Raw genomic sequence first — 72089 nt, 5'->3', positions numbered from 1 at the left:
AGTCCGTCCCTCAACCCCTACAACTGGCGACAGCGGTGGGATTTCCTCCAACCCCTACAACCGTAACATCACCCTCCGGGCGGAGTAGCTCCGTCCCGGTGCAAGGTATAGAGCCTCACTTAATGGGGGGACATAGGGCGTCAGCCTGTAGACGTGAACAACATCGCTGGTGACATTGGGAGGCACTGAAGGCTGACCGACTGGGGCGATCTCGTATGTCACGTCGGACAGTTGGCGTAAGATCTGGTACGGACCAGAATAACGGGAAAGTAGTTTTTCCGACAGGCCGACGCGACGTGAAGGCGTCCAGAGAAGGACAAGGGAACCAGGTGAAAAATGGGAGTCTCGGTGCCGAAGGTCGTAGCGTCGCTTTTGAGAAGCTTGCGAGACTGTGAGGCGATGACGGGCGACTTCTCGGGCCTGGGCGGCTAAGTCAATAGCATCGCGAGCGTAACCAGTGCTGGGTGATTGTACTGCGGAAGGTAGCAACGTGTCAAAGGGCAAGGTGGGGTCGCGGCCATACAACAGGTAAAATGGTGAAAATCCGGCAGTGTCGTGACGGGACGAGTTGTATGCGAAAGTGATGTATGGTAAAGCGACGTCCCAGTCGCGGTGATCGTCGGAAACGTACATGGCCAGCATTTCAGTTAGCGTGCGGTTGAGTTGCTCGGTGAGGCCGTTCGTTTGAGGGTGGTACGCGGTAGCAATCTGGTGTTCTGTAGAACAGGAGCGGAGCAGATCATCGACGACCTTCGATAGAAAGTAGCGGCCGCGATCCGTCAGCAACTGGTGAGGGGCGCCGTGGTGCAGGATGACGTCGTATAGTAAGAAGTCGGCGACATCTGCAGCGCAGCTGGTTGGTAGCGCTCGGGCGATGGCATATCTCGTGGCATAATCGGTTGCTACAGCAATCCATTTGTTTCCTTTGATGGAAATTGGAAAGGGGCCAAGGAGGTCTAAGCCCACACGGAAGAAGGGCTATGTAGGGATATCAATTGGTTGCAGCAAACCAGCGGGAGGCATAGCAGGCGTCTTCCGGCGCTGACACAGGTCGCAAGAAGCGACATAACGGCGCACAGAGCGATAAATGCCGGGCCAGAAGAAGCGTCGCCGCAGGCGGTCGTATGTACGAGTGATGCCCAGATGTCCAGCAGTAGGAGCGTCGTGAAGTTGTTGGAGCACGGCTAGTCGAAGGTGCTTGGGAACGACTAGGATGAGCTCCGGGCCGTCAGGACGAACGCTACGACGGTATAAAGTTCCATCGCGCAAGGTGAACATACGGAGGGACGGGTCATTGAACGAGGAGCTTAGGCGTTCCATAAGTGTTCGAAGAACAGGATCTTTGCGCTCCTCGTCGCCAATATGGAGGAAGCCGGAGAGGGATAGAACACTGATGTCCGAGTCTGCATCGGTATCGTCCGGTTGATCTACGGTATTGCGGGACAGGCGGTCAGCGTCTTTATGCAGGCGCCCTGACTTATACATAATAGAAAATCTATATTCTTGTAGACGCAAGGCCCAACGTGCAAGTCGTCCAGTTTGGTCCTTCAAAGAGGAGAGCCAGCAGAAGGCGTGATGATCGGTTACGACGCAGAAGCTCCGACCAAAAAGGTACGGCCGAAATTTCGCGACCGCCCATACGAGCGCGAGGCATTCTCTCTCAGTAATGGAGTAATTTCGCTCGGGCGTGGAAAGAAGGCGGCTAGCGTAAGCGATGACACGGTCTTGGCCCTGTTGACGCTGAGCGAGGACAGCGCCGATGCCATGACCACTCGCGTCAGTTCGTACTTCAGTGGGCGCAGAAGGGTCAAAGTGTGACAGAATAGGGGAAGTTGTAAGCCGCTCAATCAGGGTAGAGAACACTTTCTCCTGCAGTGCATGGTCCCCAAGAGAAAGAGACGTCTTTCTTAAGAAGGTCAGTGAGAGGGTGAGCTATGTCGGCAAAATTTTTCACAAATCACCGGAAATAAGAGCATAAGCCCAGAAAACTACGGACATCGTTTGTTGAACAAGGTACAGGAAAATTTCGCACGGCGTGAACTTTCTGTGGATCAGGTTGGATTCCGGCGGCGTTTACGAGATGGCCGAGCATGTTAATTTCACGGCGACCGAAATGGCACTTGGAGGAGTTTAGCTGAAGGCCTGCCCTGCGAAACACGGAGAGTATGGTTGTGAGGCGCCGCAGATAGCTCTCAAAGTTCGGCGAAAACACAATCACATCGTCGAGGTAACAGAGGCATGTAGACCACTTCAAGCCGCACAAGAGAGAGTCCATCATGCGCTCGAATGTAGCTGGCGCATTGCATAATCCAAAGGGCATGACTTTAAATTGGTACAGACCGTCCGGTGTGACGAAGGCGGTTTTCTCGCGGTCCATCTCATCGACTCTAATCTGCCAATAGCCGGAGCGGAGGTCAATTGATGAAAAGTATTGGGATCCGTGAAGGCAGTCAAGAGCGTCATCAATGCGAGGCAGGGGATAAACATCCTTCTTTGTTATCCTGTTGAGGTGACGGTAGTCAACGCAGAAGCGCCACGAGTTGTCTTCCTTCTTTACTAAGACAACTGGTGATGCCCACGGGCTACTTGAAGGTTCAATGATGTCCTTGTCCACCATCCTGTCTACCTCTTTTTGTATGATGGCCCTTTCTGTTGCGGAGACACGATATGGCCGCCTATGAATGGGGCTGGCGTCACCGGTGTTGATGCGATATGCGTGACAACAGATGTCTGGCCAAGTGGACGGTCGTCCAAATCAAAGATGTCCCGATAAGATGACAGGAGATGACGAAGAGCTGCTGTTTGCTCGGAAGGAAGGTCAGGGGCGATCATCTTCAAGCATGAACCAACTAGCCCAAGCAGGAGTTTTACTTGATCTTAGAAACATCGTCCGTAGGCGTCGAGTACGGAGGAGTGGGTGACAAAGGTCCGTTGGTACTGTGGAAGGATTCAGAGGTCAAAGAAGAAACCTCAAATTCATCCAAAGGAGTGATATGCGCTATGGCGATACCGTGTGGCAGCACATGCGACGAAAATCCAAAATTGAGGATGGGCATATGCGAGTGCAGTTTTCGCGGATCCGGACTAAGGTGCTCGGCAGGGCAATATTGCGCGACAAAACCACGTCAGTAAGCGGCGACACGACGTACTCGCCATCAGGTACGGGAGGGCAGGGCGTCAGGAGGACATTTGTAGCTGCTTGTGGAGACAGCCTTGCAAACTCAGCAGAACATAAGCGGTGTGAAGCACAAGTTGTTGCGTCGGCAGGAAGCGGCAGATCCAACTGTACAACACCTGCGGAGCAGTCAATTTGGTCAGAGTGTTTCGAAAGGAAGTCGAGGCCGAGAATTAGGTCGCGCGGACAGTGTTCAAGGACGATAAATAGAACAACGGTATAATGGCCCCCAATGGTCACACGCGCTGTGTACATTCCGAGGACAGGTGAAGTACTCCCATCGGCGACTCGCACAGTGCCCAGTACGGCGGGTGTCAGAACCTTCTTGAGCCTTCGGCGGAGAGCAGCGCTCATAACTGAAAGCTGCGCGCCTGTATCAACGAGAGATCTAACAGGAACGCCATCAACTTCAATGTCCAGTAGGTTTCCACATGTAGGCAGGGTCAACAGAGGATTTGTGGGCCGGGTCGTAGTTGTAGCTTCACCTCCGGGAGCTGCACCGCCTAGTTTCCCGAAGCGAAGCGACCGGTTGCAGAAGGGGACGAAGAGCGGTGAACGAGAGGAGAACGGGACCTACGACCTTGCGGAGACGGGGAGCGGCTAGATCTTGGTGGAACACTGTCGGCGTTGGTGTTCCTAGTCGGCGTATAGGGCGAGAAACTACGATTATCTGGTACTTGGCGGTATACTGACTCGGAGACGACCACCGAGGAGGCGACGACCAGTGGTTGCGGCAATGACGGGCGATGTGTCCGATACCGGAACAATTAAAGCAGATGGGTTTGTCATCCGCTGTGCGCCAGTTAGCTGGGTTGCGACGGGGTGGCGGAAAGCTTTGCGTCTGGGAGCGAGCAGCCGGAGAAATCTGGTAGGTGTTTGTATGGCGGACCGAACAGAGCGATGGAATGCCCAAACTTGCTATTTCCTCCCGAACGACCGCTTTTATAAGGGAGAAAGCGGGCACGCTTTCCCGACAGTCGGGACGAACTGGAGCCGGAGCCATGGCCTCAAGCTCACGGCGAACGATGCGCGTGAAACCTTCCGGTCCTGCGGGCTGAACGAACCGCGGCGGGTCTTCGCAAGAAGATGTCGCGGCGGTATTGGGCAATCGGTCGAAAGTTTGAGCGACGCGGCGGCCCTTCGCTTGTTCGAAGCGCCGGCACTCCTTTACGATTGCATCCACAGTGGCACAATCCTTACACATCAGGAGATTGAAGGCATCGTCTGCAATACCTTTCAGTATGTGACCAATCTTGTCTGCCTCGGTCATGTTGTCATCAGCCTTGCGACAGAGGGCCAGCACATCCTGTATGTACATGACATAGGATTCTGTGGACGTCTGAGCGCGGCACGCAAGTTATTTTTTTGCTGCCAGCTGACGACCGACAGGTGTGCCAAACAGGTCTCGCATTTTTTCTTTGCAAACATCCCAGCTCGTTAGGTCAGCTTCGTGTGTGTCGTACCATTGCTTCGAAGTTCCTCTTAGATAAAATATCACGTTTGCTAGCATCATTGTTGGATCCCACTGCTTGTTGTCGCACACTCGTCCGTGCCACAAAATGTCCCTGGGTCCCGCGGATGAGTGAGGATGACCGTTGGCACGGGCTGCTGAGGCGTTGTTGCTTGTGTCGGTTGATTTGCCATTGTGGCGGCAGGTAGATTGGTGCTGCGAAGTTCCGTGATTATACCCAGCACCTCCACCAAAATGTTGCAGGAAGAAAGCAGGCCCACGAGTGTAAAATAATGTATATTTACAACTGAGGTTAATGGCGATCAGGCGATGGTGATGATGATGATGGCCTCATGTTATGGCTCATACCCACGCTGGGGGATTGGCCAAGAATTGCGTGCTGAAACGTTCACCTAATCTTTTGAAGTGCTACTTATTCGATGAGAAAAAATATAACGAAAGGGAGATAAAAAAAAAAAAAAACGTACAAGAACAAACAAAATACAAGACAAAAGTTAAAAAGTTATTCGTTTTGTTGACTGAATGTAACTGCAAACGGCATCAAATACGTCCCTGTGGCTGACCCCTATAACTGACGCACCGAAAGATTTCTGGTGATAATATTAACCCTAATTTTGCGAACGGAAGTTCTAGGTGTCTTTTTCTTAACAATTTGTATCGTCGACATACCAAAAAATAATGATCTAGTGATTCTGTTTCTTGGCAGTATGGGCACAGAGGCGATAGCGTCAGACCAGTCCTGTGTAAATATAGGTTTAATGGAGGGACACGGCAGCGTAATCTCGTGATCGCTACTTCTGATTGTCTTGATGGACACCACTGGATCTTCCACGGAAATCTGAGGTGCTGATATTCTGTCCATGTCGTTATTGATTCACTGACATCTCTATGAATTGAATATTTTCTATATCTGATTGCTGTTATGTGAGCCACCAAAGGAAGAACAGGCATTATAGGTCCACTCAGGGATGCTCGCGCTAATGCGTCTGCCATTTCATTTGAATGTAAGCCACAATGTCCAGGTACCCATAATAGTTTTAGAGAAGTCAACTGTGGAGGAACTAATGTTAGAAACGTCTTTATTGGTGGCGAATTGGGTGAAGCCGTAAGCGAAGTACAGACCGAAAGGGAATCTGTTATAATAACTGCACTTATTGAGTTCGACGGGAGTTTCCGAAGCGCTAAAAGAATTGCTAAAAGCTCGGCTTCAAAAACAGGTGTGAAATCTGGCAGTCTCAAGGAGAATGCCCATCCAAGCGGAAGCGAGAAGATGCCTACGCCCGCCTTTTCGTTGCTCACTGAAGCGTCTGTAGCTATTATGTTATTTGTTTGCACGTGCGCTAGGTAATCTTGCAACAGGTTATTTAAAAAAGTGGCAGATTGATACTTAGAGTTGGGGGGGAATATGTCATCAAAATCTATCTTAATATTCTGATGTGATTCGGTTGACGGAATTACCTCTCGAATGTTCACATTCAGGCTATCTAATTCTTTTTGAACAAATATGATCTGTGGAGTGTGAAATCGAGGCCAATGAGCAAGGAAGAAGGAATTTGGATCATCAATGAATGCGTATTCAGATCGTCTAAGCTGCAAGCTGTAAAATTTCAGAAAGGCTTGAACTGTTAAGATGCGAAATCTGCAGGGCAATGTTGGAAGGCGCGCTTCTTGGTAGATAACATTAATAGCCACAAACCTGGGGAGTCCCAGACATAGGCGTAGAGCCTCACGCTCCAAAAGAACCAGAGGCTTTATTTTATAAGCAGGGCCGCCTGAGAACAAGACACACCCAAATTCCAATATGGGACGCATATACATTTTATAAATCATCAACAGTGAATCCCTACGCAGTCCATATTTTCGGTTGCTCATTCTGCGCAGAATACCTAAAGCACGTTGTGCCTTACCCGCGACACTCTCTATGTGGGGACTCCAGTTGAGTTTTCCATTATATGTGATTCCCAAATATTTTAGAGACTCAACCTGTGGAATGGGTTCGTGTTTATAAGTAATAGAAATTGAAACCGGATCCATGACCGAGAACACTAAAATGGCACTTTTGCTTACATTTAATGACATACAAATTGTCTGAAGCCATACTTCTAGCATGCTCATGTAGCTTTGTAATTTTTGGTATAATGTGTTAATGTCAGTGTCGGCAGCAAAGAATGCAATGTCATCTGCATACACGTAAACGTGCACGTCCTGACAAGTGGGGATAGAGCTCATTAATATATTAAACAATATTGGGGATAGGACATATCCTTGGGGAACTCCGCGAGTTTGTCTGAATTTAGACGAAGAACATCCGTCCTTAAAGCAATAAAATTCTCTTGATCGCAAAAATTCTGCCACCCATGCGGTTATATAATAGGGAAAATTACGACGCTGCAGAATATCTAGCAGAATTGAATGTTCGACGCTGTCATAAGCTTTAGCTATATCTAATTTCATCAAAGCAGAATATTCTCTCCTTTTCCGAGCAAGTTGGATGCGGCTCTCTAAATCAGCATGGGCACACCATATTGAGCAATTAGCTCTAAAGCCTATTTGATTTGGACTTAATATTAAATTATCCGTCATCCAGATAGTAATGCGGCAGTGTAATACCCTCTCTATGAGTTTGACCATATTAGAAGTAAGAGAAATAGGTCTGATGTTTTCTATGTTATAACCTTGTCCTTGTTTTTTAGGTATCGGGATTACTTTAGCTACTTTCCAATCGTAAGGTATCCAGGCTTTCTGTAAGGAATAGTTTATAACGTTTAGAAGGTCTCCAGGAGATAGATCAAATAAAATTTTTATCATGTGAACGGTAATTCCATCAGGACCAGGGGCTGACAATGGTAAGGTTCGAATCACTTGAGATAATTCTGGCAATGAAACTTCAGCATACACTAAGGATGGGGCTAATTTTTGCAAATTATACGACATCGATGACGTGAATCTACTCTCCAAGCCTTTAGCAAGGAGTTCGAGAGATTTTCTCATTTCATCGGGAGACAGATTGACATAATCAATATTAGCTGGCGATGGCAGAATTTTCCGAGATCTCATATACCTAACAGCGGTTTTTTGTTTTTAGATTTAGAAAGGAAATCATAGTGTTTCCTATCATAATCCTCTTTAGCTTTAGCAACTGTACGTTTAAAGACAGCAGCATAAAACTTGTAATCAGACCAATTTTTGGGGCACTGGTTGTAGAGGAGCTGCTTCCAAGCTGCCTGTCGGCGTCGGTGGTCTCGCGTGCAGTCTGCATTCCACCAAGGGTTATAAGATGTTTGCTTTGCAGATGTAACACTGAATTCAGCCTTTTTGTATGTTCTTTTAATTACCGCACAAAGTTTCATAGCCTTGGTGTCTTCCTGCTCTTCGGAATGAGAAGCCAAATGTACCTTAAGATCAGATTTAAATTTATTATAATCTACAAATACGCGTACCTGGGAGCACGATGGCATAATCGGGCAAGCAATTTCAACCATTATTGGAAAGTGGTCACTGTTGGTTGCACAGTCCAAGGCTGTCCAGGATGAGTTAGTGAAGGACGAACTTACAAAACTTAAATCCAATGCGGAGTGGGACTGTTTACAAATATATGTAGGAATTCTAGAGTTCAGGCAAGTCAGATTATTATCTATTATCCAATCCCACAAGCGTTTGCCACATTGGTCAGTTCGAAAACCCCAGCACGTGTGATGGGAGTTGAAATCTCCAACCAGAATTTTGTCCTTACACCATGAAGTCACTGCTGAATTCAAACATCGAGTGTTCTGTACACCCGCCGGAAAGTATACGTTTACTAAAGAGAAAGGTAGACACCCTGGTATAGTTATATCTAATGCGAAAATTTCGCTTTCGGGGGACATATGTTTATATGAAATCTTTGCTTTAAGGCTAATTCTGTTATTGATGAAGAAAGCTAAACCTCCGCCCTTCGATGGACGGTCCAGTCGGAAAGAGCGATAGTTAGCCAATTGAAAACATTGATGAGCTGAAAGCCATGTTTCTTGCAAAGCAATAATATCCGGGGAAAATTTCGATGATAGATACAATAAATCTGTTGCTGCGGAGTAAATTGATCGGCAATTCCAATGAAGAATTTTGAGGAGACCTATGGTTGCGTAAGTATGGACTCAGTAACTGCCTTACCTAAAATGTTTTCCTTTAATAAGTCTTCCTTTGTAAGGCTGTCTTTCTGATACTTTTTTGTCTTTGCCTGAGTTAGAGTCGTAGCATTTTTAGACAAAGAGGACCTACATCGTTTTAACGATCGAGGATCCATGTCCATTTCCTCTGCGCCCTCTGTGTTATCGTTGGAGCCTGTGCATTGGGTCTCGTTAACAGCGACAGGTGGGATTACAATTTGGGCATCTTGCGACGTGAAATTGGCGGTTACTTCCTCGTTTGAAGTACGTTGACACTCAGTAGTTCGAGAAGTTATACCAACTGCTGTTGTTGTTCCAAATATGTGCGCCATCTGGCTAGTTAGAATTTGTGTCAGGGACTCACAAAGGTTTCCAGCTAGGCGCTCCATAGATTTTTCCATTGCCCTTTCAATGGCATTAGCAATAGAATGTGAAAGAGACGTATCCGTTGCTGTCACCAGGCGGGCTGTGACGCCGGCGTAACCCTGTGTCCTAGAATGAATTTCCGCTACGGCTTCTCTACGTGAACAACGTCTTCGTTCAACGATTTCCAGAATTTCAATTTCCCGTGCCTTGGCTGAGCAATTAGAATAATCAGCAGAGTGCGCGTCATTGCAGAGGCAGCACCTTTCTTCCTTGCGCTTACACTCGCTAGCATTGTGCTCTTGTCCACAAATTCGGCACCTGGAAGCAGATCTACATCCTTTTACCGTGTGTCCGTAGCGCCAGCATTTCACACATTGGAGGGGACGAGGGGACAGAGGTTCCACTCTGTAGATTAGAGGCCATGCCTTTATCTCTGAGGGTCGATTTGTCCCTGCAAATGTGGCTATGATCGACTCAGTAGGGATCCTGTTTTTCTCGACCACACGTCCACACCGATAAACTGAAATTACACCCGCGGGTGAAAGCATCTCTAATACCTCTGTCGGTGTCATGTTCACGTCGACGCCGCGGACAAGCCCTTTCACACATGCCAAGTGGGGAGGAATAAATGCGCTCACCGGATTGGCGGCAAACAGCGAACAGTTTAACAGGTCTTGTATACAGGACTGGTCTGCCGAAAAGCAGAGGACTCCACCTCTTCCAAACTGGCGGACCTCAGCGATGTTCTGGAAATGGGGCGTCACCGATCGCAATTCCGCCTGAATCGCTTTCGGATTCTTCATCCGTATGACTCCGTTATTGGTTGGAACGAGAGCCACAGGAACTGATGTGATGCCGTTTCGTAGAAACAGATCCACAGGTAACTCCTGCGGAGGAAGAGAAGCGGACCAGGGGAATGCCCCTGGCCCTGGCGAAGAAAAGGACATCTGCGTGGTCTGATTAGCTAAATAATAATGAGACTAGCTGAACTGTTGACAAGCGATAGAAGAAAAAAAAAATAACAGCTACTCAATTCTTGGCCAAAACCCTGCGAGGCAAGAACAGTCAGGCAAGAACAGGCCTTGGACCAGGACCAGGGCTCTTCTTGTTGTTGTTGTTGTTGTCCTATGTGGCCGTGGCACATACCCACAGTGGGGGATTGGCCAAGAACCGGGCGGTTTAATTAGGTGCCTAAAAATAATAATGAAACAAGGGAGTTAACAATTTGGGCGTGTGAGCTTAAAAGTAAACGTTTTGTGTCTGGAGAAAAAAAAAAAGATAATCAGATGAAAACCGGGTATAAGAAAATAATAATAATAATTACAATAATAATTAATAATAGATAAGAAATAAAAGAAAGCTATGGTAGGGAGGGAGAACGATCAATCTAACATGGAAAACGATTGGTTTCAATTAGGTAATTTTGGATCGCCAAGCAAACATTTCTGTGGCTGAACCCAACAATGGAGGCTCCAAAAGATAGGATCACAGGCACTGATAAAGTTAGACCAATAGAGCGAAGCGGCATTTCGAGTAGTCGTTTTCTTAGAATAGAAAACCGTCTGCAAGACAACAAGAAATGGTCGATTGTCTCCGCTTCGCCACAGAATGAGCATAATGGTGAGGGGACCAGACCAGACCTGTGGAGGTAGAAGTTCAATGCAGGTATACGGCAGCGCAGCTTCGTGATGGACACTTCAATTTTCCGTGTTCGGCAAAAATCTCTGTTCCTTCGTTCCATCCTTCTTCGTGCCCGTCTTCTTCTTCTTCGATCAGGCAACTGCCAGACTTCGTCTTCCTCTAGTCCAATCCAACTTCTTCCTTCCCTTCCCCGTAACAATATCATTTGATAAACTGTTCCATTGTCTTATTGATTTGGAGAAAGAAGAGCAGTAAAAAGTGTTTATTCTGCAGTTATAGGCTGATTTTTATTTTTTGTTATCACAGCGAGTGGATATATAATGCGGTTCCAGAAGATTGTTGTAGCGATTGATACTTGATACACTGACTCTTGTATATTCGGTGCATTAGTTTGAGCCTTATACCTTCTGCCTACGCACATGTAGCAGATCCCATCCTAAAGTGGCCTTCATGTCTCAAATGCTAGAGTACGGGCTGTAATTATTACAAACCTTACTGTTTGGTTCTGTCGTTTTTCTAGTATGCTTTAGCATACGTTTTAACCAATGCGACATTTTTTTTTAATTTTAGCTTTTCTTTAACAAAAAATACAATTTACAACGCCGGCGAGCCGACGTACAGGCTCCAGGTCATCGGGAAGGCGATCCTCCAATGCTCGTGTTCCTCGTAGCCTCAAGCACCATTATAACTGCACTGCAGTATCCATTTGCCCATATTGAAAAATAGTTTTTAAGCCATAATAGACCTGATTTCTTGTTTGTTCGCGCTTGCGATGATATAGATATACATAATGTTTTAAAATAAGCAAAATAAACTACCCACAATGCAACAGAAGACCTGTACGTCGAATTCTTACAAGTGCCATGAGGCCATCGCTTAAAGAAAAAAAAAGTCACATGTCACTAGATTGGCAGCCGGCACAAGCTGTAACTTCCACTGCAGTGCCATACCAAGTAGCATTTATGAAAACGCCGTTTTTAACACTCAGCGCTCGAAAGAATGGTGACTGCGCAGTAACGGATTGAAGTGATCTGCCTCATAATAGGAAAGCACGCAACGAGGATAAAATGTCGCAAAACATACAGGGAATTAAAGTGTGGCATTTTCCCTCAGACCTCGGCACGGTTGATGTGTATACAGTGAGTGGGACAGTTGCCGCGCCCTTTTCTTAAGAACTACTACTACTAGGCCGACCACTCGGCCGGAGCACTGTCACCACCATAATAAAGGCCAGTCGGACTTGGCCACTTTCAGCTGTCTAGGTGCTGCCTTAGCTAACGCGATATACGGTATGTTTCCAAACCAAGAATGAGAACAGCGGTCACAAAACGCTCAAGTCAATGACATTCAGGGTAAATCAAAATGCTGTGTCACGCCGAGCATCTAGTCACTTTCTGACACGAATACTAAACGCCACATCCTGCTGCAGCAGTCAAGGAATGCTGGCGATGACAAGTAATAAAAACTGAATTCAACGAGTGAAGCACAACCAAACATACGTGCAAAGAGTCGCCCTTCATGGGAACTGCGCTGTGGTGAGCAGTGCTATTTCACAAGGCCAAAAATTGAAGTTTCAACTAGAACACACTAGCCGCAGGACCACCTCGGATACGCAAGTGGTGCCGCCAACATCGCGGCTACAGTGAGCACGGCCCCATCATCGCATCTACACAAGATGCGCAAACCACATACCACTGTACCACCATGCACGCCACCATACACGCCACAAACTTTGATTTTGGCGCCATTTTATCAAATAGCCTCTAACGCAATGCGTTTTAACAATGACTTACAATTAATCCGCAAAAATAGATAACCAAGTACAAAACAAAAACAATCAATTTATTTTTTATGTTATAATTTATTTCAAACAATAAAGGAAAATAATAATATCAGTTACAAAAATATAGTTCTTAATTTTTTTACCAAGAGTTTACTAATGTACGCTTTCTTGCGTGACATATTTTAAGTTGTTAAACATTATTTACTTCTTTTATTCGATGTACCTTACTCTTTTGTTTTATATTTTTGTTGTTTACTTTGTATTGAGTTTGAGAGTATATTCTCATTTCTCACACGTACCTACCGACGTTCTTCGTTTCATGGCAATGTAACAGTGTCTGTCTTGCTCCGCCTTTAATTTATTGGATTCGTACGTAGTATCTCTGTCATGAAAAATGAATTGTAACGTCGGGAAAATATTTAACAAACTAATAGGCGTTGTTTTGGTTCTGGTGAGTACCATTCCATCAAACAGGTGTGCTTTCCGGGGGTATTTTCTGGTTGAGTAATCCGGGTGTAATTTTCTGGTTTATTGTGGGCAGCATTGCAACTTCCTTTTTTGAGTCTTGCATATGTATGTACACGTGGTACCAGCATATGTATGTATGTTTGCGCCCTTTCGTGATTTTCTCGAAGCCCATTCAAGTCAGACGAGTGCAAAAGCCGGTACACGTTGCACCTGTGTGTGTACACGATGATCGCGGACGTGTTGTTGGCCTTTTTCATTTCTCCGGCTAACGAACTGTTCACCAGTAGCTGTGTTCGTCGATATTCTCTGGCCAACAGGCTGGCTGCTATAATATCCCCACCTTATTTGCTTGCGTAGTGCACACAAAAAAATATTCCGATCTGGGATGTCGGTCTCAAAACACATCCTACGCTAGCTAGCTTGGTTGCACTTCCCATCATGTCAACATTTCGTGTATACGCCAATTCGAACAAAAACTAGCAGAGGTCATTGATTATTCGGGCATATCAGAGGTGAATGTTTTAATCTGTATCGGTTGCTGTGACCAACGTGATGAGAGAGATTCGTTTTATTGTTATCGAAAGTCTTTCCGCGGGAACTCTCTTTATTTTTTTCCTAATTCACTTCGAGTCTGCGAAAGCGGTTCGACAACTTTCGCGTTCGGAGAAACTGCTTGATTTAGTAAGCGGCTCAGTGCCAACAAGAGAATGAAGCCGTTAACAATTCAGTCATTCTATTAGTAATGCTGACTTGATGGAGCCTTCGCTGAAATTTCAGTATGCGAAATTTTGCGCTGTTCTTCTGTTGCGCTTATTAACCCCTTAGATACCATTGAAAACGTGCGTGTAGCGTGCTCGTACGGAGGCTGACCTTGATATACACGCAACAGAAATCCAAGGTTTCTGACGTTATAAGCAAAAAAGAAAACATGGTTTAGTTGTCGATGTCTGTATTGCGAATGAGATATGCTCCGTGTTTGGCGTTCACGCCGACAGTGTGCTATGCTTACTCTTTTTAATTTAAGTTGACAAGCCTTAGTTGGGTAGCAGCGGCATAAAAATACCACACAAGGGCTCCTTGTAGCACAGCTGCAAGCAGCGTGTGCACAGGTGTTGATATAGCACCCACCAATGTAAGACGTACGCGTCTGCTGACGTTGCAAATGTCCCACGTGTATTTTGCTGGCATGAGTTGCGTAACTCGTACATATACATTATTTTTGCTTGATTTTTCAGTTTTTACTGAAAATGACCTCAGCTTTTCAGAAAAGGAAGCCATCATAGATTATAAATTTACTCCATCTTGTGCGAGAGCAGGCCTGAAAAATAGTATGCGTTGCAACTGCTCTTTACATGGAGGTCTCATTTTGGATTTACACAGCCACTTAGTTTGTTGTGGTAGTGAAATATGCAAAAGTAGTAGAATGTCAACTCCTCATATCTTAAAAGTAATGTTTTTAAATGACCTTAAACCTGTGTTGTATTTCTGTTTGAGCTTAATGCAATCCGTGTGAAAACCTCAGCAGTTCATCACTGACTACTGCAGTGTTTATATCATTGATGTTGATAAACCCACGTCTCTTTGAAGACCTGGGTTCGGGTCCCAACTGCATCAAGTTGCTTTCATTTCTACCTTATTTTAGTATGTCTACATTTAAATTACAGAAAGTAATTTGCCCTATGCTATTTTTAGGTTCATTGTCTGTTGGCTTCATATGATTGCGACTAAGCAAAATCAGGCCCCTCGGTTCCCCTTCATCTTGTTAATTTACTTATAAGCATCAGTTGATTTGTTACTTCTTTTCACTCACCATCTATAATAAGGTTCTGCAGAAGTAAAGTGTTGTGGTTTTGAAATGTGGTGCACTGCACACACACACACACATATATATATATATATATATATATATATATATATATATATATATATATATATATATATATATATATATATATATATATATCATTGTCTGCATATATCAGTTGTTTTGATAAAGTGCCTTCAGTGTAGTTATCCTGTGAAGTGAAATTAAAAGGCACATCAAATTAGGGCACTTTGTAGTTTCATGTTCAATTCCACTTGTGCTCTTGGCTTGAGGCTTGTGAGCATGCCATTGCAGTTGCCAAGGCTTTATTGTAGTAACCTGTTCAAAGTTATTTGTGAAAGGCCTTTACATAATGGTAGAGCTAGTGCTCGGAGTATTTAAAAGATCTGCTACTTTGATTTATGTTACTATGACATTATTGGATTCAGAACAGACATTAGCCTTCATTGTAACATTTGCTTACTTTGGTGACAGTGCGACTGTCAAGGTGTCCTATGCCGTTCTTCTTTTCTCTGATCCAGTATTTTTGTGTATGCTAAAAACAAAAGTGAACTTACTGAGGGATATGCGCATGGGCTAAGCAAAGTGAACTGAGAGACATATTGTGAAAGATATATGATAACGGGACTACCGTTGGTGAAAATTTTTTCAGGTTGTATAAGCAAGTGCTGCCAGCTTGGCATCGCTGTGTTTCAAGCAGTGTAACTTGCACTTTATTTAATTGATTTTGAGGACTTGAAAACTGAGAAATAACATTTTCTGTTTTTTTTTTAAGGCAGTCTGGAGTACATGTTCCTGCAGTATTGAAGCTGGCATCCTCCACTCTATTTTAAGAGAGAAAACTATAAAGGAACTAGATCACCCCATTGACAGATTGAAAATCATAACTTCCCAAAATTTTGTTTTTTTCTTTGAATGACTTAAATTAATTTATAAATCCAAGCCAGGAGTTTATTTTGCATGAAAACTCTTCTGCGTTTCTTTCTACGACACAACATGTATCCATAAGTTTGTATAGCAGAGACATGGCAAGATTTTCTGACAGAGGCAGCATAACTGCAGCTCTCTTCTGTCCCTAGAAGTATCCTGTCTAGAAACACAGTATTGTACAGAAGGCTTCTAAGGAATTTCCCTTCAGCAGGCTCCTTATGCCATTTCGTTTTGTTACGCAGAAGTGCGGAGCAATGGGTAAGCTCAAGTTGTCTTCATGGCTGTATCACTAGTGAAAGCTTTGGCATGGAAGTCCATCTTGTGTGTTTTCAGCAACTAATTGCTTCTGTGTAAAAGAGTTAAAAGCCATCTGCTACAAAATTCTAGACCGCATAGAAAGCAAAGTTTAAGATAGCGTAGATAGCCTCCGTGTAAAATTTTATGTTTGAAATACTAGTGGAACCATCACAAAAGGGTCATAAAAATAACCTTTTATATACCAAAACTGGACGAAAACGCTGTCATTACCTCTGACGCAATAATCTAGAGCGCATGGCTCCCGGCCATCATGACCTCCAAGATTAGGTGGCAGTGGTGGCATGCTGAAAAATTTGAGGCAGTGTGCTGGAACGTGTGTCATAGCTGCTAACCACCAGGTACACACATCGTCTGCTTAGGTGATGTTTAGAGGCTACTAATAAAAAAAAATTATGCAATTACCAGCCCTTCAGCTTTGCCAAGATTGCTTCAGTGGTATACACAACTCATTTATAACCAATTTAGCCAAAGTGCAATTTTATTACAATTTGCCTTTAACAAGGATGGGAGCACGCTACTAGCCACTGGCTTGGCTTCCAATTACCTAATTTTTCAAAAAAAAAATCTGAGGTGCTGCTATTAGAAAATGAAGAATCAATAGCACCTTGTCACAGCTGAAAACTCTGAACATGCATGTGATCACTCATCTTGTTACATATGTGCCTCACCACAGCATGTATTCATACTCGGAGAGCATAGCTAGTTTGGGCTTCTCTGCAGCTTGCTCCTGTATTGATTAAAGGGCAGGTTGTTGTGAGTGTACACACAGTGTTACAGGAAAAAGCTTGGAAAATGTGGAGGTGGTAATGAGTGGGCACACAGTGAAGTAAAAAAAAATTTTAATAAATTTTCTGGAATCTTTTTTTACATAATTATTATTGTGTATATGTTTAACATAGCCTCCATTATACTCTGTCATCCACTGGCACTGAAGTACACGGAGCGTATGCCTGGGGTCCTAGAGATAATAGCAATGTACATTATAGTTACCAAGCATTGTCTTCTCGTTAACAAAGCTTTAGGTTGCAAAAGACCTATACATTAATATCTTATTGTAATTTTATTTCTAAATTCTTCTGATCAGAATGGGATGGTCTTCTGAGTACATAAGTAACACAACCTTTCCCGCATCTTGATCTTCTACACCCTTTTGCTGTTGGTTCGCACTGTATAAAATGCGCACCTTCTGCAGTGACATGCAGGCAGTCCTCGCAGGCATGAAGGTCACCAGCAATTGCATGAAATTAAAAACCATGCATAGTTTGTTTGTTTTACACGTAATTTGCTGTTGAGGACACAGTACTACTAATGCAGCCTGTGCTTGCCAAAGAGCTCATTCTCTTTTCGACATCAACTTCTCTGTACCATCTGGTTCACAGCAGCATGCTGTTTGCTTTGCATTATGTGCTGCAAGTAGACTTCCATGTAGACATACAGTAGACTCCCATTGAGACACTCGAAGAGATTGGGAAAATCTGATTTTATCAGAATTTTGAACTAACAGAAATGATTCAGAAAACTCGATGTCTGCCATTCCTGGTACATCGAACTACCCATGATGAAAAGCAATAACTGAAACAGCATTAAAACCAAAAAGCATACGTAAAAAAAGACATTTATTAGATTTACACAATAAATTTGTGTTATGCACTCTTAAGCGTGATGTTACCAGCCAGCATGTTGTGAATATCTGTGCGCTGTCACAAAAGCTTACATTTTGCTTAGGTTTGCTCAAAAATTCTTTAGTACTGTCATATAAAAAAAAATGTGCCGAAGTGCTCAGGGCATTATCATTTGCATCATGTGTTAAAACCACTAGTTCTTGCGACTCTTGGACAATGCCCTGACATGTTATCAGCATGCATAGGCACATCAAGGGCTTCCTCAATTATTGTTCCTAAGGTATCAGACCTTCCATGTCATCATTGATGCAGTCAAGGCTGTTTATGTCCATTGAAACACCATTTGCTTCTTGTGTAGTTGGCAGAGTTGCCTGGTCCAAGTGTGCCGATCCAGGCCTCTTGGTGAGCCAAGTAGCAAGGTGTCAATGGGGTTGAGGAAGTTAGGCTTAACAGAGTTTAGTGGCTTTTGTTAGAATCTTCTTATATGTTTTTTTAATTTCTTTTCCATTGGGCCTATGGGAAGCCAACCAACTTTTCACACATTATTCCTCGTATCCAGAATTTGGTTTAACCATGTTTGTCTTAACAGGCCATTTTGGGCCATTTGACAGTCCCGTTCAGCAGAGGCTGTGCTGTCAGTGTAACTAGTGAGCAATATCAAATGCCCCCATTTGACCAAAAAAATGTGTTATGCTCTGAAGTTCTGGTCTTCATGTCTAGGGATAAGGAGCTTATAAGTGCCATCACACTTTAGGCACCCAGCCAGCGAAAACATAGCATGTGCTTGCGATATTGCACTGTATAGGCCGACAGCCATGCTGGTCAACATGACTGGACTGATTTTGACCTATTCTAAAAAAAACAGCAGTTTCTACTACTTTGGGTACTTAACCCAGCTTGGATTAATGGGTACTTATGAAAATAATTTGTTTCTTATTGGTCATGCTGAAGAGAGCAATCCTGGCAATTATGAAAAGCAAATGCTGTAGCTTCTGAAGCCATTTAAGTTAGTCCTTGCTCCTTTAATGTGGCTGTCAATAGTAGGTGAGCTTTACAAGTTCTTGTACATTCAATTTGTGCTAAAATGTGCATATTTTATTCAAGTTCCCCTATAGTTTCAAAAGCCTTCTTGAACCTATTGCACATCTCAGCATGGTAATGTGTTTCCATTCTTGTTGCAGTTGCTGTTAAGTGCGAGACAAGTCTCTGCCGAAAGTGTGGTAGCGTTAACATCTTCAAATTTTGATGAGCATATTGGTATGTTTTTCAAGCACACATTTTTTGCATATGTATTTTATGCTGTATTCCACAAGCATTTTTCATTTTGGCATTACCATTATTTTGCAGGAAAGCATGAACTAGTCTTTCTTAATTTCTATGCTGACTGGTGCCGATTCAGCCAGATATTGGCCCCAGTTTTTGAAGAAGCAGCAAAAAATGTTCATGAGCATACAAAGGTTGGTACATGTTTGAATTACTTATGCGTTTCTTTTTTGCCACGTGACTGATGGCAACAGAAATATAGAATTCCTCTGGCCCCATTATTGCATCAACACAAGGTCAGTGACTAAGCAGAATAGCTTTGGATCGAAAGAACAGAGTAAAGAAAAGGCGCTGTCAATGTCACCACCAGTGAACGAGGGTCACAGTTGAATGGGCAGTGGTCTGATTCATGGGGATAGGGAAGAGGGGCTTACTGAAGTCGGAGTAGGACTGGGTGATGATGTTCAAGTGGGGTATAAAAACAATTCAGCAAGAGTTTTTATGGGAGAAAGTTCTTTTACTCACTTTCTTTTTTGCTGAGCCTACAAACATTTGGTTTCGGAGAGTAGAAATGTCACAAAGGAGCATTCAGGGCATTGCAGGCATGGAATTACTGAGGCATACCTGCCAATTCTCCTGAATTTTCCATAAAATTTATGAATTTGAGCTGGCTGCACTATTGGAAATGTTTCGTTGAGCTTTATGAAAAAATGCTGTTCATGAAAAAGTTTCGCTCGTTCGTATCCAACCATGCACTTGGAAGTCTCCTGGAGTCATTTCCTGCAGCAAGGCAAACTCAGCAACAGCAAAGTTGCTCTAGAAGTCATTGTGACCTAAAAACAATGCGTTGCTCATCAGCTTGTGCTGCGGCTTGTGTGCTGCATCTAATGCCAAATCGTTAATAAATCGTTTAAAACATTTTCACTCTTTGCCTAGGTATGTGTTTGTTACATGTGAATTAAGACTCGCCAGTTAAACGTCAAGCATATGTCTTGCGTTTGCTTATCCATGTTGTTTTCTGTTCATACAACGTTTGCTCTTTTGGTAACTTTATATTTTACACCAATATCTGTGCAACTAATTCAGTGATAGACATTGCCATAACATATTGTGTTGCAGTGTGGGCCTTGAATGTACATATTGAGGAACATAGATGTAGATGAAAGAGACTTCAAACTGCTACAGAACACTCCTGCCACACAACAGTGCAATTGTTATTGCTGTAGTAAATGTCTGTGCATCCAGAACAATGCCATCATAGAGGTTATCCAGTGATAAATGTTTGGTGAAGATACCTTTTGGGAAAATTTAGTCCGCAATGTGCTAGTTTTTGGAGTTTTTTGTCATGGACTCAACTGCATAGTTGCCTTCTTAAGTGTTAACTTAAATTGGCTCTCATGACATTTATGCTAGGAGCTTCTATATCATTCCTACTCTCTTAGCACAATGGCCTGAAAAAGTGTTCTGAATTCAGAGGCTATTAAAAGGCCACCTGCAGTTGAGGGGTGCGCACTGCACTTGAGTGCAAGGCCTACACAGTGCACCTCTTAGCTACTGGCTGCATGCTTAGGTGGCAAATTTGAGCATTTTCAGTTTTTTGCATTCTGAAATATTTTTTGGACAAGTACCATGGTACGCAGTATGCATATCACAGTGTTCTCTCTCCCTTTCTTTTTTTCTAGGAGGAGACTAACAAAGTGCTGTTCGGAAAAGTGGACTGTGACAGAGAAAGTATGTAAACTTCGTTTTTTAGTATGTTTTTATTGTTAAACCTTTTCAGTAGGCTACTTTTTTGTATTTACATTAGTAGTGTCATCTCATCAAGGTTATAGTTGGCTGCTTTGTTGTCATTGAAGTGTTCCTGTAGCTGACTATAGACAAGTACTTGTTCAGCAGTGTGTGTGTCAATGAATTAAGGTTTTTTGATGCAACAGCGATGCAGACTGTCTGTCTGTCTCTCTGTGTATGTGTGTGTGTGTGCATGCATGTATGCACATATGCCTGGAGTTCTTGGAACATGCATTGTTATTTCACTGGCCTTTTTGCCAGTAATTACAGAATTTTATCTATATGATACTGTTCAAGCCTCTCAGATGCTAATCATTAGCATGCACCATTTCATTTTTCTTTGTGCTCCAGCATTTCAGCATGGGCTATGTCATGCAAGACTAATTCAATGGTGGATCCAGGCTTTTCCTGAGAAAGGAGTCCAGGGAATAATGCTGATATTACTGTTTCAAGCAGTGTTTTTGCTCAGGAGAGAGTTTTTGCTAGCAACCACTTTCTTTTATTTCTTTTTAACGGTCATCTCAGCTAACTTCCGAAGAGGAAAATTTGCGCGAACGCTTGCAGCCAGTCTCTTTTTCTTTTTTTTTTTTTTTTTTTTTCCGGGCACCTCAGGCTCGATATAGTGTTGTCCTTTGGAAGCTGAAAAAGGCGAGTAACTTTAATGCCTTGCAACTTTTCCCTCAGTGCTTTAGGAAACATGTCCATAAATGTGGACACTGGTAGTACACATGGCGAAGCTGAACGAGAAGGGTAACAGCGGCTCGACTTGTTTTTTTTTTTTTTTAACACGACCACATGAAGTCAACAGCCAATAAAGCCAAGGAAAGCATAGTGCAAGTTAACTGTGGTTTCAGTGTAATTAAAACCACAGTTAGCTTCCGCTATGGTTTTCCCTACTTCATTGTCTGTCGGTTTCATGTGGTTTTGGAAGTTATGTATGCTGTAAATTTGTGCTCTGTACTGGAATGGCACACTTTTATTTGTGCAAGTAGTTGTACAAGGCTGAGACGTTTTGTGCTTTTTTGTCTTGCAGCATCTATTGCAGCTAAGCACCGCATTACAAAATACCCCACATTAAAACTAGTGCGCAATGGTGTGGTTATGAAACGAGAGTATCGTGGACAGCGCTCTGCAGATGCCATGAAAAACTACATCCTCGAAATGCTGAAGGACCAGGTGAAGGCGATACCACACGAGGCAGAGGCACAGCACGTGGAGGTAAGGAGGGCTACCTTGCAGTGTGAGGGATTGAGCAATATTCAGTGACCTGTTTGGTCACTGCATGTTGCCCATTGTGGACGAAAGTCTCTGGTGGACTGATGCAGTCCTAACAGTTCCACTTAGGTATGGCTACAGTAAGGACATACGTAGCATCCTCTTTGTAAATCAATACATTGCCACCTCAGGTTTTCTAACCTTGTCATGAAGTAACACTAATGTTGAGAAAGAGTTCAAGCTCCTCTACAATAACTAGAGACATATATAGGCAGTGGTACATTTCAGTTTTGACGGATATACACAGAAAGACACTATTTGTTTCTTGTTCAACAAATGTCTTCTTGTACATTTCTGTCAGAACTGCATCATGCCACTGTCTCTACTCTTCTAATTACCGAATTCTTACTTTTTCTGTTACTTCTATATTAACCGGTACATTTTGCATTTTGTTAAGGGAAAATGAGACATCCACCTAATCGTAGCAATTGCTACAAAGGAAACCCATATGGGTTCCTCGAAAGAAAAGCTTTGCAGTTGAAGAAAAATTTGTCCTGATCTGGGGCTCGTACCCGGTACCACCACCTTTCCGGGCCAGCCGCTCTACCATCTGAGCTAACCAGGTGGCTAGCAGATAGCAGGGCAAAGTCGAATTTGTCAACAACTGGAAGCATAGGCAAGGTTTTGATGTAATAGTTCTGGGAAAGCCCACAAGGTGGAGAGAAGTAATTAAGGGAAAATGAGACATCCACCCAATCATAGCAATTGCTACAAAAAAAACCCATACGGGTTCCTCGAAAGAAAAGCCTCGCAGTTGAAGTGTTTGTAGCAATTGCTACAATTGGGTGGATGTCTCATCTTCCCTTAATTACTTCTCTCCACCTTGCGGGTTTCCGCAGAACTGTTATGTCAAAACCTTGCCTTTGCTTCGAGTTGTTGACAAATTCGACTTCACCCTGCCATCTGCTATCCACCTGGTTGGCTCAGATGGTAAAGTGGCTGCCCCGGAAAGGCGGTGGTCCTGGGTTCGAGTCCCAGCCAGGACGAATTTTTCTTCAACTATGAAGCTTTTCTTTTGAGGAACCCACATGGGTTTCCTTTGTAGCAATTGCTACGATTGGGTGGATGTCTCATTTTCCCTTAGTTAATTACTTCTCTCCACCTTGCAGGTTTCCGCAGAACTATTATGTAAAAACATTGTACATTTGGGTTCATGTTTCTTATGTCTTGAATCTATCCACTTTCATCTTGTTAAAGGTGTGCTTAATATCCAACAAATGCAACTGAGACACACTTATAAAATGAATGAACAAAGTTTTTTACCTTCTACATATCAGCTAGTAAGCTTGAAATTGAACCATCTTGCAAAAGTATGTCTGCTACTTCAGGTTAATGTACTACCTATTCCAATGCATATGGTCTGCTACAAAAATGGGAAATAAATCCTTGTGCATCTTTAAAAAGTTGACTTGTTATGCCTAACATACCTGTACCATAGAATTCTGTAAACGAGTTTAGGACATGGTGTTCTTGTGTTCCATGTAAAGATTTAAGGGTTGAAAAAAAAAAAAAACAATGAAAATTTCGAAAAAAAAACTGTTTCTTTTTTTTTTCTTTTTTTTTCAACCAGGATAAAATTGAAAAAAAAGAAAAAACAGAGCTTCCTCATAGAATTCTATTGCGATGCAACTCTTTTGGACGTATCTAATAGTTAAGATAAATTAATTAAATTATGGGGTTTTACGTGCCAAAACCACTTTCTGATTATGAGGCACGCCGTAGTGGAGGGCTTCGGAAATTTCGACCACCTGGGGCTCTTTAACATGCACCTAAATCGAAGTACATAGGTGTTTTCACAATTTGCCCCCATAGAAATGCGGCCGCCGTGGCTGGGATTCGATCCCATGACCTCGTGCTCAGCAGCCGAACATGTCTAAAAGTTTGGTCAAAAGAAGGAGTTTGGGAGTCTATGAAGCCTCTGAATCCATCCACGTGGTGGCAAGGACTTTGCTTCAACGAACCCTTGAGTCCCCTTGCCTGTCACGTACTGCAGATTCCCCCTTCTGAGGCGTGTGAAAGAAACTGGCCCAAATTTTTAAATGTGCACACCAAGCTATGCAGCAGGCTCGCAGGGGGATCGCATGCAAAAACTTTTGCACGCACTCAAACCTTAATGTCCAGAAGCCTTTGTTTGCTGCACAGTGAAGCGTTCACATGTCAAGCGGAAATGAATTGGACACAGATTGATACAAATGTTGGAATTGATGCTTTTATGTGAAATCTGTGCCTTGACGTGAAATCGTGCCTAGATTTTGAACCCGCAAGCTCTGCTGGGACTTTTGTGATGCAATAATGTAACAATTATATTCTTTTCAGTGTTAGAGAAATAAATGTGTTGGGTTTTTATTGCTCTATGCGCAATCGTCTTTCTTTCAATTTTTCATATTTTTCTGAAGAAACATGAAAGAAACCAGTCTTTTTTCACGTCCGTCAAAACTTCATGAAATTTAGATCTGTAGTTCCGTGTGCCACTCATATGCATGTGTAGCACCCATTTTAAGCTTTGCACTTCTGAAATGCAACTAAGTGTGTACTCACTGATTGCTGGTCTCAGTTTGATTTTAGTTTCATTTTCTGTGTAACAAACCTGGACTGCTATGTACATTTCATTTTCTGTATGATGAGGTTTGTGCAACCATATGGTTGATAGCTTGTGCATGTTGAATCTAGACCATTGCATTTGTGCTCTTTATTATATGCTTTTTTAGGGGTTAGTCTAACAGGGTAATATTGGAAATCGGGTTACAGAGCTTGGGGAACTTCGGCTGGAACAAATTTGTTAAGACAAACCCAGTGCACCCTGAAGAGCATTACTAGTCTGGGTACCACAGGAGTACTGAAAAGTCAGAACTTTCTTGCTTTTTGCAGCTGAAGCATGTAACTATGAGGGGTGCACTCTGTTGTTTGCGCAGATGTTTGTGCTTCAAAATTCTATTTTGGATGTTTAGCTTAGGTTGTGAAAAAAATTGTTGCATCGCAGCACCCATGGTATACATTTGCTCAAGATGGTACCTTTAAAGACAACTCTTACTGTTTCCACATTCACTGGTGTGTGTCTTGTTTGCTTCAGGAAAAGAAGCCAGCATTGCTTGGCTACTTTGCTGCCAAGGAGAGTGAGGCGTACGTAACATTCCGCCGGGTGGCTTCTGACTTGAGAGACGACTGCAATTTTTACTTTGTGGCCAGGTTGGTTGGCTCTGAATTCTAATTTGACCGTTTCCTTTTATGTATATTAATTTAAAGGGAACTGCTGATTTAAGGGGATGTGCTGCTCGAAAAAATTTCTTTTAAAAATATTTGTACTAGAGATATGAAAATTCACCCAATTATAGAGTTTTCAAGCAGAGTTCAAATATGTCATTAGTTTTTGTGTTGCTGTTACAGTCATGTCCTACACAATGGCAAAATATAGTGATTTGGCGGGCACTTTATTGTGTATAAAATATTCGCAAGAAGCATTGTGCTGTAGCCTATTTAGCTATTTGTAGACCACAAAGTGCTGATATTTATCCAAACAGTGTGTACCATTACTGGAACTATGAAAATGAAACTAGGACACCAATTAATTTTTTACAAAATCCGATGAAAATAACCTTGTACATACACTTATAATTGTCCTATACTAAATAAACTTGGCATACATACTCTTGAAGATATGTACAGTGATGATATCTACTTGAGATTGCAATACCTCCCAGCAGTATTTGCAAAAGTACAAGGTTATATTTCAGGCAACTGAGAAAAAAAAAGTTGGGATGTTCTAATTTTTTTTTGCATAGTTCCAGTAATTGTACATGCTGTTCAGCTAGATATAAGCACTTTTCGATCTACGAAGAGCTAAACAAGCTACCGCATGATGCTTTTTATGAAAATTTAGTACATAAAAAGTGCCCACAAAGATAACTATAATTTGCCATTTGTGGACACATAACTAAAATATTATAAAAGATACACAATAACTAATGACATATTTGAAATCTGCATAAAAGAAATATAATTAGCTCAATTTTGAGGCCTCCAGTACAAATAATACAAAAGAATACCCTTTCTCAGCATTACCAATGACGACAGCTCAAAGAGCCATTTGTAAAATAAAGTGGAACAACTCTCTTGTTTGAAACATTTAGAACTAATTTAAATAAAAATGAGTTAGAACTGAAAATTGTTGTGGTACAAATTTTATTGTTGGAGCAAAAACGTGGAGTGATAACCTGTCAAAGCAGCTGCTGTCTATTGTGCTACTGTAGTCTAGAAATCTTGCGACATGGTCCAGGTCAGTATATTGAGATTAACATAACAGGTGATGATCATAATAGTGTTTGGCCAGGGTTTTTTAAACCATTTAGTTGTTCCTCATCAGCCTATGTGTGTTTCATAATACAATTTCAGTTGCTCAAGAAAGTTAGTGAAATGTCAACTGGTTTACAGAATTGTGCAGCAACGCAGTACATGTCTCAGATTCACTTGTTATTGGCTACAATTTGCACTCTTACCTTCTTTTTCTGCCTACTTGTATCCTTTTAAAAGCTGCTTTTTCACTTGTCATTCATTGTCTCGGAGCTTAAGTTTGTTTTTTGTTGGTACCATCCTTGATGGCAATTCTTCTCCGGACTTCGGAAAGAGTACCTAAGATATAAATTTAAAACATTGTCATAAAATAGTTGTACATTTTGTTTTTCCAAAGCGCAAGGCATATGTCAGGACCACTTACTAGAGTGGAGATTATTATGCACATAGCTTTTTTGAACCTTTATTAGAATGATTGGATTATTTTAAGCACTTTTTTTTTTACGTTACTCTTTGTTCTGCTAAGTAACAGTGCCATACTAAAGTTTCTGGCTGGGCTGTTTGGCACTTGTGTCATTCACATTTGACAGCAAAATACTACAAATACTACTCAAATACTATTTGAAACATTCATTATCTTCTCCTGCTGTTCTTGCTTGCATATTTAGTTACCCATTGCGTATCAACATGCTTGACCACTGCAATGGTTGTGTGTGTGTGTGTGGGGGGGGGGGGGGGGAACTTGCTGCTAAAACTGATACCACATCAATTTACCTTGTGAGGGTATCTTTATGTATGTGCTCATAAAAGCATGAAGTAACTTGTGAGGCATGTTATCATTTTATCATGCAATGTTATTTTGCAGCCCTGCAGGAGAAAATGGTACAGCAACAGTGGATGCTATTCATTTCAAACCACCTCGTACAAAGGTGAGAACATGCCTGCCAATTTATTTGGAAAGTCAAAATTTTTCGTTAAAGGGTGGGTTGGGAGCAGTGTATATTATAGCTTGCTCTGTAAAGTTGTTGAGAAATGTAACTCTGTGTAGTTTGGTAATTACAGGATTCACTTACTAAGCAAACCTTATATTACAGAGTGTATCTCATTAACAGGAGTTACTTCTGAATTACAATAATAACAGGGCTATAACCTGAGGAAGCACACAAGCACATGAATAATTCTTTTTGGTTCATTTTACTGTAGATCATAACAGATTATTTTATTTTAAAGAATAACTGTATAGCCAAAACCCATATGCATGGACAGAATGAAACTATTTTTACACCAATGTCAACACTGACCATTTATTCAAAGAATAGCAGTAGTGCTTTTCAACATTACCTCAGCATAGCATCAGCATGCTCTCAGCTTGCACTTTCAGCTTGCACTTGTTGGTTTCACTCACTCTACGAAAAGCGTCGGTAAGTTGCACAAAGTGATGTTGATTACTTTTACTTGCTATTGCATTATTACTGTATAAATAAGATATAGGTCGACCTGGAATATAGCTTTATCTGTTACTTTAAAATAAAAGCAAATTGAAGAAGATAAGGAAAATTTGCAATGCATTTAAGTAAAAAACATACTCTATTGATTCAATTTGTTCCTTTATCAGAGATAGTCTAATGAGCCCCCGAATCTTATGTGCAACCAGTTTTTATGAGTTCATAGCAAAGTAGAATGTTCACCCAAGCCTAATGCACACTCTATTTTACAACAAAAATGTATCATGCCTGCGGTTTTTGCAATCTGATAAAGGTGAGACCTGAAGAGTTTACCATCACAGAATTGAAAGTTATTTACACTTGACATTCATTTTCGTCACTCTTGGATAGCTGTTTATTATTATGGGCCACAACATGTAATCCATGTGGTCCACTGTCTGATATTCCACATTTCTTCAATGACTCCACAACCATTTTGAACTAGGTGGTGGTCCACTCTTTCCGCTCCTAGAGTAGGCACTTCACCAGTTCATCATCTGTTGCAAGGCTCCAAATCTTCAAAAATGCATGACACAGCTCTGTTGTTGCTAGCTTAACCCCTAAAATAACTTCTCTTTTGATAAGTTATGAAAGAGATACATCGTCAATGCTGACTTGTGTGAAAACTTCTTCTGTTGCCATCTGTGACAATTGGGGCAACATTGGTTCGTAACAGTAGGCTGTTGCGAATGCCATGAATGTGGTTTTGCTTTGTTATGATTGTAACGTGCAGGCAATTTTCGAACTCATTTTGGACGAATATGGTAAGGTATGGTAAAATATGGTACGGTATAGATTTGAATAAATGTGGTAATTATTCATTGGTGAGCTGCCGTTTTTACTTGAAATTCTGCTGAGGGCAGGCTAATTATTGGTGCTTTTGGCAGTAGGTAAAATGTCTTCATTATATTCATTGTTCCCCAGAACCACCAAGGCATGACTCCTTTGTGGAGGGGCCGCTGCTTGTGTCCAGTGTGTGCATACTGACCAGCGAAATTTGAATTAGGTGGCAAAGGCGAATTCCACGATCCTAAATATTGAAAATCTTGACCTGTATGGCTACTGGCCTGGACCTTCTGTTGTGATTGAATTACCAGAAATCTAGTGTACTTGATTTCACGTGGCCTTCAGTGCAAAATTTATGCTTTAGGGAAAGGCTTCTGTGAGGCTAGTAGCAGGAAGAAACAGCAGCTAGCAGCCTAAGTTGGTTTGTGGTGCTGTCCTATGTGCCACGAAAGACCAGGGTCCATATTCAGAAAACTTCTTTTGCATAAGTTTGATCTGTTTCGCCATTACCTCTGCAATAGACTTTTTATCATACCAATTGTTATGAGTGTCTGGAAGGCAAGTGCAGGCCGATAAAAGAATGACTAGTCTGAAAGAAAAGTCCATTGAATACTGGTCAAACTTGTGTCAAAAATTGGTGGATGAGCTTTCTTCTGGGACTGCAGGGACATCCAACTTCAAGGTATATATTTAAAAACTGTTTATTATTTCGGCATATGAAGCTATTTCATGCTTTGCTTTAGAACAGTGTTGCCAACCGTTTGCTCAAAAAGACCCCACATGCTGCCTTGAAAATTTCTACATTACCCTACTTGGCCTTCTCCTTGGGCCTACATTTGACCTTACACACCAAATTTTTGTTAAAATACTGAACTATGCAACTTAAAATATAAAGGAAGGCTAACAAATAACAACTTAAACAACCGAAACCATAAAATATTTGAAAGAATCAACATTTTATAATCAAGGTTCCTACAACCTTTCATCACAAGATTTGCAAATTGCAGAAGCTGCATTAGCTTTTGCATGTGCCATTGAAGAAATTTATGACTTCAGAAACTGCTATATTACCATATTTACTCGATGCTGATACGCCCTCAATTGTAATACGCACCCATTTTCTGTGACAAAAAAAAATTGATTGTAGCACGCACCTGATTTGAGGGGCCAGAAAAAAAATTCTTTACGATACCGCGCACCTCATGCTTTCATACAGAAATACAGCTTTCTCTGATTTGGAAAAACAGATTTGCTGCTAATGCACTATACTTGCGATTACTAAAATAAGTCGGTTTTGCCTGAAAGGCGAAGCATCGATTGCAATAGTAAATTAGTAGACAGATATACGAGGTAAGGATACCAGTTTTATTGGCCATATAAACTTGTAAACCTTTGCTTACTAACTAAATTAACCAGCATGGTGTCGGGCGTGCACAAGCAAACATGAACACGTCTCACTCGATGACCGCAGAAGCACGTTGTCAGAACACTGAGTGAGGAAGTGCAGTAGCAGGAGCGAGCGATTTGACTTGAGAGTTGCCTCTCGCTTCATTGCGAACTGAGCGACAAGAACACAGTGTGCACGAAGCTATTGGCCCTTTGTGCGCCTAGACACGTAGACTCTGTCCCCATCGGTTTCAAGATAGGGCCCACGCAGCCACGCCATACACATGTGCCAGAGTAGAACGCCTCTCCTTCTGTTTGCGCCAGTTCTGCACGCAAGTTTCAGGAGCTCTGAATGCTCGTGATGCAGCCCGATTTCCATCCGTCACCGCACACGATAACTTTCTTTTTAAATCCGGCATCATGATGAACTTGGTGTGTCTTCACAGTGGGCACTTCCTTGCTTATAGAGCAAACATAGAATATGGGAAGGCAGACAGTAGACTAACCTAAGCACACGTACTACAGAACATGGCAGAAGCTACAGTAGCGAGGCTCGAAGTGCTTATGAGGCAGTCATTTTGAAATGCTGATGTGTTTATGGTAACGTAGATGTAGGGTAGTACTTCATTCTAACATGCGCATATTTTTTTAATACTCATTTTATTTGGAGAAGAGTGCGTGTTAGATTTAAGTAAATATGGCATCTGAGGTTACATTGCAAGCGTTATAATGGCAGAAATCGGAAATGCACATGATTATTTTCTACATATGGTAACAAACCACAAGGCCGGATAAATTATTATTAGTTGTTCATTTCTAAAATCATACTGTCTTGCATGCTGTGATGAACAAATCATGAAAGCAGAAATACTTCCAGTGCTCATGCTGATTCAGTTCCAACCATTCACAGCAAAAGATCACGTTTCTCTCTTGTTTCCGGTCATAATGACGCAGTTGACTTTGTTTTCAACGTGGGTTTCTCGTCGCTTCTAACGTAAGAAGGCAACATCATTCAATTTCGATCTACCCTTCCTGGATTAGGCAACAAGTGAGTAGTGCTTTAGAAGTGTGGGCAGTACTAGTAGCTCCATTTTGACATTCAAGCTATGTAAGAGCAGTTGTTGGTGCTATAACCATTGTTTCATGGAGGAAAGGAAGGGGGATTCAGAGGCCTGCAGGCTTTCCTTAATTTTGATGCCACATGTCTGATAGTTGGAATTCGGAAGTTATACACTTCAGTTCGTTTGCCAGCTTAAGCATGCAAGTGCTATACAGTGCTTGCAGACCCCCATGTTAACATATTTTATTTAATAACAAGAAAATTGTGTCCACATAATCAGCGTCGCTAATTTCCAGGGCGATTGTTTGGACAAAGTTCTGCAAGATGACCATGTGCTCCTATTACCATGCGAATTGATAGATAGATTAAGCAAGAACATTGTTTTAGCTATATCGCATACTTAGGTTCAGTGGGTACCACTGGCCAGATTTTGTACATTTTCTAAAGGTTTCCATGCCTTAGTTCTGAGGTCTTTTGCCTAGATTTCACCTAAGAATTATCGGGTGGCCCCTGTGGCTTTACCAAGCAGCCGAAAAAGCTCTACATGTAGAGTAATTGCTGTACGGTTGGCAACACAACTTTAAAGTGGTTGGCTGCTTTTTCTTCTTTCCCCACTTAGTTTCCTTTTGCTTAATAAGTTTTAACGTGTGTCACCTTGACCTCTCTCAAACTGTCTTAGAGATAGCACTTAGAGATAGTGCACGGTCTGCAGCCCGCCATTGTGCAGCTTACTAAAGATTTTGGCAGACTATCTTGTTGCAAATGTAAAACATGGAAGCATTTGTACATGGAGTAAAATTCAGAGGTGTGAGAGTCATTCCACATCATTGCTTTTGACTCTGTCCTCTTTGCAGTCTTTGCAGTTGTCTTGTCTTCATAGTCGATTACGAACTGTATGCTCCACGTGCACTGCTAGCTCCTGTTAGTGTTGGTGCCGTCGGAGTTTCGCATGTTGAAGCACTGCTGTGGAAACAAGAGGTTGTGGTTTCAAAAGCAATTTTGCAAAGTGTTATTATATTAGGTTTATGATAATTTAAATAACAGTCATTCTATTAGGATTGACGGGTATAGCAGAAGACCAGAAAATTCCTTCAAATTACGCCTGTGCTGCTCCAAAATGAAACGGAACAACTGCGGGTTCATTTTATGGCCAGTGTTAGTGTAGACTGACTGCTGTGTAACTAACATGGGTTTTGTTAGTTTCATCTTCAAAATGTCGGGAGGTGCCGTGGCAGTCCAATCTTGTGCTATTGCTTGATCTAATGCTTGACCTAATACTTGGCCTTATGCCCCACTTCCTTAGCAGGCCCTTGAATCCGGGATTGTATTTTGCCAATTACTTGTTAATTGCATAATCTTGTACTTGCCACTTGGCCCTTGAGATGATGACATGCATATGACAGAAAATGCACACTATTGTGGGAGGCTTGTTGTCAGGGCCGGTAGACTAAAGGAACTTGCTCCTAGTCGCCCATTGTTGCTTTTTAATTAATTTTAATGTAGAAACTGTGAATAATAATTAATTCATTCAGCCTGTTTAGTTCTGGTTGTTTCACTTACAATGTTGCAAATGCATGGCGAGGAGTGCATGTATGCATTTTAAAAGCATATGTCAAATACAAGTGGGTTGTGCATTGCTTGAGGAACTTTGTAGCAGTACACCAGTTGTAATTGAGTGTAATGACATTTGCTTCAGTCATTTGAAATTCCTGTGTTGCAATAAGGTTGCTGCTTTTGCCAAGTGTTACTTGCTTTGTTCTCATCCGGACATAACATTCAGGCTAAGACTAAGCTGTTGTTTCTTTTTTTTAATTGCGATAGGAACTACATGGACACGGCAGGCGAATTGGTTCCACATATATTTGGGTATATGTTTGCTACCTGCTTATGCATGCCATGTATATGCAAGGTAGATGCTGTACTATTCAACCACCAAAGTTGATCAGACCAGGTTTTATGGTCTTAACTGAATTATTCCTTAGCATTTTTGAGAATGGCAGCCTGCAAGCAAACGTCATGAAACAACATTAACAGCGCATGGCATATATCTTATATCTGCTCTGACTACCAAATACTAAAAGTGCAAAACAATATCAGTATCTTCTGTTTTTGCTCAAACCTGGAAGTGTTGTCATTTTACTGGCACGGCTCTTTACGGGCAGTGTAGTGGGGCCTGTGTGGTGCCTCTACAGGCTGTACATGGCTTTTAAGGGTGCCAGAAATCTTTGTGTGCCCGTATATGTTGCATCCCCATTAGTCAGACTCACGTATATTTAGAACACTGTCCTAAGAGTTCAAGCACAGTGCTAAAACATGTTAGCACTGTCGGTGCTTCACCTTTGAGTGAAACTGCCAATTTGTTTTTCTTAGTGCAGTAACTCGTGTCAGCATCGTCATATACAGTGCCTTACAAACATTGAGTGCTTATCGACTGTAAATGTGGTTAACTAGTCAAACGTTATTGTTCCTGTTTTTGTCTCCTGATCTTGTGTGCAGTTTGGCGAAAAGCATGAAACCTATCCATCACTGCCCCACCAGTTTGATGAACTGAAAAAGTGGGCTGGGGAAAAGTGCATTCCATTAGTGCGTGAAATCACCTTTGAGAATGCCGAGGTAAGTTGGGAGGCATTTGGCTTCACTGTGTGTTTGGTAGCAGTACCAGATTGTGTGCATGTGTCTTTCCTTTGGGTGGTGTGCAGGAGCTGACAGAAGAAGGCCTGCCATTCCTCATCTTGTTCCACCACCCTGATGACAAAGAGAGTGTTGAAGAATTCACAAAAGTTGTCCACGAACAACTGCAAAACGAGAAACGTATGAAGACTTCTCAATGTCATTTTTATGTCATTCTTAGAGTTCATTGTTCATTTGGTGTAGGCTCTAAATGCCCTGTTGATTTATGCAGCCAAATCCACTTACAACAGTGTTGATACTCAAAGAAATATCAAAATTGATGACTTCAATGAAGCTAGAATTTTAAAAAGCATGCAGATCCCACACACTGTGGGAATCTGTGTAAGCGAAGCTTCTTGTAGTGTTAGCATTAATTGACAGTAATTGGTGGTGATGGCGAATGTTTAAGTTATTGAATGTTTGGTGCCATATAAGAGTAATGAGGTAATCTTCCCCTTGCATGCAACACTTGATTTTGTCCACTTAGTACGCAAAATGCAGTGAAACATGTTTGCTTGAGGCATTGTTGTGGGCCATTGTTAGCACTGTGATTGCTTCCCACAGCATATCGCATTGTGGCAGGAGTGTTAAACTTTAATTATGTTGCTTTATATGCCAAAACCATGATTTGATTATGAGGCATGCAATTTGACTGCCAAGGTCGGGATCGAACCCGTGACCATGAGCAACGCCATAGCCACTAGGTTCAGAAGTGTTGATTTGCTGGCCGGTTGCTTGTGTAGTGTTATCTTGACGCGGTGCTTTACTACGGCTTTGCGTCTGCACGCTCTGCCTCACTTCTCAGCAGGACAAATTTGCACTATGTTTATTTTTCAAAAATAGCAGACACATACTATACCGTACCATACCTTGAATTAATATTCATCTACTTACTCCTGAACTGCTGCCACTGGCAGTTGTAGCCTTTCCTTTATTGAAGAGATCCCAAACGGCGCATGCTTTCTGACGTCGCATGAGAGTCTACCCATTCTCTGCCTGCTCTTTCTACTCCCTCTCCGGACTGTTGTGCGTGAGCACAGAGGCAACCGCTGCAGCTTCTATAATGCTTTTGCGAGGTGAGGGCATTGTGGCCATGCTCCCCTGAAACGAAGCATGCTTTTTAACATTGCTAATGTCTTTTCCCACGCTCCTATTGTGTGCTCTCAACCACCTCCCGACGCGGTGTGCAAGACTGCAGCAGCAGCAGCAGCAGCTGCAGCAGTGTAAAAGTCGAAGGAAGAGGCTAAGAAAGCATTGCTTTAAAAAGCTGGGACAAACTTTTTCGCTTTTGCAACACATAGAGCTGGTCACAGGTACCATGACCTCGTAGTAAAGAATCTGTTAACTTCACTTCCTTTGAAATGGCAGAAGGCCGAGCTTACACCAACGACACAGACTATGCATGTGCACCTTTGATGCAGATAAACAGTGGAGGTCATGTTACCACACGAGGGGCTGTATTTTCGGTTGCATCTGCGAGTGACAGTGTTCGTGGCACTATGAAGGAGGCATTCTTGGCACTATACCCGGAATGCAGTTGCCCGTCGATGCTGGCATATCTGGTGCTAGTCATGCGAAATCTTACAAAGGCGATTGTATCGCTGGAACTGAATGACCAAGAAAACAGCTTTTGGATACAGAATGTGGCTGATCCAGCTGAGTTGTTAGGTAGGAGGGTGTAAGTGGGGAGTTTTCTTTTCCCACTTCTCTGTTAGTGCTATGCGGAGTCAGTTACTGCTTTTAAGGATGGAAGTTTGGCAGACAGAATTATGCCGCGTATATAAACTGTAGTGATGTATAGTAGCAGTTGTTCTCATGTGTCATTGGAACCTCATGCTTGTCTTTTGAGGTACTATGCCTGCTTGTATACTGAGAGCTGTGGTGCAGTCGTTGACTTTTGTGGTTCACAAAGGCTATTGCACCCGGCTACTCGTTACTATTAGGTTACAGGCTTGATTCTGATGGGGGCAGGGTACATCAACACTAGTTCACTGCAATTTTGTTGCAGGTTAAAGAACCTGTGGTGGTCCAAATTAATACGGCGTCCTTACTACAGTCCCCCTTATGGTCAAGTTGTGACTTTGGGGGCATAAAACCCAGTGAATTCTTATTTTAGTTTCGGATATTCAGCATCTGTCATTGTGCCGATGTTTCTCAGGCCTTCGCCTAGTATGACATTACAGCTTTGCAGTTTGCACACAAAAATTTACCTTCAACCATGAATAGTGATTTTATCTCCTTGTAACTCAAGATTTTATACCAAACAAGCACCGAGAGAATTGCAAGACAGTAAATCACCAGTCTAACTTGACTAAGTTTTCTTCTTGGTATCCTGTAAAAGAGCACGAAAGGCACATAATTCGTTATTGTAAACTGTAAAAATACTCTTCCAGAAACCTCGCAGCATTTGTTTCGTGTCAAGAAACAACTTAGTTGCAAAGAAACTAGTGACTGGTGAAAATAGCATTCTTCTACCATACTGGACCTTTTTAGGAATGCCAGTGCCACCTGTGATGCCTAAGGAATCGTGGGAATTCTGAGGGTCTGTTTCTAGTTTTTGCACTACCAGTAAGATGGCTGGTAGCCACTGATGACCGAGCCACTGGCAAGGGGGGGGGGGGGGGTTACTGCCGTACTGCGCTGGTAAGGGAAAAATATAAAAAATAAGCGGGACTCACTCGCTATGATCAGACTTCTTATCCTGCAAGCAGCTCTGTATCATGTATGCTTAGGCTTGCGGCAGATGACGATTCGGGACACAGAATGAGTATGTGAACGAGCAAGCAATGCATTCACTCCACCCAAATCCAAAGCCCCATTGTAAGTGCGTTTGGAAGAATTCATATCCTACTCAAAGAGTACAAAACAAACACCTTTGGACGACGCTGGTTTGCTATACACAAACATTGTCAATATATGCAAACGTACGCGAGCAACAAACACTTCACAACGATGCGCCGTCCACTGACTGCTGTCAATAGTGCTGGTAGGCCTAGCTCGCTGGACGCTGCAGCCGCAGCTGACAACGCTCACTATCTGGGTCGTGATAGACAGCTTATTTTCGCCAACACAATTAATGTTAGTACAATTTTGTTGCTCGTAAATAAATAGAACTAGGTTTTTTGACACCGTTAGTGCAAAGAGCAAACGTACAAGCCAAGCGAGCCGGCTCACTGAGACAATCTGTGTGATGCTGCGTGCCTGCGAAATGCCCTCGCATTGTGGTTCCCGATCGTGCAAGTGGTTATATCAGTATTGGTGTTGTTTTAGTATTGTTTCTACGTTACGAAGTTACATCATGGAATACCAACTAGCCCAATCTCTAACAATATAGCATTGAAAGCTGCTTTACAGAATAGGCGCTTTTGACATAAGTTTATTCTGTTAGTTGCTATCTCGTGTCGGAAACAAATTGTAGATTTTTATGCATCTGTAAGCGGTTTATTTGATCTTGCCATTGCGTGAAGTTATTTGATCTTGCTAGTGCATGTGGGAGTTGGCTGAAGTTGAGGGGGACTTTGAGAAATAAAGGTTTATTTACATTATGTACAGAAATAGAACAAAGCAAAGTAATGGTAAAAAGTCATTGTTACATCTGGCAGCAAGTCGAATGCTATGGCCCACAGCAAGAGGAACGTCTGCCTCTTCCTGGTGGTTCTCTGGCTTTTAACCCCTTCAGTCCGTCTGGGACCCGTCATTTTCAGCCAGTCGTTCAGCCCGTGCAAGTGCCGTCATTTTCATCCAGTAGTTGGGCCCATGCAAGTGGCGTCATATTTGGCCAATGGAGACATTCCCTGGCCTCTATCCTCTGATGGCTGCCTCCGTCTGGCGTTGCCTCCTTGCCTAGAATGCGCTCAGCTGGAGGGGACAGGTTGTCTTGAACGACATTCCAATGCTGCAAGCAGCATTTCCCGGGACTAGGGTCAACTACATCGAACCGGGCTCGCTTTCAATTGCACTTTCAGGAAGTGTCATGCAGGGGGGAGGCAAAAGCTCTGCAAGCAGCATACGAGGACGGGATAGCCAACCTGCCTGACGGGTCCGGCAGCATGGTCAACGTACGCCTGTGCACCGTAATTGAAATACGACGGCGAGTGGCGTTCGGGGACCTTGACTGATGCTAGTTAATGTTCTGTTAATGTATCTAACAGGCTATAGAGGCAAACGCCTTGACTGGAATGATTGGTCAGTGTCACCGCCTCTGTGGTAGGCATTGTCACACACAATCCATGCTGTGATTGACTGCAACCATCCGATTGCTCCAGCTGTTGTACAACAGTATTCAGACAGTTCGTATACCATCGAATACGATGTCCCATCCTGTCAGGAGTGGTTAGGAATTGCTGGTGGGCGGCTGTGAGTACAAAGTCGATGGCAGATCATACACTGTGTCTCCTACTTTTATGCCTGCAATGCCTTCTTAACGGCACGAGCTAGTCACGTGCAAGGCCAAGGCTTTAAGTTCGTAAGGTACTCTTTCACCCAATAACCTACAAAAAGATTGATGCTGAAGTTTAACGATGTGGTGCAACCCGTTGCACCGAAGTTGAAGGCCTGAAAGGGGTTTGGAAACAACTTGTTCACAACAAAAAATGGCTTTCAGTCACAGTTTAGTCGACCAGAGAACTGCAGTCCAAACATTGTGGGGAAAAGCAACTGGTTCATTATAATATGGGCTGGCATCAGATAAAAACATTAATGTAGAGTGCTTTGGAAGAACCGTCATCAAAACAAAAGTTACATGGCCACTGCGGTGATATGATTACATTATGCAAACATTCCAAAACTCCGAACTGACGCGCCATGAATTGTTTTCTGTACCACGGCCGGTAAAACAGAAAACTCGTCTTATAACTACATGCAGTGGAAATGCACGTACCACAGTGAGATGGTGCAAAGACACGCTCTTTGTTTACATGCACCTACAAGCTTCCGGCTGCACCATGGTGCAACTTTTCATTGAAGACAAAAAAAAAAAAAAAGTAAATCTTTGCCCATGTTCCGACAGTACGCATCCAAGCGTTATGCATGTGTCACTGCGTATGCTGTTACTACTGACCAAGCGATTAAAACGAATGGAAATGTGGTCTTGCTCCTGCACCTGTGCAGTGGACCATGCAGTAAGCAGATGATGGAGCACTGTCCCTAAAGATTCCCATAATCACCGCAGCCACTTGGTGGTGTGCGCTACTTTCCAAAGAGGTCTATTCGAGTCACCCTTGATGAGCAAGGCAGTGTGACGTAGCATAGGTCATCACCACTGTTAGCTGCCATCAGTGGGTAAAACTGTGGCCATGAAATGACACTATGGCTTTTCCATAAAACACAGAAGGGAAGCTGGAAACGGAGCCAAGACAGTGTAGTTAGCTCCATTAACAAGACCAAAAGAAAGCATGCGCCTCTTGTGAACACGACCTCACGATCATCTTCATAGGCTCGTCGCCTTGGACCTTGTTGATCCCCCCAATAACAATCCTTTGTCTTGTGAGGCTAGACTCCAGTGATTTAGGTTCATGACATGGACACAGCTTTTTCTGCTGCCTGCAGTTAGAATGAGCTTCGCGAGCCGGCAGAACCAGCATGGCACTATGCATAACTGAATCTACCAAAGCATGAGTGCACAGGCAGCGTGGGGTTGAGTGAAATCAAAACTTTTAAACCACTCGCACTGTCATCAAGGGCAACGTCAATCAGTACTCTTTTTTTTGAAAATTGAATACAAGTGGACAAGTAGCATTTTTTATGTGTTAAAATGCAATGTAGTCTTCTTACTTGTAGTTGACTACTATAGTGACAAAATCATAATGAGGCAGTGTGACATCATCGGGCTAGTGCTGGAACATTCCTTTTGAGTCTAAAATTCTATCTTACACTTCTTTCATTTTTTTTTTTTTCGCTTACTTAGTCTTTGGTAACACCTCGTTTACCTCATTTTCTTGCTCTGTCCTGCGTAATACTATTGTAATACTATTGACACCTTAGATGTTTTGAAGCAATAACCTCTCACTCTTGCTTGACTTAATAAAGTGTCCCTTTAAACAAGTCAGATTCCATTCTTTTAGGCATGGCATCACCAGACTAATCAACTTATTTTGTTTTGAAAATTTCATTGTGGCAGTGCTGTAATTGCTCACTGCAATATACATATAACACATTTTCGTAACTGGTATTTGTAAATTTGTAAAGAGGGTTACACTGTCATTCTTTTCCTGCAAGTGTGTAAACTTTAAAAGGAATCCTTTCATCCCAAGCTATGTGTAGTAAAAATATATAGACATACCAAAGTTGATAGTGTACGAAAAATTTAATATGGTCTACTTTGCAAAAAGAAAAAAAGGTATAGTTACTGTGTAAAAGGTTGTGATAGTCAAAGTTGCAGTCATTAAACAGCATCTTATATTAGTAGTTTAGTTGTGTGAGCTTTACAGGAACAAATTATGTCCATTGCTCCTGTTATGGTTCATGTTAAGCAGACTAAATGTCTGTGACAGCAGTGATAGTGAAAGAACCGCAGTATCAACTGCAATGTTTGTTATTATACATATGCACATCTTTTGAAAAAAAAAAAAGCTTAATGAATGTCATCGTGTTTGAAACGAGACTAGCAGACACTTGCTGTTTGGGCTGTAACAAGCTGAAGGCAGCAGGTGACTCTGGTGCCATGCAAAGGTCCTTACCATTGCTTTTTCTACACAGCCCCTGTCATTTTGCGCTGTTCTGATATTTGCTTGCTTCAGTGCGGCTTGTATTGCAATTACAGATGCTATCAACCCCCTCATTGCGGATGGAGTCAAGTTTGCCCACCCTTTGCAGCATTTGGGCAAAACAGTTAAGGACCTGCCACTCATTGCCATTGACAGCTTCAGGCACATGTATCGCTTTCCAGACTTCGCTCACCTGAAGTGAGTAGCTGCTTCGTATTCTCAGTGCCTCTACCTTTTCAAAGGAGCTAAATATGCATCAAGAAAGAACCTATTTATTTATGTTAAGTATACTGTAATTAGAGGTGGGCGAATATCAACTTTTTCAAATATGAATCGAATACGAATTGTAAGTATTGAATATGGAATGGAATACTGAATAGTCGTACGTAGACGTGTATATTTAAATAAGCAAAATCTATTTTAGTCTAACTAGGTACCACGTTTGTATTGGCTATATTGGCAGTAACTATCATGGAGAAACGATCAGTTGCAGATACAAGATAATTGTTATAAAGATGGCACAAATAGCCTCTCAACAACTTTAGAGCAAGGTTGCAAACAAGCCTTTCAAGAATGAATGACTGCTGTATGACTAGCTTTCCAAAATATTAAACAAATGGTTGCCGCAAAAAAGATCAGAAGTTCATCAGAAACGCCGGTTTACACAAACTGATAAAACATTTTTTCTGAGCAACACTCTGGAATGAGTGCAGTGCCTGTCAAGGAATATAATCCGAGAAGAAAATTTTGAAAGGGACCTAATATAATAGAGCTATAGTTACTGCAATGTTTACTTTCCCATGAACTGATTGTTTCTTCTCAGTAGAAGCTGAACCTTTAGAAATGGCCTTTAGTAAATCATCCTTTTGCTACGCTAAAAAAGCCATTTTTGCCCTGAGAGGCCGGCCGCCTCTGAGGCGGCCCTGCCTTTAGCAAGCCAGAAAAGAGGCTAAAATTGAAGTCTGGTGGCAACACAGCCTTTAAGTTCCTGCATCAGTTCATTGTGACATGAATTTTGCTGCTGTCTGCTCAGGCCTTCTTAATTTTCTAATGGTAAAGATTTGCTGCATCATATTCTGGAGGGGCCAAAGAATAAACTTAATGAGTTTTGAGAAATCTTATGGAGCCGAATATGATTAGATATAGTTGGAAATTTGTGGCCTGACACTGATATATGGTGTTGAGTTTCAGCGCGAAATTTTTAAAAAATTGAAGTTTTACTTCAATTTTTTTCGTCTAATAATGAACATAGTATTGCTGTGAAATTAATGATAAAATAATAAGTCCATATAAGTCAATAATAAGTCAGCAATAATATCGTTTTGAAAGAATAAAAATTTATGTGCCTTGAGTGGTTTATTGTTTCTCTATAATGTCCTTTTAAAAGCAACTACTTCCTCGCCTCCCAGAAAATCATAACAGTTTATAAGTAAAGAAAATATCACACGAACTTTACAACTATATCAGTTCAAAACCAGCAAAGTTGTGCATGCCGCTGATAAGAAAAATGTAAAGGCCGTGAAATGAACAAGTTGAGGATAAATATTTTAATGAAACTTTGTCATTCAAGAACCTTGTTTAGATTTTTGTACATATGCAACGGCCAGGAAAGAATGTCAGTGACGCTGTCCTTTGTTCCAATGTATTGCGCAGGAGCAGCTGTTACCGGTCGTGTATTGTGAATAATTGCACCGAAATTATAGTCGCAACAGAGCGCACATATATAGAAAGCACGAATTCTGCAAAAATATACGAGGGCAAGTCAAATGAAAGTGAGCCAATGCGTATATATATGGCAAACGGGGTACTTTATTTAAAAGTAGTCTCCATGAGCATTTAGACATTTGTCCCACTGACTAACGAGTCGCATGATTTCAGTCTTGTAAAGATCCTTGGGTTGCTGCTTCAAAAAGTCTGTTACTGATTCTTTCACATCATTGCCCGACACGAGTCTGGTTGACTTGAGCTATTTTTTCAATTGCCCCAAAATGTGGAAGTCACAAGGCGACAGTTCTGGGCTGTATGGCGGATGTTGCAGCGTTTCCCCCTTGAACTTTGCCAGTTTTGTGGTAACCACACCAGCGACGTGGGGACGGACATTGTCGTTCTGCAGGATGACCCCATTCGTCAATTTTCCACGTCGTTTGTTCTTGATTGTGACACGCAGCCGATCCGGCGTTTCACAATATCGGAAACGATTGATAGTCTCTCCAGGTTTAGCAAAGTCTATCAGTAATGGCCCCTGACGATCGAAAAAAAAGTCAGCACCTTTCCGGTGGAAATGACGGCCTTTGCTTTCTTTGGGGGTGGTGAATTCGAATGTTTCCACTGTAAGCATCGCCGTCATGTTTCAGGCTCGTAATAGTGGCACGATGATTTGTACACGGTGACAACTGCAGGCAAGAACTCGTCTCCCTCATTGTGATACCGGATCAGATGAGTCATGGCAGCACTGAACCTCTCCGTCTTCTGGCGGTGGTTCAAAATCTTGAGCATCCATTGCGCACACAAGAGTCTATAACTGAGATGTTCATGAATTATGGTGTGAACCGAACCATGACTGATGTTCACACGCTCTGCCAGTTCATCGATGCGTATCCTCCATTCTTGTCTAATCAGCTCATCAACCTTTGCAATTGTGTGGAGGTGATTGCGCAGCCGCTCTGGCCCACTCTTGGATTGTCTTTGCAACTTTCACGTCTTTCTTTGAACCGTTTGCTCCAATGCTTCACAGTGGCCAATGAAATGCAATGTTCAACGTACGCGGCAGCCATACAGCGACTAATTTCTTTTTGGAATACGCCTTCAGCTGTCAAAAACTTCACGACACCATGCTGTTCAACTTTTGGAGCGTCCATTATGTCACGCAACCATGTTCAACCCAATGTATAAGAGCAATAAAGAACATTTATCCTCACACCTGCATGTCACTTTTGTAAACGAGGAATGCCGGTGTGCTACGCGCATGCCTTGCAGATAATGAACCGAACCATTATTGCACGAGCTGGGTTGGCTCACTTTCATTTGACTCGCCCTCGTACATTAGAAATGAGAAGATACAATGGAATATACAAATACAAAGTTACAGCTTGATAAAGTGCTGAAAAGTCTCACTGGAAACAAAGTTCTATGCACGTATACACAAAACCTTGCAACAAGATATTTATATATATGGATAAATCTCCAATAAATCTACATATCTAAGGAAAAGTCACTGTATATAATGTGTCAAACAAGGCAAATAAACATGGTAGGCAATCACAGATTCACAGATCACGGAATCCTAAGGTCCCGTCCCCCCTTCTCCCTCCACTCCCCCCGGATGTATCGCGCGATAGAAGGCGGCGCACTTCCTCCCCGCTCTTCTCCCTTGCGCACTCAAGACTGAGTTACCATCGTCAGCTCACCCCTGCCACCTCCCCTAGCTTTCACTTGCACATGCAGCATGTGGCGCGCGGTCACGATGTTATCGTCCTTGGACTTTATACGGAACATGAGGGCAATGGTAACGGCAGGAATGCGCCTGGAGTGTCCATGTAATTGCTATTGCAGTAATATAATAAGAGTATCCAGCAATTGAAGCATCTCGTGGCCCATTACTTTCCGCAAAAGAAGAAGTAACAAAATCTAACTTTCACCATGCGGCAATTCGTTGCGTCGCAACAATGCCTTTTTTTTCTTTTGTGGGGCCGAAGCACTGAAATAAAAAAAATACGCTAAGAAAAGCACATTGGCCGCAATCGAATGCCAACTTTGGGCACCTAATGCGGCTACCAAAGGAATATCGAAGAAACAGTGAGATGCTTGGTCCACACAGAACTATACGCATGCTGCTAGGTATCCTACACAGGCGATACGAGTTTCCGGAGAGGTTGTGCTCAAGCGAACGCATTGCAATCCGTCGAGTCTCCACAGTGATGGCGGCGAGCCACCATTGTTTCTTTTATTCGCCTGCTATCCAGAAAGCATCCAAAACTCTGCCAGGCGAAAATCCACTCGGGTAGACAAAAACGAACGCGCACGGAAGGGCGCAGCGCGGTGGTCGGGGCAACACGAGATAAACACATGCGCTCTGGCTGGCTCTGGCAGCCTGCAGGTAGCGAGAACAGGAAAATTGAAGAGGCTCAATGTGTCCTTGTGAATAAAAGTCAAAGTAGAAAAATAAATAAGAACGTAGTTACCTTTGTTGACTTTAGTGTCTTGACATAGATGCTTTGGCACAGGTGAAATGTTGATATTCTTTTCTGTGACATGACAGCACAAATGAACCACCACAACGCTTCGTCTCATCGCACCTCGCTGCATGCTTTGTCAGTTTGTCTCATAGTGTGTTGATTTGGCTTGTCTTGTTGTATGGTCTGATGTAAGACTTTAGAAAACTTGGTGCTCCTTTGGCGTCAAATGTTTATAACAACATTAAGCCCACAAAGTTGCAGAATTGAAAATCTAAAGCACGACTTTGGAAATGTCAAGGTACTTTTTGCGTGAAAAGTTTATGAGAATTTATATCCATAAAGTTTCGAAATTGAAATCCATGCACTCGCGTAGATTCCGTGGCCTAAAATAAATTATGGGGTTTTACGTGCCAAAAACCACTTTCTGATTAGGAGGCACGCCGTAGTGGAGAACTCCGGAAATTTTGACCACCTGGGGTTCTTTAACGTGCACCTAAATCTAAGTACACAGGTGTTTTCACATTTCGCCTCCATCGAAATTTCGCCTCCATTTCGCCTCCAGCCGCCGTGGCCGGGATTCGATCCCGCGACCTCGTACTCAGCAGCCCGATTCCGCAGCCTCTGTGATATGCTGCAACGAGCCCACTTGCTATAAAAATGCTCTTGAAACTTTGGCTCGAATGAGGCTCGTTGCGTTACGTGACTCCCGGTGCATGGGCGTTGCCACGAAATCCAGCTCGAGTTTGCAATGTTCGCGCTGAAATGTCTCTTCGGAAGTGAAAAAGACTTTCTAGACAAAATCCAGAATGATTTCCGGCGCCGGGGGTTGTTTTGTTCGGCGGTGCATGACAGCACGAAAAAATTTCATTTCGGGGGGAAGGAGCTGAAGCCCCATAAGCCCCCCCCCTGGCTACACCCATGGTGTTAACATATTCTGTAGTTTCATTTCGTTCTACATAGTCTTTTTCTTTATATATAGCATTTAGAAGTATGGACAAAAAGTATCTTTTAGACAATCTTTCATGACGCACGACTTTTATGTGGTTTATAAGTTAACCTTGTATATCACACATATGTGCCCCTGGTCATGTAGCTGCCATGGTAATGTACAGTTGATGCAGGTAGCAAACATGTTTTTGTTGCATCCTGCCTCTGTTTATTGTACATATGCACTTTACTGGAGGCTTGGCATGCTTGCTCTTATTGGTTTGCAAGTGGTGGTCCTTCATTTGAAAATTGAAAGGTTAACAAAAGTTTACTTGTGGCACAGCTGCTAAGAAAGGGCTTGCTATGCTTGCTTGTTTTTTGCATTGTAGATGGCTAGAAGTGCAACTTAGTGCAGTGTATTTACACTTTTCATGTGTATGTTGGACACTTTCAGAATTCCTGGAAAGCTCAAGGCATTTGTAGATGATCTGTATTCTGGGAAACTTCATAGAGAATTCCATTATGGCCCAGATCCCACGGTAGGAGGGGCCGAAACTGAAGCTCAGGTATGCTTCCAAATACTTGTTCAGAGTTGGCATTCAGGAACTCTGTTAAATAAGGATAGCATAACAATGATGCTAATGGCTTAACCTTCTTACCTAAACATGTCAGTGAGCTATTTTGCTCCCATAAAACAAACCAGGACCTTTAAACATCAAGCTTTAAAAGCTGAAGGAATCATTGGTGTTTCTAGTGTCTTCGATAAATATGTGCAAGTTAAGTAACATGCTGATTTAATGTGCTAGCATAATTTTCAGTCTGCCATCTACTGTTTGAAATTGGCATTCTCCCTCTGCCGCATGCTCCAAAGCACACTTTTGGCATGGAAATTATGAACATGTTTCTTCCGTTCATGTATTTCTTATAGCTTATATAACGTGCTTCCTTGTTCCTGCAGTTGTAAAAAAACTATGGACAGTGCAGTGATTATATCTGACGAGGGTTGCCTGAAATAGAAGTTCAGCTTCAGCGTATACATATACTAAGTGTTAGAAAAGCAAAAAAAAAAGATAGATTGTGGGGCACAATAAAGTGATACATAAAAACTAAAAATCACGTAACCAGCAGGTACTTCCTGCATAATGTACCTCATTCTTTCATGATTTCTTCAGCATTCGGTATGCATTAGAGTAGCCTATGTCGTCTTGCTTCATCGTGGTTCAAACTGAAAGAGAACAAAAAAGCCCCAAGTTTTTGCATGTAGCGCAAAAGTGTCCTACAGTCAGTGTTGAAAGGACAGACACTACATAATATGATCATTTTATACTTCATGTATTTGCATCTATAAGTTTGAGTGCATTTCCACTAAGGAGTTCTGAGTCCAGGTTTCTTATGAATTTTATGGGTTCTACATTCATATATGCGCATGTTTAAAAAGCATAATTGGAGAACGCTTAAGCTTCACCTTTAAGAGTGGGACATGATAGCGTTCAAAGACCCCTGACTGCTTTTCATGCTTCCCGGCAGCTGTAGCTAAAGTAACTGTAATGTTTACAGCGAAACACTGGCGATGAATGCTATGCACGAAGATGAGCTTTCTGGTGGAAATGCAGCTTCTTGCATGGGGCCGATCCCGGACGTAGCGTACAGCTGTGCCAAACCTCAAATAGCGGCTTTAAAAGACGTTTGTGTTTGAGTTTCTGCGTAACAGAATTATGTTTTCTCGTATATTCAAATTGTAATCCAAACGCTATCATGTCTGTAGGTTGATCGTAATTCGCACCTTACAAATTTTCTGACGCACTTTACTTTAAGAAATTCATTTAGTTCAGTAATGCCTATGCACCATGAGGAGGGCCTGCGTGGTTCGGGATGACTTTTCTCTCATGTACAACGCCACTGGATTTTCTGCAACATGGGGCCGTTAATGCTATTGCTTTAAAAAATTCAGTCTGAACAAAAGAAAAATGTATTTGTGCTTTGCATGCTCTTTTTGACATAACTTAAGTTGATCGTGAGCAATGCACTGGCGATGTTTATCAACTATAGTCGAACCTCGATTAATGAAGTCTCATTCTGTACAAAATTTTGTATGTTAATTCGTTATGAAAGAATGAACAAATGTCTGCACCAAAATTTCTCTGTTGGAGCCATGCAACAGAATCGTAAATCTGAACTGCGCTAAGGTACAAAAAACAAATACTAACTGATAGCACCAATGACCAAAACATACCTTTTGCATTTATTGACCTAAATATGCAGAATACATTTAAGTTATTTTTGTGGGGCATTTCACCTTTTTACTACTGGCTTGCACCATCTTGAGCTAAGTACAAAAAAATGTTGCTTCGTTATAACTTACAGCATCATCTCAGATCCTGTATTTTTGTAGCAGTAAAATAATCATTCCAATAAAGTGTGGCCAAGTAAGCATCATACCTGTAAATACGGTATGCAGTTAACTTTCAGACTCCCTAGGGGCCACGAAAACCTCAGAAAAATAGGGCAGTCCGAAAAAAACGAATGCATGTCTCTTACTGCCCCCAAGGGCTCAAATCACCACAGGCATTTACGAAATAGCTCCAAAGGCCTGCCAGTGCACCTATTAGGTGTATCGGTGATCGTGATAGGAGAAGACTGGTGCACGCGTGTATAATTAATTGAAAGATACTATGTCCCGTGACAACTACCACTTCTACTTGCTATGCTTCACTGTGTAACAATACTGTAATGAGGCGAAGCTGACTTTCGGCATTATGCAATGCGTCGGGCTTTCTGAGCTTCGAAGCTATTCCAAAGGATTACAAAGGCGGAGTTGGCATCATTGCTAACAGCGATAAATTGTTTCAATGAAAAGCATGGCACCGAACAGCAAAAAGCTTGGTAGCGAATGTCGAAGTAGATAGGCCTACCGTTGCCGCGGTGATGGCTACGACTGCCAGTGGATCTGTGTGCAAGAGCGCCGGTTCGAGGCAGCGAGATCGAAATGTCGGCGGTAGGGGCTTCTATTAATTCTATTTCGGACCTGTGGTCATGGCTGGAAGTCTGGAAAATCAGGCGGAAAAGTTTTTTTTGCGTCTAAAATTTCACACGTTCTTGTACGTTGACGCTAAATGTACACGGCGGTGCCGCGAAGGTGTTCGAACCGTCGGGCATGCCTGAAAAATTGGGCGTCCGGAAAATTGGTTTTTGACTGTATTTGATGATTGGTATACATATCTTTCTTGTATGGAGGTTCAATGTCAATCAATAAAAAAATAGCTTTATTTATGCAACTCAAGAACTTTGTAGGAAGTAATTGTAGCAATAGCGTATGCAGCTAGTACCTGGTCCAGTACAGAAAATTACGTATGCATCACTTATGCACATATTCTAAGCGGGTAGGAACATTGTTTAAATGAACAAGCATTGTAATTGACTGAGATAGAGTAATGACATTTGATTGAACAAGTAGAAGCAGTGACATGAAAGGGTAAAGTTTCTGGTGGCTTTTATTTCCGCAGACACAGCGTTCCTAGTTATTGCACAAAATAACCCTAATAATCATTCACCGTAAACATTGCTGCAATTGTTAAGATTTGTTACCATTACTTGCTTGCATAGTTTTCGCACGTGGGAAGTTGTATATGGTGTTGGGAAGGGGAAATTTGTGTAAAGTGCTTTGCTTACTAATCAAGCGACCTTACAATCGCTTAAAGCCGTAAAAGAGAGTATGTGAGTGCGTGCTTCATTACAGCAAGTACAAACGCGTGCAGTCTCCCGTGAACATCTCTGCATGCCAGAGCTTATCACATGGGTTCAAATTCACTCTGCTGATCTAGAGTTATTGTATGTGCTCCCTGTGGGAGCAGACTTGCTCAGACATTTGCCGTCTTGCACGCAAAACGAACCAAGGCTTTGAGGAAAAGCTACACGTCATATTTGCAGGAGCCAAGCTCATCACGACATAAACGATCATGGTCGACCTCCACTACTCCCGCGATCTGCTTGCTTTATCTAGGACAGTCGAGGACTGCTTTATTACAAACTTGCACATATTATCTATGCTAGTTCGATTTCTTCTGAATGAATAGAAATACCTTGTTGCATGTGCTGAGACGTCTATTAGCACTGAATCTTTCGTTGTACACTGCCTGGTGGTGCCATCTATCAAAACACATGCCAGTCAGCAGCTCTGAATGAGTTCAAAATACGAGAAAAAAAATGCTGTTGATCATACGACTTTTGTAATAAAAAATAATGGACAGCCTAATTTTGGGGGTAGTCCGGTCAAACAAAGGAAGTGCCAAACTGAGATGGCGCATTAATGTTTCCATTGCCAACTTTATCTGTGCCTTAGCAACGGCTTCGTGTTGTATGGTTGCTTTTGGAACCACGTGATTTAAGTTTGACAAATGGGGGCGCAAGCGTCAAATGAGAAGCAGAAGCACAACTCTGGCCCCCAAAAGAGAGCCGTATGCAGTTTTTGTTTTTTTGCACGAAAGCAGTGTGGAAGCTCCAATTCTTGTCATCTCGTGACTGATAAGGCTCATTGGGGTGAAGGCTTCGAGACTTCCTTCGCAGTGCGACCGGACCATGCATCTTCATGTGACACACTGTTTTCGCTACTGCACACACATCCAGATCATTCTTTCACCAGTGAGCTGGTTGCCAGCAGATTGTCCATCCACCATGATATCGCTGTTGCTCTTCATCTTTGACAGCTTTGCATTGAGTCATAATTAAACAACTGTTTGCTGCAACCGCTGCGGACAAAACCACGGCCACTATTGACGGGATCATGGACAGCGACCTTTCGGTTCTGAAGGCACATGGCCGACCCGGGCACTGTGTCATTATGAAACTACCGTTTGTTGCAACAATCTGTGGACAAAACCGTTGTCGCTGTCAATGCAATCGTGGTTGGCAATTATACAGCTTTGAAGGTGCGCGGTTGATGCGTGCAGAGAGTCTGAACAAAAATACTGTGCTGCAAGTGGACAATGCCACCATTGCTATAGACGCTATCATAGATGACGACTACTACGCAGTTACGAAGGCACGCGGCTGATGCACTGTTATGCGCAAGAATAAAGGCTTTAAAAGGCACACCTAGGGACAAAGCATTCCAGTGTTGCTGTCATTCACGTACGAGTTCTGCTGATGACTATGGTGCTGTGGACTCCGCTGCTTAGTTTCGCCTGGACGCTAGTGCTGTTTTTGCTCTTTTGTATTGCACATTTGTGGCGCTTGCTGAGCTTCAAGAGTTGTCCGAATTAACCAATGTGTGGCCAAATAGGTCCGAATCAATGAGAGTTTGGTTGCATTAAATAATGCATACACTTGGCGGGACCAGAAGACAAGTCCAAATTACCTGATTTTCCGAATTAATGAGGTTTCACTGTACAACAACTCTACCCTGCACGGGTTGGAGAGGCCACCTAGGGTAGAGATTGTGCACCACAAGAGAATGTACTGAAAAGAGCTCAGGCCGAGTGTAATCCGCATGCTACCGTACTTACACGATTGTAAGTCAACCCTCCCATATCGCATGTCACAGGGGAAAAAAAAAAAAGAGCATACCTGAGGGTGCATTCAATAACGAAAACTTATTAGTAGCTGACATGGTCACTGGACCACTCGTCTTCACAAGTGCTGCCATCGTCATCACTGCTACGGTTCCACAGCGCGTCGTCTAGCGAAATTCCACATTTGGTACACGACCGCACCACAACATGTTGTGGAACAGCAGCCCACGCCGAATGCACCCAATCACACACAGCCATCAGGGAGGCTCTTTTGACAGGTCCGGTTGGCGTAAGTTCGCGGTCTTCTGCTGCCAGCCACTCATTGTACTCACGGCGGAGCAGCTCCTTAAAAGGCGAAGATCTGGGCTTGTTTCATGACCATGTCGCACTTCACCGGCAGGGACCGATCATGCATTTCAGCGACGTACGCCGTAAGCTTGGCCTACAGCTCCGGAAAGCGTCCAGACTTCGGCACGTGGGAAATTCCTCACTTGCCGTCACAGGTGAAAATTTCATTTCGCTGCAGTCGCCACCCTCACACCACCTGTTCAGAAACATCGAACTTGCGGCCCGCTGCGCAGTGATTTGTTTCTTCGGCGTAAAGGATGGTAACCCTCTTGAACGCTGCTGTGAACGAGTGCCGAATGATTAGTGGGCCTGGAGCACTCATGACGACTGAGGAAGCGTGGAAGTAGCACGTAGTCGGCAGTCAAGTCGAACGCGTCATACCAATGCCTTTGGTCAAACTAAGAGTATAGAGAAAGCTAAGAGCTACAGGGAAAGAGAAACACTTGAGCAGTGTCTGCTCTTCCATGAACTACCAATACTCCCCGCAAGCGCCACTGTTTTGAGGGTGGCGCCGCGAATAGAACAGCAGCGCTTCCATCAACTATCGACCCCCCCTTCCCCCCCAATGAGTGTTGTGTGCACTGTAAAACTCTCAAAAATGTTGAAAAACCCTTCCAAAAAGCGAACAAACACATGGGATAGCGAAAAGCTATGGGTAGGTCCATAGAGAAAACATAAAATGGTGACTACGTTGGAGCTCCCGTCGGTCTCGCTTTTTTGGCGGTGCCATGTTTTGGTGTCGATTGTAAGTTGACTCCCCACTTCAGATTTTCAAATTTAGAAATATAGGTAGACTTACAGTCTTGTAAACACGGTACAGTCGCCGACCGATTTTCCGGACTCCAAAAATTCGGGCATGCCCGATTATTTGGTCAGCTTCGCGGCACCGCCATTCTCCCCATAGACCATCATGTATAACAACTGCCGAAAGTTCGGACACCTTGCAACCTCTCGTCTGATTTTTCGGACACTCCTTGAGCCAGCTCGATCGAGGGCATCATGCACCGACTCTGACCAGCGTATAGTTTGACTTGCTGAATGCGATTTTTGTTTTGAACGGAGCCTCCTTGCTGCCCCACGAAGTGGCGCTACTGGAAATCCCCGCTCATCGTCATCGTTTCTGCCTGGTTCGATAGAGTGGCCGTACAGCAGTTCCGGTTTCAGCTTAGTAAGCCATGTCAAGACAATCCAGCAGCTGATTTGTTTCTTTCGCGGACGACGCTGTGAGCAGGCCACGTTTTTCGTTTGTGCGACTGGTGTCGGCACGGTGGTGTTTGCTTTGTGTGCTGTGTCGAAGTTTCGGTGATCCAACGCGGCGTACGGAAACATCGCGTCAAGTGTCTAATGGCGCCGACAGTGCCCGCGCAGACTGCGCTGGGGAATGCTGGCAAGCGGGTGCCGGGAGGCCTAAGATTCGTCGCCTTCCGATGTACTCCCTACTGACGCGGAAAATGTTCTGCCAAGACCTGCACAGTGGTTGCATTGCGATTCCGGACACCGTCTCATTTGACAGTTTCACAGGTGCTGACACTGCTGTACTGACATGCGCAGAACTCGACGACGGCGAGATAATTCGTCAGGTTTCTGCTGCACCGCCGGACGATGACTCCGAGTCGTAAGATGACGTACCATGTGCTACGCTGCCGTCGCATGCGGAGCATGCACAAGCAGTGACTGTGCTTTCCGCCGCCTATAGTGACCGTACAACCCTCTCTGAGATTCTGGCTTGTCTGATTGCGCGTAAACATAACAGCGTGCAACGGCGCACTCACGATTTCTTCAAGCCTACTGCTGAGCCCGAATAAGTGCGTGGAAATAAGGAATTTCAGTTTTTTTTTCTTAATCTGCTTTTTCGGACACCTGTTTATTCGGACATTTTCGCAGTCCCCGTGAGGTCCGAATAAACGGTCGGCGACTGTACTTGAAGGGAGGGGTGTCGAGACTTATTTCTTCTGGCATTTTTTAAAAGCCTTTCGGAAAAATATATGGCATAGTTACATTTTCTGGGAAAATAGAATGAAAGACAACGGCACAGAATTTTGACATTATAAAAAAAATAATTTACTTGCTATCTCGGCCCTGCGAAAGTAGATGTTCAGCGAAGCTGTTGAAAACCACCATTACAACTGCTCAGGGGGGTGTGCAGTGCTTTATTGCTTTAGAGTAATGGTAGTACAGTCGAACCCACTTATAACGAAACCGGTTTTAACAATACAGTCGCCGACCGTTATTCGGACCTCACGGGGACTGCGGAAATGTCCGAATAAACAGGTGTCCGAAAATGCAGATTAAGAAAAAAAAATGAAATCCTTTATTTCCACGCACTTATTCGGGCTCGGCAGTAGGCTTGAAGAAATCGTGAGTTGCACGCTGTTATGTTTATGCGCAATCAGACAACCCTGAATCTCGGAGAGGGTCGTACGGTCACTATAGGCGGCTGAAAGCACAGTCACTGCTTGTGCACGCTCCGCATGCGACTGCAGCATAGCACATGGTGCGTCATCTTACGACTCGGAGTCATCGTCCGGCGGTGCAGCAGAAACCTGACGAATTATCTCGCCGTCGTAGAGTTCTGCGCATGTCAGTACAGCAGTGTCAGCACCTGTGAAACTGTCAAATGAGACGGTGTCCGGAATCGCAATGCAACCACTGCGCAGGTCTCGGCAGAACATTTTCCGCGTCAGTAGGGAGCACATCGGAAGGCGACGAATCTTAGGCCTCCCGGCACCCGCTTGCCGGCATTCCCCCAGCGCAGTCTGCGTGGGCACTGTCGGCGCCATTAGACACTTGACGCGATGTTTCCGTACGCCGCGTTGGATCACCGAAACCTCAACACAGCACACAAAGCAAACACCACCGTGCCGACACCAGTCGCACAAACGAAAAACGTGGCCTGCTCACAGCGTCGTCCGCGAAAGAAACAAATCAGCTGCTGGATTGTCTTGACATGGCTTACTAAGCTGAAACCGGAACTGCTGTACGGCCACTCTATCGAACCAGGCAGAAACGATGATGATGAGCGGGGATTTCCAGTAGCGCCACTTCGTGGGGCAGCAAGGAGGCTCCGTTCAAAACAAAAATCGCATTCAGCAAGTCAAACTATATGCCGGTCAGAGTCGGTGCATGATGCCCTCGATCGAGTTGGCTCAAGGAGTGTCCGAACTTTCGGCAGTTGTTATACATTATGGTCTATGGGGAGAATGGCGGTACCGCGAAGCTGACCGAATAATCAGGCATGTCCGAATTTTTGGAGTCCGGAAAATCGGTCGGCGACCGTATATCGGTTATAACAACGAGAAGCTGCTGTACTGTCAAATTTTGTATGTTTCGCATGGTAAAATAACATGCTTACTACAATGTCCCGATGCCGCATTATTGGTTATAACGATGAAGTCTGGCTGCTGGGTGTCCGAGCCGAAACGTGGTGAAATGCAAAATCTTTGAAAATAAAAAAAAGAAAAGAAATTCGAGCCGCTGCACGATGGCCCGCTGCTGCAACGGCCGCGCGCCCTTTTTTTGCAGCCTTCTCCACATGCCTCTCTCCTGTTGCCCTTCCAACCGTCCGAACATGAATGGGCTGCGCCCATACCTCTAGGCCGCGCCACCCTCCGAAACATGAATGGACCGTGCCAACTGCGCTGCTCGCATCTTGCTCGCTGGCTCTTCATGCAGCGCAGTTCTGAAAACAGCTTAATCGCTCGTCTTCGTCTTTGTTGGTTGCATCGAAATCATTCCTGGCCACCTGGTTTCTCAGCATCTTTTGGCTCACCACAGAAACGGTAGATGGCTGATCCGCCCGCTGATAATCGCCAATGCATGACGTTGCCGGTGAAGAGAAAGCGCATGGTTATAGATTTGGAAACTAAGTGCTTATAACCGATGAGGTGATTGTCGCGAACGTGCTTGCATTGAATAGCGGCGGCGACGACGGCACTGATGACGCGGTAGGGCAGGCTGCCTCAATGTTGTCCTCACAGGAGGCCCAACAGGGGGTTCAGTCCCTCCGTGGCTTCGTTTTTGCAAGGAACCTTCCACTGCACTACGTGGAGCACCTGGATACCTTGGAGAAGGATGTCGGCAAGCTTTGTGCAAAGCATGCTATGCTGACTGACATAGGGTTTTCTTGTGCAATCCAGTGCGACGTACGTGGTGGCGAGACGCTTGTAGCGATCTCGCCTCAGCATTTCTTCTGGATTTCTCAAGCTGACAGGCTGCTGTGGCAACGTCCTCGCATTCTTTAAAGGGCCCCTGAAACGGTTCGGACAAATTTTGTAGACGCGTAGGGTACAGCTTAAGTAGAACATTCGCACCACAATTTAAGTGAAGCGTTACATATTAATGGAGCTACAAGCGATTACAAGTTACCCTCCTCCCTAGCCATGCTTTTCCTCCTCAACTCGTTCGCCAAGCGATCGGGGCTAAGCTCTGCCTTCACTGGTCCTGCGTCACGATGCGACGTCACGTCGTCCATTTCCGGTTGTTTTGGAGCCCGCCCCCGCCCACGAGAAACCTCTCCGCTAGCTGTTTGGCCATCGACCCCAAGCGAGAGCTATCGAAGCAGCGTGCGTTGCAAGCATTCTGTCGTAGCGCTGAACGTGTCTGGTATTCCGGTAATCACACACTACCTGAATATTTAGACGGAACGATGGAGGCATAAACTCAAGTTGATGAAGGAACTTTAGCGTAGACGTACGTGAGCTGCCTGATTGGTCTCCACGGTCCAGCCACCCGATGGCGCAGAGCTTAACCAGCCAAAGAAAGAGCTAATATTGCTCTAACCAAGTGTAAAACATTTTAAACATTTACAAAAACAACGTGTTAACGATTACACTCCTGCGAAAAATTTACACCAGCAGCCAAGAAGATTATATTTTGTTACAGCTACTGTGTGTGGTTGAGCTCTATGCCACCAGGTGGCTGCACCGTGCAGACCATTCACATTTGCGCTTCTGTTCATCCCCTGAAACCACACGCAAGGGGACCTGGCCAGGCCCTGTCCCCTTGCACTTGCGTTTACCCTAATACCGGACTCGCGAAACGCTATTGCGTTCCGCAATCGCACAAATCCTGGCGCCAATCGGGTAGCGGCAGCCCGATGCGCTGCAGCCAGTCCGCTCATCTACTGGCTTGCAGAGGGACACGATGTCGCAGTTTGACATATTGCCAGTCGCTACATTTGCAGTCCACAACGCAACAAAGTCTAACCATAGCGCTCGCGAAAACACAAACCGACTCTGACGGCAGAGTTCTCGTCAAAGACAGAGCACGTTGTAACACAAGCAGACGACACTTGCTGTGTGCTGGAAGTGCTTAAGTGTACTAAAGAATTGTTCTTGTGCATTCTCTTTATGTTACTTCCTTGTTATAAAAACAAATTAACTAACATTCCAACTATTACGAACATCATTTGTTTACCATAAAGTTGGAAAATTTATCGATCACGCGCCCTGGTCAGCCAATCGGATAGCTCGCCCCACTGACGTCATATGGGTGATTTCGGTCATATGGGTAGGGGCGGCTCAAAATTCCGCCGAGCAGTGTGCTGCAATCGGCAGCGATGTGCATTTTTAAAGCCTTATTATAAATTACACGCTTTACGCGGAGCACTTAGATGTGTCAATTAATGATCAGAAGGACCTACTCTAACGACTCAGTACGTTTGTAGAAAATCGTCAAAATCGTTTCAGGGTCCCTTTAAAAGGCCCCTTATGGGGCCACCAAAGTGTTGCCTCGGTGGTGCTTGCATCTCACTTGCCGCCCATGACCCCTCTTTGCAGTTATAGCAGTGCCATTCTTTAACGCGGACAGCGGTGGCTTGTTACGCGCGATCGGAGCGCCCAGGAAGCAGTTAAACAAGTGAGCACAATCAGCAGCCGGATAGAGGAACGTGTTGGGGAGGAGCACTGGCCTCCCCGCCATTATAGTTTTCTAAGATCAGCTCTGTCATCCCCCCATTTTGATTTTTTCATGCAACCCGTTTATAAGGATTATCAGTTATAACAATGGAATTTTTGTGGCATTTGAATATTGTTATAAGTGGGTTCGACTGTAATGGTAGTTTTGACAGCACGCCGCCGCCCATAGTGGTGCTGCAACAACATTGAAATCAGTTGCTAGGCTGGTTCTTTAATATATGAAAGCCTAGAAACATCACTCCCCACATCGCATGCTGCTGTCGGCGCAGCATGAATCTTTACCGGGAAATGTATGTGGGGAGGAGAGCGCTACGTGCTTCGCATTGTTATCAAGAGTGCCTTATCATCAATTACATGGTTTGGATAATTGTTTTGTCCTTGTTCTTTATTGAAATGTATGCTGTTCTGTATGTTGTAAGCGTGATTCCAAAGAATTTATGCACTATTCGCTTCACTTTGCTGACTGCTTGATCCCTCTACCTTGCGGGGTACAAGCCACTGCTTCTGGCTCTGTACTGCTGCCAGGATTGGCCCACATTTTTTGCTGACTTATGTGGGCACGAAAAATGCTGAACTAGAGGCTAACAGCGTTGTAAAATAAGGCATCAACCGACCACACGCGTTGTTGACTTTTGGTTTAGAGCACTTGAAGCCATCACTGATTGAGTCGCCGTCTTGTTTTCTTTTGCTGTTCATTCATATTTGAATCATTCATTCAAACCTCAATAATTTGAAATCTCATCATTCGAATTGACGGATAATTCAAGCTGCTCTGTTGGTCCCAGCAATGCCTTTTGTATTTGAGTAAAGAGAAACTTCTGCAAATTCGAACTTCAGAAACCACGCGACAGTTATTTGGAACAAAATGTCACTACCATGCATTGCGTTTTAGACAAACATACGCCAAATCCAAAGGTTCAATGCGTCGCTAAGTACTGTAATGTGAAGAAAGGCGCACAGGCTGCATTCGATCACATCATCTCCTACATTGGGCATGTGAGAGTACTGTGCGCATCAAGCCACGATCCTTGTCAGCTCACCCTCAAACATTTTTCCTCACATTACAGCAAACGGTATGCAGTCTTATTGCGCTTGAACTTTGTGCAGGACCTAGGCTTTTTTTTATGCGAGTCCCGTGATGGTTTTGGCTTTGTGTGCTGTGCCACAACAATCAATCACTATATTTAGAGGTTGCCCTTAGTCCGGACTTGGTTTCAATGTCGTGACAGGCTTTGAAACAGCCCAACCAGCCAGGGCTTGCCTTAAAATTATCGTGCCTGAGCATGCACGAGAAGTCGAGTGCTGTCTGTTGAAGTTCTCTGCCAGACAGTGGCACTTTGTTGGCACAGTGTTCACAAAACCAAGCAAACACCGCCTTGTTGATGTCTGGGAACACCCTAGCCATCACCATTTTGTTCTTTGCACTTGCACCATTTCCGACCATGCCGATAATCAAGGCCTTGTTTTTCAAAATTGTAGACAGTGAGCTGCATTCAACTCCAAATTTGTCGATGATCTCTATCTTCTTCCTGCCCTGGACAGTAATTGTAGCCTTATCCTGTAGGTTCAAAAATTTCAGCTTTTTGGCCGGAGGCGGCATCTTGGGAGGCTGGCAAATCAAACGACCCAATCTCCACACACTCAGCTGATGCACCCTAGCACCAACCGCACACACCGACCACACTGCGCACATACAATCATGTGCACGGTACACAAAGCATAAAGCGTAATTGGAGTCTGCACGTGTGAATGTGGATTTGGCTAGACAGCGATTATGGATCAGCATGCTACGCTGGCGTTCCGCTCTGCATTAGCCCATGCTGTGATGGCACACAAGATTTAAATGTAAATGTACCCACTGCAAGGTTGCCTCCGCTTTAGTTTGTCTTTTTGTTTTTGTTTTAATGTATATTACATATCCCGTGAAGACACTGTGCAGTACTCATCCATTAGAAAGGATAAACCACAGTCATCGTCACCACCACTGTTGCCTGTTGCCAGCTGCAACTGCACTACTGCTGTTTTTTGTAAACAAAAATGGCGGCAGCCACGCAAGCATGTTGTGGTGACAGTTTAAAGCAATTTAAGGGCACAATCAATCTATTTGAGCAGTTTTTCGACAGTGTTAGGGTTACGTGAGTAGATAATATGCGGACTGCAATTTCAAGAAATTACATTAATGCAAACTTGCTGTCAAAAAAGTTTAATTGTTGTGATGTATGGAATACGTTGACTCCTATAGATGTTCCCTGGAGATACGAAAATACAGTAGAACCCCGCTCTTACGTTCCTCGGTCAGCATTTTCCGGGCTGCCACGTCGTTTTTGCCTAGTCCCTGCACAACTCACATAGAATCTCATGTATTAATGTCCCTGCTGTTATATTGTAGCTGTGACAATGTTCCCGTGTGATACGTTGCAACCTGGTACCCCGAACCCACCCAAGCAATGTGGGCCAACGCGGCCACATTGCCTGGACAGGCTCGGGCATAGCCTCCTCGATAACTTCTGTGCTCATCGGATGACCACAAAACAGTCGTCTATGGAGGTGCCACTTACGTAGGGTGAGAGTCAGCATATTGAAGGTAGCGACAACCCTCACCAGGCACTAGGCGATCATGGTATGGCATTGCCAGAGTAGCGGCAGCAGACGACCAAAGTTGTTTGCACCCTTCACATAATAATGGTTTTGACTGGCGGTTGTTTGGGGTGCCTGCATCGCGCCAACCGCAATCTTCATGATGACGTCGTGCAAGCGGAAGGCGCTTTCCCTTGAGGAAAAGCTGGACGCACTAAACGCAGTCGACAACAGCCAGTGCGGAAAAGGGTCGACATTGCCAAAGACTGCCACCCTCAACGCTCAACAGCATTGCCTCAAAGCATGCCGAGGTGGAAGGGAATGCCGCGCTCTTCGGCCTGAAAGCTAAGCAGGCTCGTGGAGCCAAGTATGGGAACCTCGACGAGGCTCTGGTTTAAACAAGCAAACGCTGATGGTGTTAACTTCGACGGCAGCATTTTGTGCGAGAAGGCGATGGAGATAGCCGACAGGCTGGGCAGCACTGACTTTGCGGCGTCAAATGGCTGGATCGACCGTTTCTGAAAGAGGCACAGCATCGCTTATAAGACAGTACATGGAGAAGCAGCAAGTGTGAACTTGGGAACAGTTGATGATGGGAAAGCCACACTATCGCATACGACAACTATGTCGCCGTTGATGTTGGCGTCATGACGTAGGAGTGCCAAAGCACCGCCAAGATTGTTGCAAACTCGGTCGCGAGTGAAGCCGCGGAATGCAATGATGATGACTAGCCATGAGATTCCAGGGAGTTGGCAGATCCATGCTTTGGAAAAGCCATCGCGGCTCTGGACTTTCTCCGCAGGTATATACATCGCACCTCAAAACGACGCTGGCGGCAATGCGGCCGTTCAGGCTATTGAGAAATATGTGGTGCTTTCCAGCAAGCGAAACAAATGATAATCCACGATTTTTTATTCTTTAAGTCCTGAGCTCACTTTGTGGAAATAAATTGTTTCAAGTCAATGCTGCACTGTTTTCATTCATTTCGGAGCTTTCCTCGCTGTTGCGCTTTCCCGGCTGTTATGCTTTATTCTTTCCGGTCCAGTGAAAAACATATGAACAGGTTTCCACTGTATTTCTTTGCTGAGAGAATTTCGTTGCCTCGAGATTTTGTTATAGCAGATTTTGACGGTAGTTGCTTTAGCCAGGGGCTGGACTCTTGCACCAATTGCACCATTTTGATACAAATGCAAATTCCTGCACCAAAATGCGCCAACTACAGAAAATGACCGAAATTGTACCACGCTGTGCCAGAATGGTTATGGCATGTGCGCTCCAGCAGTCGCCATGAACAGCGAGCAGATCCGTTCCTCAAAAAAAGTTGCACCTGTTCAGATTCCGCATACCGCGCGACGGCACCTCCCGCACAGATTATCTTAATTTTCGTGCTTATAACACTGAATTTTCCGCGGTTCCGGCAAGTGGCCGGCCCGCATGCAGCCACTCTCAACTGTTGGAGCGGCCGGGGCTGCTGTATTTAGAGCGTACTAGAATACATTTGAGTGGGCCGAGCGGTGTGGCATTCCCAAGCTGAGGTGCAAAACAACAAAAAGAAGGCTGAGGGCACTGTGGGTGAACTAGATAATAGGGAGGCGCATGCTGCAGCGGATTCAGCGGGTGGGTGTTGTTGTCCTCAAGGCTGGCATAACGTAAAAATATTCCAATCTGTTTTTGTGCCCATGTGGGCGACGCCTGAGCCATTTTGACCTATCATGAAGGGCTTATGGCAGATTTAAGATAAAACGTCGCAGCGAAAAGCTTCACCCGAAAGGCGAAGCGTTGATTGTGATAGCAAATTAGTAGGCAACTATACGAAGTAAGGATAGTAGTTTTATCGGCTGTATAAACATGTAAAAATTTGCTTACTAACTTAACAAGTGCGGTGTCATGCGCGCACAGGTAAACATGAACACATCCCACTCCATGACCGCGAAAACTCTCTGTCAAAACGCTGGATTGAGAAAACATAGCAGCAGCAGTGAGTGAATTGACCTTCGTGCTGCGTCTCGCTTCAGCGTGAACTAAATGTTGAAACCATAGTGCATACGAAGCTACCAGCACTTGGCGCACTTTGTACACATCCCAGATCGCTTTAAAGATAAGGCCTGCGCAACCGCGCACTTTGTATACATCGCAGATCACTTGCAATATAGGTGCCTGCACTGCCGCGTCGTATGCAGTAGCCACTGCAGTAGCCACCGCAGTAGCCACCGCAGCAGAAGCCCCCCCCCCCCCCCCCCTCGTCCCTCTTCTGACCCCAGTGGCCTCGTGGGACGGAAGACTGCGCGCTTCCTCCCCACTTTTCTCCCTTGTGTGCGCGAGCTTTCACTTGCACATACAGCATACGGCGCGCAGCGAGGACGGTATCGTGCTTGGACTTTATGTGGAACATCTCGGCAACGCCGACGACGACAGTAGAAATGCACCTGTAGTGTTCATATAATTGCTATTGATATAAAAACATACTGGAATAGTTTTCTGTTATACCAGCCCAGAGTCGATTGTGGCTCTCTTGGTGTACGGTGACATATGGTGACCCAGAATTATATGTTACCACGTTGATTGGACCGCATAATTTGAGAACATTTTCCGCTATCATCATGAGCGTCGGTGCAGGAATATATAGTTCTGTCGTAGGGCCACCAATGTTTTCGACTTTACGGGAAAGCATGCACTGAGCCGCCACTTGGCCCACTCTTCCATGTTATTGTGAGAGCAATTATATGGACAAGGCACATTTCTTCCATCGCCGTCATGTTCCATAGAAAGTCCAACCACAATAACATTGTCGCCTAGAGCCGTATGCTGTTTGTGTGGGTAGAACTTGTGACTTGTGAGGGTCACCCGACGATCGCAGCTCAATCTGGGGCACACGAGGGAGGAAAGCAGAGAGGAAGCGTGCCATCTTCCGTTGGGTGCGAGACGCCTGGGGGAGGGAAGGGGGTGGCGTGCTACTGCGGCGGTGGCTGCGTACGGCACGCGGGTACCTTAACTTGAAAGCGATCAGTGATGTGGACAAAGTGCGCCTAGTGCTAGTACCTTCGTGTGAGCTGTGCTTTCTACGCTTAGTTAGCATTGAAGCGAGAGGCAGCACGAAGGTCAGTTCGCTTGCCACACTTTCCCACTCCAGCCTTTTGACAGCAAGTTTCTGCAGTCAAGTGATATGTGTTCACATTTGCTTGTGCGCATGTGACACCATGCTTTTAACTTCGTTAGTAGGCGAATGTTTTACAAGTTCATACTGCCGATAAAACTACTATCCATACTTCGTATAGCTGTCCACTAATTTGCTATCGCAATCGATGCTTCGCTCTTCGGGTGAAACTGCGACTTTTTTCTAGTGTGCTATAGCTACAAAAAGCACTTCTACCGCCCCGCTTTCTGATTGACTTGCGGCAAGGCGAAACTGTTTCTGTTATATAAAAATGGTTTTCGATAAATCACAATAGTTCATAACATTGGCTTCTCTGTATGATCTGTTGGTGAAGCGCATTTCTAGGCACTTCACCCATACTTTTGAGACACTAAAGAAAAAAATATAGATGTATAAAAAACGTCTTGGGCTACTTTCCGAAATTTCAGATTCACTGTTGCAGAATACATCTCTTTTTTTTTTTTGGCTACCACTAACTAAATATTTACAATCACTATTGCCAAAATTTGCATGCACTAAACAGTTTCAGTGTCAGGGTAATCTGCTTCAAAATTCAGCTTAAGACATTGCTTAAGACAGTTGCAGTACAGCGCTCGGGTTGGTTTATTCTGTGTTCCGTCATGGTTTCGAAGTGTGCTGCCATATTCCTTATTCCACCAGAATTCAGACTGGTCTGTTCCAAACTGCCTCAAAATTTTTTTTATCTTTTTAAGTTGCTCCAAAATGAAACTTAGTCTGCTCTAAGCTACTCCAAACTGCAATTTTGTCTTCTCCAAACTCCTCCAAAACGCAATTTTACTTGCTCCAAAAATTGCTCCAAAATGACTTTGGGCAGTCCCACCCCTGTTTAGCGCAAAGAAACATAATGTTTTGAATTTAATGAAAAGTGCCTAGAAACAGTTTTCGTCTAAAAATACCTTGGGTATAAAAGAGCATGACTGTTAGAATCTCATGCTAGAAATTTCTTGAAAATGTTTTGTTCCAGCAGAGTTAGCAACAACTAAAAGTTACCTATGAGGCTTTCCCTTTTTTTGTTACATCATTCCTAGTAATTCTGCAGAAACCCGCAAGGTGGAGAGAAGTAATTAAGGGGAAAGTGATACTTCCACCCAATCGTAGCGATTGCTACAATGTATTACGTCTACTAAGCATTACGTATTAGGATTGCTACAGAATAATTATGTCAAAGCTCTTGTCTTTGCTTCGAGTTGTTGACAAATTCGACTTTGCCCTGCTGTCTGCTAGCCGCCTGGTTAGCTCAGATGGTAAAGCGTCTGTCCCGGAAAGGCGGTGGTCCCGGTTTAGAGTCCCGGACCAGGACGAATTTTTCTTCAACTACGAGGCATTTCTTTCGAGGAACCCATACGGGTTTCCTTTGTAGCAATCGCTACAATAGGGTGGATGTATCATTTTCCCCTTTGTTACTTCTCTCCACCTTGCGGGTTTCCACAGAATAATTACGTCAAAACTCTTGCCTTTGCTTCGAGTTGACAAATTCGACTTCGCGCTGCCATCTGCTAGCCGCCTGGTTGGCTCGGATGGTAGAGCAGTGGTCCCGGGTTTGAGTCCTGGACCAGGACGAATTTTTCGTCAACTACGAGGCTTTTCTTTCGAGGAACCGTACGGGTTTCCTTTGTAGCAATCGTCACAATTGGGTGGATGTATCATTTTCCCCTTAATTAATCATTCCTAGTCTGCTAAAACCAGTGTGACCCTGTTGGCACAAAGGATGCGCAAGCCAGTGGCACATTTTACTGCATCTTTCCTTTTATGTTTTTCAAACTGGTTGTTTCCAGGTCTAAGTGCACAACTTCCTTAACTCACTTGGCTTGCTCTTCATAGTTCTGCTAGGTGGTGCTTGCTTATGTTACTGTTATTTGTTGTTCTTCTCTTGCTGTACATTTTGGCTTCAGCTGTTCATGATATTAAGATGTCACTAGCAACTATTTTTAACCTCTGATGTCAGTCATGAAGGGAGACAGTTAAGAACAGCAAAAAAAGGGGGGAGGGGGATGCTTGCAAGACATTTGAGTGACATCAAAGATTTGTGTTATGCATCAGAGGTGATCTTCACTGTATGATTTGTTGATTGGTGTGTTTATATTTGCTGCATTCACAATACTTTTCTGACTGTTAAGCCTTTTTTTGAGAAGGTCAGAATGTTAGAAGTTAGCATCATGGCAGAAGAAATTGGAAAAATGTACCACCATGGAATCTTTGGCTCCCTTATGAAATCCTTGCAACATCTTTTTATCAAATGAGCATTGCCTGGCATATTCTGATTGACCTGGTTCATGCAGCACTGTGGCTCCCTTATGAAATCCTTGCAACATCTTTTTATCTAATGAGCATCTAAGCCTTCTGCAAGTAAATATTGCTTCACTTAGTGCCGACAAGAATGACGAAACGGCAACTAGCAACGATTGTTAACTAGCACCATCAGCTACTTCCACAGTGTACGCTGTTTCCCACGTCAGCCCGGCAGTGCAGGTGCGCTTGGCTCCGACAGATAACTACATCGACATCGCGAGTGTTCGGTGAGCGTTTATAAAGCTTTAAGTGTTCACGATGTGAAGTTGCAAAAAGAAGTGTTCTAGCGGCCGCACAGAGACGATAAAAAAAAAAAAAAAGACACTTTGCGTCTCACTCAGCTGGCTCGCGCGAACTCAAAGATCGTTTGTTTCGCTAGCTCAAACATATATTTGCGTCCTTGTCGCGATTATTCGTATGAGTCAGTAACCACAAAAACAGAGGTGAACTACATATGCCTGTCCTACCTGTCATACCTGTCACAAAGTGCTTCCCGCACAGTCGAGATGCTGCTGAGGGCTGCCATAGACGCCCTTGCGCATCTTGCCGCTTCACAGCCCTAATCCAGGCTTCACGGCGCTGTCGATCGCGTTTTACCCACGGAAATCGGAGAAACCGCACTGTTCTGCTGGGATGATCACAGGAGGTACAGCCATAAGTGACACACGACATTGGCATCGCGCCAAATTTCGATGGCACTAATGTTCGAAAGGCATTCCGTGCGCACGGCAGCGAGAATGGCGAGGCTGACAAGTGAAGGAACTTTATTGGAGGTCCGGCGAGGATGCGAACTCGTCGCGCACCCGGCTAGTCCCACGTGGGGATCGGCAGGTCTAACCCACTGGCTCGGTCGCGGGCATGCTGGACAGTCAGGATTTCTTTTCTAGAACGAGGCTACGCAGAAGCGAGTCCCACTCCTCCTTGCTGAATTTAGGGTATCGTGACCTGCACTCCCAGAGCATGTGTGCTAGAGTGGAGGTCTGCCCGCAGGACAGGCAGGCGTCGTCGTGATATACGTCAGGGTAAACTTGTGTAGCACGGCCAGACACGTATATGTGCCGGTCTGTAAGAGTCTTAAAACGGCTTGCGCCCTATTCAATTGACAAGTGCAGCGCCTGCCACGGCCGGACTTGACTCGCTCGGAGGAGAGAGTCGAATCTGGCCGTGCGCCTGCCAAATCGCTTCGGTCCTCAGCCACTAGGGAGGGCACTGCGCATGCCAAGTTCGGCGTCGCAAAAGGCGGATTCGACTCCGGTTAATCCGAATTTCACTAAATTTGATTCTGACTGGAGGTCCCGACATGGCCATAAATTTCTGCGAGCCCTAACTTCCATTAATTCGATCTCAAGATTGACTTTCGCCGGATAATTCGAACACGACCGGTCAGCTTCGCCGCAACGCAGCTGTGTTTTGCGGTGAAACATGTGAAGAATGGATAGGGGCCACTATAGGATATTCTTGTGTAGGGGCCACTATAACAGGACTCATTACGTGCAAACGCGCCATCTGCGGGTACCGAGAAGCGGAGAAAAACCATATGTGTTTTGGGAAAGCTAACAAAAAGGAAGGCGGTAAGGGGAAAAACTACGAAAGTCGAGGGGACGTTAGGGCCAACAAAAGTGAGGGGGTCTATCTAAAGCTCTGATGATTTGCCAGTAATCTTGTTACCTGTCACAGTGTTTGTACTGTGACAAGAAACGGCGCGTGTGTGCGTATAAATTAAGAAACATGTGCAATGTCCTGCAAGAGGGACACATTTCCCCTGTTTGCTATGCTTCACTGCATAACAAGCTGTATTGTGGTGAAGTTAACGTAAAACGCAAATTCTGCCAAGTGAATCAACCGCGTGTCAGTGTTCTTTTCTGTATAAGGATCGACATTTGGTGGAGTTGGTACTGGTTGAACATCTTGAAGGGGCAGCGCTGCCCCTTCAAGTTGTTATTTTCTGTAGATTATTCAATTCGACCCACCGGATAATTCCACCATTTTCGTCGGCCCGTCAGGGTTGAATTAACAGAAGTCGACTCTACTAACGTTTGCACAGTTCTACCCACAGAAGAAGGTAAAAGGACACTAAGAGACAACACAGTCTGCAAACTAGTTTTGGGTGTGTGCTTGTGTGCGTGTGCACTTACAAAATTGTGGTCAAGATGTGAACTCCCGAAAAGTGTGCAAGGAAACATGCATACGTAAATCATGTGAGATTTTGCATTGCGCTGTCTAACAAAGTAACATTTGTTTTGCAGGCTACTGATCCACCCGAGTCGACATTCAAGAACTTGGCTCCATCTCGGCAACGATACACTATACTGAAGGATGAACTGTAGTAGAGCTATCAGAGAGAAACTGTACAGTCCGACTAGTGGTCACTGCATTTTTCTAGGGCCATGAGAAGTAAAGAATGTGGAAATCGCTACGTAAACATTTCTTTGTGCTCTGTATAATTTTTTTTCTCTTTTAAAAGATTTAGTTGCAGACCTGTTGTATTGAGCACAATATGGTTTGGGAAAAGAAATAGAAAATTATGTTTTATAGTTTGTTTTCAGTTATATTCTATGTTTACTACTGCCGACAGGTGCTGTGATGCAAATGGTGTGATTTTGGCAACGTACATGTGGAATACATGTCCCTTCTTCATTCCTTGATTCCATTGGCTCATGCTCATTTTTAAAGAGTTTTGTAGAGCACATCTGTTTTGAAGTTGTTTAATTGGCCACTTGCGTCTATGTTGTGCAATATTTGTTGCATAATTATTGAGAAATGTGGCTATTGCTCAGAGTGCAGAATTTTGGCACTTTTGTTTTCTTATGGTGTTTGGTTTTTATTCTTTAATACAGGAACCGTATTGGGTTCATGAGTTTTTTTCAAGTCACTGATGTGAATGTCAGTCACACCATTTTACCTATTTTTCTCCCTTTGTTAGCAAACCTGTCATCACATGCACGCATGTAAAAACTCGACTCTGCATAGCATTGCAAAAGAATGAAGGAGCGTGAAAGGTTGTACTTGTTTTTGTACAGATTGTCGAGAGTAATATTACTGGTACACTAATTTAGGTGACTTTAAATGGCGGCATAGCATACGTGATTTATTGGGCTCTTTACAGCACCTTTTTAACATTCTGACACATACATTGATAAAATTACTGAATGTGATGCAGTGCTAAGGAACCAAGTAGTGTGCTTTTGCAGTTTGCATGCACAAAGTACTAATGAATGTTTTGATTTGATGCTGGGCTGTTCAGTAACACTGGAATGTTGAATAATGAGAAGTGTTATTTATGGCTATCCATCCTCTGTAGTTTCTTTTTGTTTTGTTTTTACTTGTGATAAAAGATCAGGTGCTCATGTGCATAGGGCAGAGGTCATTTAGCCTACCAGAGCTGCCTTGCTTCCATTCAGTATTCCTTTGTAGGAAAGCACCACCACCTATTTGCAGTAACAGACAAACATATCAGTTTTTGTGCTTTGTTATGTCTGATCCTAAAGGTCTGTAACAGTGCATCATTGTAGCTTGGTAACATTTCATCCTGCAGCATAGGCTTGTCTTGGATGGCTCTGTCTTGAAAGTGCCCCTCCTCTTCAAACCGTTGGCACAGGATGTTTTCTTGGCTTGCCAAAATTGTTAATTTTGCTCATACGCCGAGTCTGTTTTTCAGTGTAAACAGTACGATTATAGGCAGTGCTTTCTATAACTTTGCCCCCCCCCCCACCTACTTGTTTTAATGGGTACAGTTCAAATTTCCAGCAGCGTTATATCATTTTCTTCAATTTTTACTTTAATTGGGGTCACATTGACCTTGTGCTGGCAAGCATAAACAAAGCCAGTTGCTACTGCAGAATTTTTATCTGCCAAATGTACTGGTAACCTGTGAAACAGCTGTGAACTCTGGAGGGTGGTTCCTGTTGCTCAGTAATTACTTTGCTGCTATGATTGGGGATCTATTGTCACATTTTCTCCATGGTTTTGTGTAATGTACAGATGAATGGGGGAAACTGTGCTGGTTCAACTGAGTTCTTTTTATGCCAACTTGTGCTAATTTGAGATAATATAAGGAAAGGAATAGCACTGTCTCAAATGGTCTGGAGGTGGTCACCCTAGTCTCAACTGTTGCAAATTAAAACTGCCTCGGCTAAGGTTCTGAAGTGGTAAATATACAAGCATAGCTTACTCTTGGTCTGCACTTTCACAGAACGGCCAGTCACTGTTTAGGAGCCTGACTTGACACTTGGTTGATCACCTTCACATCATTTCAGACTGTGTGTCTATTTTGTACATGTGGCCAGATGGCTATGTTGACCACCTTTGTAGCTTGGTGAATAATTTGAGAGGCTTGTAATTGTGGTTCTCTGACCAGAAACACACTGCTACCTCTCCTGTCTTGAATGAATGTGGTTTTGTGCTTGCTGGGCACACCGTCACTTTGTAAGATAAAGAAAACTTCGATAATAAATGTTTGTTGGGGGCTCATTAAGCAGTTGTTTTGATGTGTCTTTTAGCTGCCAAAATGTAGCAGCCATTAATGTGCTATGCACTTTTACTTGTGCACAATTTACTGCAACTTCTGAATTTGGCATAAGTACTACTATACATGGCACATGGCTTGAAAAAAAAATTGTGCAATGATGGCATTTTGTTTGTACTACCATATGGGGCAGGAACTTGGAGGTTAACAAAGAAGCTTCCAAAGAAGTGAAGGACTGCAACAAGCAATGGAACAAAAGAATTTTAGCCATAACATTAAGAGACAGGAAGACAGTAGTGCAGATTATAGAGCAGATGGGGGTAGCTGAGGTTCTAATTGACATTAAGTGGAAGAAATCAAGTTGGATAGTTCATGTAATGTGTAGGGCATACAACCAGTGGTCTACTAGAGTTACAAAATGGGTGCCAAGAGAACTGAAATGCAGTTGAGGATGCCTGAGAAATAAGTGGTGTGATGAAATCTGGAAATTTGTAGGCATAAGGTGGGGTCAGCTGGTGCAAGGTGGGTAACTAGAGATCACTGGGAGACTCGTTCGTTCTGCAATGGACATAAGTTGATACATTACACACAAGTTAGCATGATGGCTGCATCTAGTGTGGACAGGGAAAAAAACTAGACACGTGCTGGTCATGGTTGCACGAGCAATTGGCGATTGCTGTGCGAGGATCTATTGAAAAAGTGGTGTCACCTTTTCTGTTGCATACCCATGTATTTGGGACATCAGGTTTAGTTTGCTTGTTCCACCACTTATATCACTGAAGTGTTTTTTGTGACTTTATTAGTAATCGTCACACACCTTCAATGTCTTTTGTGCGGAAGTTGCTTTCTTAATTTCATAATATATGTTCATTCCACTTTGTTCACACCTTTCCCGCTATGTATTGGTTTCACTGCATTGTGCTTTGTACTTTCGTGGCAGCTTGAACTTTGGTCGGAGTTTAAGGGGATCTTTCATTACTAGCTTAAAAGCTTTGCTGTAATGTCCTGGTTGTTTACATGCAGAGTATTGGGTCACTACCCTTGTGTAGACCCTGTTATTTGCCAGTTGGTCAGAACCGCGAATGTCGCTGCAGGAAAGGCAGTTTCTGGGGTAATCTTGCAGGGAAAAAAAGCAGGGTGTCTAACAACCTAGAAAACCAGGAAAACTGGGAATTCTCAGGGAATTTGAATAGTCTGGAAATACTCAGGGAAAACTCGGGGAGCTTGTGCTTCTTTCAGGGAAAATTAGCTGTAACTTTATTGAAAGAGAACGAAAGTCGTGTTTATGCTGGCTCCAGTAACTGAGGAATCGCAACGAATCGTCATTGACGCCGTGTCATCGGCACGAGGTATTGCCAGAGTAGTTAACGACCGATTTCCCAGACGCCCGATTTTTCGGACGTCTTTGCGGCACCACCACGTACTCCATATAGTCAATGTATATTGCCCTGACTGCAGGTCTGAAATGGCATTAATCAACGCCACCACCGCCACCATTTTGATTATCTCGCCGCCTCGAACTGGCACTCTCGCACGCAGATCCGCCGGCAGCCGTAGCCACCACCGCGGCAACGTTAGGCCTAGCTGCTTCTACGGTCGCTATTAAGCTTATTGCCATACGGTGCCGTGTTTTTCATTGAAAGAATTCGCCACTGTCAGCAATGGCACCGACTACGCCTTTGTAATCCTCGCGATTGGCTTCGAAGCTCGCAGAGCACAGCGTGTTGCGTAATGCCAGTCTTTGAAAGTTAGCTTAGCCCCAGTACAGCAGTGTCACGCGGAGAAGCATAACAAGCGTGGGAAGGGGCAATTGTCAAAGGACACGGTATGTATTTCTTAATTATACACGCGTGCACCCCCGTCTCCTGTCACAGTAAGAGAACCGATATGCTTAATAACTGTACTGACAGTCCTTAAGAGCTTTTTCAGACGTGCCTGTGACAATTTTAGCCACAGGCACGAAAGTCTGACTGCCCGATTTTTCGGATGTTCTTGCGGCCCCTAGGGAGTTCGAAAAATCGGACGTTGACTGTACAAATGACCAAGAGGATGCTTCAAATGATCCATGGGGTGAACGCGTGGCTGAAGGAGGATGAGAGCAGAAAGGACCAACGGACTGAGCAATTAACAGGAAAGGAAGCGTGCCGCCGCCTCTTTGAAGGAGATTGAGCTCAAAAAACAAAGTGTTGGCTGACGCCGAGATGCAGGTGTCCCTCATCCAAACCAAAATAAACCCTTTAAAGCAGTGAAACCCAACACAGAGA

At 43.8% G+C, this 72089-nt stretch overlaps 1 protein-coding gene across 1 annotated transcript; it reads left to right on the top strand.

Moving 5' to 3' along the window:
* Positions 1-12853: 12853 nt before the first annotated feature.
* Positions 12854-69834, top strand: ERp44 (Endoplasmic reticulum protein 44). The gene is made up of 12 exons (XM_050194332.3): positions 12854-13032; positions 18926-19001; positions 19092-19201; positions 20690-20738; positions 21829-22013; positions 25141-25256; positions 27223-27286; positions 33570-33686; positions 33773-33884; positions 40504-40645; positions 46004-46115; positions 67607-69834. Exons 1-12 carry the CDS (start codon positions 12976-12978, stop codon positions 67685-67687), a joined length of 1221 nt encoding a protein of 406 aa, XP_050050289.1. The 5' UTR covers positions 12854-12975; the 3' UTR covers positions 67688-69834.
* The last annotated feature ends 2255 nt before the right edge of the window (positions 69835-72089 follow it).

Source organism: Dermacentor andersoni, chromosome 1 (assembly GCF_023375885.2).
Source record: "Dermacentor andersoni chromosome 1, qqDerAnde1_hic_scaffold, whole genome shotgun sequence".
Taxonomy (NCBI): Eukaryota; Metazoa; Arthropoda; class Arachnida; order Ixodida; family Ixodidae; genus Dermacentor; species Dermacentor andersoni.
The sequence above is the reverse complement of the archived record's forward strand: the minus strand, read 5'-3'. Positions and strand labels throughout refer to the sequence as shown.

Excerpts from the sequence above, each read along its gene's own strand:
- ERp44 (XM_050194332.3), top strand. The coding sequence starts at position 12,976 with ATGAATTGTAACGTCGGGAAAATATTTAACAAACTAATAGGCGTTGTT. Across the intron at positions 20,739-21,828 it reads AGTGGACTGTGACAGAGAAA|CATCTATTGCAGCTAAGCAC; the intron begins GTATGTAAACTT and ends TTTGTCTTGCAG. Across the intron at positions 33,885-40,503 it reads ACAACTGCAAAACGAGAAAC|ATGCTATCAACCCCCTCATT; the intron begins GTATGAAGACTT and ends TTGCAATTACAG.